Here is a 67,141-nt window from a genome sequence, read left to right as displayed (position 1 = left end):
GGATCCCCAGCCCATTCTCTTCAAATACGTTTTCAAAGTTAAAACTTTGTTTCAAACACATGTGTTTTCAGAATCCTAATATGTGCAACAAATACAAGACAGGGTGGTCAGACTTGTGAATTTATGTGTGAGCTTGTCTATGAGCATTTGTGTGTGTGTGTGTGTGTGTGTGTGTGTGTGTGTGTGTGTGTACACCGTGTTGAAAGCTCGGAACTGCCCTATCTTTTTTTGGCTCTGATTACTCTGATAAATTCTTTATCTGGACAGTGACATAATACACAAAGGTGTTTAGGGTGATGACAAATTCAAATTCACTCAGATCCCTACCAGAGGGTACACAAGCCCAATCTTTCTCTGCTCTAGGGATTGTTACAAAGAGCTCTCAGGCAACCTGCTCCCTGCATCCCCTACGAGTCTGGCAAGACAAGGCCCTTTCTCCCCTTCCCTTAATAGGACTCAGGTGCGGGGTGCCTGGGTGGCTCAGTGGTTGAGCATTTGCCTTTTGCTCAGGTCATGATCCTGGGGTCCTGGGATCGAGTCCCATATCAGGCTCCCTGCATGGAGCCTGCTTCTCCCTCTGCCTATGTCTCTGTGTCTCTCTCTCTGTGTCTTTCATGAATAAATAAATAGAATCTAAAAAAAAAAAAAAAAAGTCTTTAAAAAAAAAAAATAAATAAATATTACATAAAGTGTGAACCTACATGTTGCTCTTGATTGTCAACGACCTCCAGCCCAAAGACCAGCAACAGTGTTAGTGGAACAAAATTTGGTGCAAGGATTCCTTTCAACAAGAAGAACACACACCGAGGTGGAGCTGTGGGCATGCAGGGAAAGGGTGATAGAAAGGACTTGGTATTTGGACTTACATTTACTGATGGAGGGAGAGATCAAGGAAGTGAGTGAGAGTCTGTTGTCAGAAGGCTGGGGAATTCTGTGATTGGGAAACTTAATAAATCTTACGAGATGGGAGGGGTACAACTGGGCCAAGAGTGGGATGGGTGGGAGAGAACGCAACCACTGCCACTGGCTAGGATGAGGGGTGTTTGTTCATATTTGTGGCTTGGACAACGTTCTTGTTTTTGTCTGGGTTTGAATGTAACTGCAGGGAAGTCTTGTTCTTGATCCATCATGGTCAGAGAGTGGCCTGGCTTGATGTTGGTATTCTGTGAAATTGTTTGAGTTCCACAGGAGAAAACCAAAGCCTAGCAGTGCGTGCCAGGCCCATTCCTGGGGCTTTTCTCCTTCTCATGCTCTCTACTCCCCTTCCTGGGAGCTGCATGTTGTTACAGGAATCTGCTGAGACAGTAGATGGAGAAACAAAAGTAAAGAGAATTTCCGAGAAAACTTCCTGGAGGAACTAGCACCGAGTCATGATGTAAAACAAGAAGAGGATGCTGAGAGGAGGCCAGGGGATAGGGAATGTTCTAGGGGAATGGAATGGATTGGAAGCAAGAGATGGAGGCCTGGAAAGAGGACCTGTGAATGCAGGTGTATGTGTGTGTGAGTAAAGATATACACAGGAGGAGAAGAGACACGCGTGCTCACACACAACACACACACACACACACAGCTCTGTGAGCTGGACTGAGATTGAGGAGGAAAGTATGGCAATGGCAGAGGGTAGGGCAGCAGGAAAACAGGGGAAGAAGCCTGTGTTCCGTCTGAACACGAGAGCAGGATGTAGCCGGAGGAAGTTCAGCACAGTCACACCTGGAGCAGATATTTGGGGCAGGAGACTGGTGAGACCAGTCTGCAGGTCTGCCTGCCTTCTCTTGCCACCACCGGGGCTTGGGCAGGACCAGGTGGCTCCTTGCTGGGTGAGTGGGAGGGAGGCCTGTGTGGGGGCAAATCCTAAGAGAAGAAAACACCTCAGAAACATGGGAGTGAGCGGGACAAGGATGTGGACCCCAAGCCAGAGCTACTTCCAAGTCCAGCCACTTGTTCATCCTCTTAGGTGGCAATTCCTTCCCCCTCCTCTGCCTTCCCTGGTCCTCCTTCTTACAGCCTCCCTGGGGAGCCTCTCCTGGTTGTTCTTGATCAGGCAAAGATGGACATAACTCCCCCCTACCTCGCCCCACATCTCTTGCCTGTGAAAGTGAGGCAAATGTGTTTTGGCAGGACAATGGCTATAAGGAAACGGTTTCTCTGTTTCTAAATGACTAGATTGAAAACAAACACAAGAAACTACATAGACCATGTCCATCCTCTGCTTAAGTCTTCCTAGGAGATCAGATCCACTTTTAATAAAATCCAAGTTCTTATCCTGGCTTCTAGAGCCATACATGACCTGCCCTTGACCTGCCCTTGCCCCCAGCTGGCCTCGTCCCCTGCCGTCCGTCTTGCTCTCTCCCACTGTGCTCCAGCCACACTGAACTTGCTTTGATTCCTCCAAAAATGGCTTTCCAACTCTGTCAAGTCACGGTCAGAAATAACATGTTAATCACAACCCAAAACCTATATACACGCTTTGCATACATACATGTGTACTTACATATACGGACAGATGGCACACAGGCACACGTACGCGCTTCCATTTACGTCGAAATTAAAGTTTTCCAAAGCATTTACTTTTACTAAGTACAATTAAGTTCAGGCCTATTACTGTTCTCCCTCTGCCAGGAATGCCCTTCTTCTTGACTGTCCCAACTGGCACCTCTTCATCCCCTAGATCTCAGGTTTAGGGTCATCTGCCCAGAGAAGTCACTTGGCTAAAGTAGCCACCCAATCATTCTCTTCCATGTTCTCTGGCTTTTGTCACTATGACATTTTCTGGTTGATGTTCTTTGTTGACCGATATTTTTTTTATAATATATATATATATTTTATTGGAATTTGATCTGCCAACATACAGTAAAACACCCAGTGGTCATCCCATCAAGTGCCCCCCTCAGTGCCCATCACCCAGTCACCTCAACCCCCCGCCCACCTCCCTTTCCACCACCCCTTGTTTGTTTTCCAGATATTTTTTAAGACTTTTTAAAATTTATTTGGGAGGGGAGCACAACCAGAGGGGAGGGGCAGAGGGAGAGGGAGAAGCAGGCTCCCCATTGTGCAGGGAACCCAACACATGGGCTCCATCCCAGGACCCTGAGACCATGACCTGAGCTAAAGGCAGATGCTTAACCGCTTAGCCGACTGAGCCACCCAGGCGCCCCGATATTTCTTTTACTGATAGTCTTTCTCCTCCGCTCTGATAAAGTGGACCCCGTGGGGGCCGGGCCTTTCTGGTGTGGTTCCCTGCTGTTTGCCTGGAGCCTAGAACATTGCCTGGAGCCCAGCCAGTGCTCAGTAACTGTAGACCTGAAGGAATGACTCTAACCAAGGTTCATTCTCCCTTTGGGTGCCAGTATTGTCATCTACAACATTCGAGGTTGGGCCTGCCCTCTGAGAGCCCTTCTGGTTGTCCCCACAGTCAGTTTTCAGGGATACACCAGAGAATGCACTCTAGACAGCCAGAGTCCAGCAGCAGGCGGCCCAGACACAGTCAGGCAGTCACCTGTTTCCCCGCAGTCCTGTGTCCCACTGAGGACCTCCTTCTGGGCTGGCGAAAGTCAAGGGTAGAAGCCCTGGCACTGAGCAAATGACAGGAAGGCAGAGCTGGAGGCAGCCAGACTAAATGAGAACAGCCTCGTTGGCTGCTGTGCTCTGCCCCCCTCCTCCCCCCCCCCCCCCCCCCCCGCATCGTCTCCCTCAGCCCTCAGTCCTCGAGGGTAGAAGAGGTGGTACAGAGGATCCTTAGCATTCTGGCTCGGGAGTCAGCCAGGCCAGATCCAAAGGCTCATTCCAACACTCCCAGGATAAGCACAGGTGGCGACTGCATGGCCACATGGCCTGCCTGGATCTGAGTCCTGACCCTCATAATCACTCACTAGCCGTGTGACCTCGGACAGGTTACCCAACCTCTCACTGAGCTTTCTGAGTGTTGCAAGGCATTGCTGGCCTCACCGCATGGATTTCCCAGCCCTTCCTAGGGGGTACACATCTTAAGCAAAGTGGGAATCTCCACTCAGCCCGCCGCCCACCTGCTCTCATGCTGCTGCCAGCCTCCGGGGCACAGCTTGCGGGCTGAGAGCCCGGCCTCTGCACTCGGGAGGTTGAGGTCCTGCATCCAGGGCCTGGCTTCTTGCTAACTCGTGACCCTGAACAAGCCTTGACCTCTGGGAGCCTCAGCCTTGCACCCGCTGACCCACAACCTTGGACAAGCCTTGACCTCTGGGAGCCTCAGCTTTCTCGGCCAGGACTTCGGATTTCCTGGGCCGGCAGTTTCATGACAGCTAGGACATTCTTCTGCTGGCCAGCCTCAGTCTCCCCAACTCTCCCACTTCCTCTTCCCCGAGGGAGAGTCAGAATTGTCTGAGAGCCCTGAACGCTGTTCCTAGGAAGCCTTCCCACTTTGGTTTCCTGCAGGCTGAGAAAGTCCCTTCCTCCGTCTCCCAGGCTACTCCTCAGCCCTTCTCACATCTCTCCTTGGCACCTCCCTGTGTCACCTGCGTCTTCTGACACCGGCGGCGCCGAGTCCACGTCCTGGCTCTGGCTGCCAGGGGAATCGAATTGAGGGGAAATAGGGCTGCAAAATAGCCCTGCGTCCCGGGGGTCCCTCAGGTCCAGGGAGTAAGAGCTCCAAGGCCGAGGCCTTTGCCCCTGCAGGGCCCCGTGGTCGGGGCTCTCCTGGCACTTCTGCACCGAGACCTCCCCCGGGCTGGACGAGGCTGGCACTGTCTTCGTGATGATGAAGCCTCAACATAACTGGGGGGAGGGGATGCCAGGCCTGCTCCTCTGCGTCCCCAGCTCCTCCTCTGAACCCAGCGGGACACACAGTGGGACAAGCCAAGGGCTGCCTGGATAGAGTTGCCGCTTTCGAAAGGAGAAAAAAAAAAATGTAACAGTGGGGGAAGTTTCCAGGAGGGAAACAAGATAAAAATATAACAGGATAAAAGCCCCAGAGACACGGAGGGTTCAGAATTGTGTTACAATCTGCACCTATCGGTGCTGGATGGGAGAGGCCGAGGGACGAGGCAGGGGTGGGGTAAGGCTGGGAATTTTCAGCAGAAGGTAGGGATGTAGCAGCGGGGGGGGGGGGGGGGGCGGGGGGGGGAGGCCGAGTCCAGAGCGGTCAAGGGAAAGAAGGGCCCCGCCCTCAGGCCTGTGAGGGACCCAACTGATCAGGAAGGTGCTAGTGTGTGAACTGTGTTTATTTTTTCCTAAGTCTAAAAATACAGTGAAAAGGAAGCACACACACACAAACTAAACTAACCAGAAATGGGGAAAAGTGGTCATGGCCACAGCTGAGAAGCCAAAGGCAGGAATTTCAGGAACTGGGATCTGAGTGACCGGAGCATGGAAATTCCACCCGGTGACGAGGCTCCTGAAAGCTGCCAGTTTCCCATCAGAGTCCTGAGCACTTTCCAGCAGCCTGGGGTGGGGTGGAGCGGGGAGGGGAGCGGGCGGGGGGGGGGGGGGGGGTTAATGCCTCCAGGGTTAGAGACCCGTCACCTTGAAGGGGATCTGAGTGTGGAGTGGATGAGCTACGGGGTCTTCCATTTCACCCTCATAGTAAGAACAACTCTAAACAACAGCCCCTCACTAAGCGCTCACCAGGTGCCAACAATCTCATAAAGCATTATTGTCCCCCCTTTCAGATGAGGACTTGGGGGGCACAGAGAGGTTAAGTAACTTGCCCCCGTCGCACAGCTGGCAAATGGCAGAGCTAGGGACCACTCTGAGCTCAGATCTCTTCTGTGGATCTGATGGAAGCTGTGGACCCAGTACCCAAGGAAAAGCTTGCAGTGAACTTAGTACAGCCTTTACAGCCTTTTACATTCAATTTCGGGGAGTTCAAAGAGCCCCCAAACTCATCCCACGGCAAAGCGATTGGATAGTAGGGCCAATGTTGAAGTATCACCCACCCCATCCCCAACCAGTAAACAAAGCTATAGGATATATGGGTGAGGGTGCCCACCCCCCCCCAAAGCCCCCTGTTATCCTGGGACTTGGGGTTTGCCCTCGCTGGCTCCGGAGGTCTCCCCAGCCTGCTCCGGTGTGGGGTGGGGACAGGGGTGGCAGGTGGGAGGGGGCGGGCTGGGAAAGCTATAACAGGCTTGCCAGATGCCAGGATTGTGCTACACCGGAGGACAATGCTTCTCCTCACCCCCTCAGGGTATCCTTTTCGGGTAGAGATTTGGAACTGCCTGGACTAGAAGAGATGAAGGCCTCCTCCCTTAATTAAATGCCCAGGGGTTGCTATGGAAACCAGAGCTTCCAAATCCTGGCCAGACAATGGGGAGAGGAGCTGCCTCCAGCCTAGACAAGTGAGGCTTTAGGGGCCTTGCTGGGGACAAGAATGGGGACCAGGGGGTGAGAAAAGGGGGTGCCAGCCAGGAGCTCAGTCTCTCCTCTCCCTGGGACTGTGGGAAGGGGCCTCTCAGAACCAAGGGGTCTGCCCAGGACCAGGACTGGGAGGGCCAAGGCTCCTGGAAAGGGAAGGCAGTGGGGGTGGGGCAGCCCGAGCAGGCACTGCCCAGAACTGAACACCTCCTTTGTTCCCAGAGGAGGGAGCCAGCCAAGTTGGTAAACAAAGGGAAGAGGCCAGAGGGCAGACAGCTAAGTGATAAGGCCTGGAACCGCAAAAAGCTGAGTAAGGGAGCCCGACAGAGGGAGGGGGATCTCGAGTCCCGCTGACCAGTGGAAGCACAAGTTGTCACCCTGACACAGTCAGTAGAGCCATGTGGGACCCACAAAGAGACACACTCTCCAGAAACGGTGTGTTGCTGGAGCCTGGGTCTCTGGTGACACACAGACCCCCTCAACTCCTTTGTCCCCCCTAACTCTTCTCCAGATCCCCCTTTCCAAGCCGTCCTTTGGGATGTCTCTTTAGGGCAGGCAGAGGATTGTCTACACTGTAATCAGCTTGGACTCCCACATATGGGAAGGGGCATGTTGGCTTCAGGGACTTTAGCTTGTCACCTCAGTGGAGGGGAAAGACCCCCATTTTGAAAACATTACATACCTACCCCTCATCAGCATTCATGTGCCGGGCACTGTGCTGAAGCCAACCAACACTCTCTCTCTAATGCCTCCTCCAACTCTGTTGGGTAAAAACTAGTCTCTTCTGGGAGCCTGGGTGGCTCAGCGGTTGAGTGTCTGCCTTCGGCTCAGGGCGTGATTCCGGGGTCCTGGGTTCGAGTCCCACATCAGGCTCCCCTCAGGGAGCCTGCTTCTCCCTCTGCCTATGTTTCTGCCTCTCTCTGTGTCTCTCATGAATAAATAAATAAATAAAATCTTAACACACACACACACACACACACACACACACCAAAAACTAGTGTCTTCCTTAGAGAGAGGAACCTGAGGGGGAAGTTCAATAAAGCAGCAGGTCTCACAACCATTAAATGTAGAGCTGAAACTGAAACCCAGGTTTGACTAAAGCCTGTGCTGTGTGCCTTTTACCACTTACCCCATCTTTGCTCCAAAAACCTCTTGGAAACTTCTCTGAGCAAGCCCACTCTGTTCTCATCCCTTCACTCTCCCACTCGGTGTTACCTAAATACTTCTACAGAAGCAGTTTCCAAACCGTAAGCTGGTTATCTAAAGGGTTTATATATAACTTGGCTGTTTGGAACCCAAACACATTTTTTTCCCAGAGAAAAAGTACTAAATGGGTCCAGAAAGACCGTTTGACCCAGAATGGAGCTGACAATGGTACATCTAGTTCAGGACTAGCCTGGGGCCCCAACCATCACTAATAGCATTGTTTCCTGGAGAAATACATCCCCAGTTACATTGGTGAAAAAGAAACAGTTCTCTTTTCTCACTTTCTCCCCCTGTTCTCTCCCTTATCCTGCTGGACTTGTATTCCAGTTGGGGGTGGCTGGGGAGGATGATAATAAATGAGGCTACATCCTGTGTGCTGACCAAGGGGGTGTTTCTACCAGGGTAGAGAAGGGCTAAGAAACCAAGTCTACCAAAACTGAAAGAACTGTTTAGGCTACAGAGAAGGATTGAGGGCAGAGGAGGTGAGCATGTGGCTCTCTGCAACTGTGTAGAAGACTACTTTAATTTCATATGGCTCCAAAGGGCCAAACTAGAACTGAGAAGTAACAGGAAGTCCAATTTTTCTTTGATAACAAACAAATCTCTTCAAAAGTGGAATTGGCCTCTGGGTAAAATAGTGAGTTCTCTGTCACTGGGAGTATTCAAGAAGAAGGTAGATGACCACCTACTGGGCGTAAGGTAGAGGGCGAGAAGCATCAGGCAAGTGGATCTCTGAGATCTCTCTAAGTTCATAAACTCATTAAGCAAAACGTTATGGAGTAGCTCTATGTGCCCAGCGCTGTGCCAGGAACAAGGTTTACAGTGGAGAATAAGATGGGGTCCTTGCCCTCGAGGGGGTGGTGTTTGTGTGTGCTTTTGTGGGGGGTTGTTCAGGGCAAGAACAAGTAAGAAGGCCCTGGGGCAGGAAAGAACAGTGTGGTGAGAAAGTTGTGAGTGAGGGGAGAAGGAAAGAGAGGAAGTTGACAAGAGAAGCGAGCTCCATCGCCTAGGCCACAGTAGGAGTCTCCATTTGGCCCAGTCCCTCGACCTTACCTCTCTCTTTCTTTCTCTTTTTTAAGATTTTATTTATTTATTCATGAGAGAGGCAGAGACATAGGCAGAGGGAGAAGCAGGCTCCCCATGGGGAACCCAGTGCTGGACTCCATCCCAGGACCCCGGGATCACACCCTGAGCCAAAGGCAGAAGCTCAACCACTGAGCCACTCAGGTGTCCCCTGGCCTTATCTCTTAACTTGTCACCCCTCCCTCTCCAGTCCTGGGTCCCTAGGCCTTGGTCTCCTGCAGCTCTCCCCAGGGGCAAAGCCCCACCATTCCCCATAGCGCCCCCCACTGCCCTTGGCCCTCCCCCACAGTGGGCGCTCCTTGTAATTTCTAGGTGTCCTTGGAGCTGGAGCTGCAACGGTGGCATTCTCACCTGTCTTAGGTGGAAGCCCAGGCTCAATGCTTAACCCTTGCAATTGCCTTTCTTCTCAAGAGGTAGCAACAGTTTAATGATGAGGAGCACAGACTCTGGAGCCAGCCTTGCTGATTCAGACGGTGGCTCTCTGTCACTTATTTGATCTTGCCAAGTTACTTAACTGCTCTGTGCCTCAGTTTCTCCATGTGTGAAATGAGGATGATGCTCATGCCTATCTCCTAGGCCTGTTATGAGTTATTATTTATTAAGTGTTTCGGACAGTGCCTGGCATGTAAAAAGCACAATATGAGAGTTTGTTAAATAAAATAAATCACTGTTGGGGCACCTGGGAGGCTCAGTGGTTGAGCGTCTGTCTTTGGCTCAGGTGGTGATCCCGCAGGTCCTGGGATGGAGTCCTGCATTGGGCTCCCTGCAGGGAGTCTGCTTCTCCCTCTGCCTGTGTCTCTGCCTCCCTCCCTGTGTCTCTCATGAATAAATAAAATATTTTTAAAATAAATTTAAAAAATCACTGGTAATATATCATTGCAACATCTGCTTCCCTGTCTCATCCCATGCTCTCTCAGTGTGCCCCCCACTGCCCCCACCCAGCCCCACGCCAGACTTCCAACAGCCAGGGGACAAGCCTACTGCTCTCTCTCCTCCTCTGCTTTTCTAGCCATAGCTGCCTCTGGCCACAGCTTTGGTACTTTAAACACAAGGCAAAGCTCAGTTCAGTTCCGCCCAGCTCTGGTCACGTGAAGAATAAAAGGTGTTCCTAATGGTAGGCCACAGGCAAATCAAGGTGCACTCCTGACGCCTCCTTGCCTTTCCCCATCCAGCTGTTTTCAGAAGCTGAGGGTATTCTGGGTACACTGAATATATCACTGAGCCCCATTTCCTGGGCCCTGGGCCTGATCCCCAACACTGAATTTATTTTATTTTTTTAAGATTTTATTTATGTGAGACAGAGCAGAGAGAGACAGAGAGAGCATGAGTGGGGGTGAGGGAGAGGGAGAAGCCAAGCAGGGAGCCGGACATGGGGCCTCAATTCCAGGACCCTGGAATCATGACCTGAGCCGTAGGCAGATGTTTAGCTGACTGAGCCACCCAGGTGCCCCTATTTTATTCTATTTTTAAAAGACTTTATTCATTTGAGAGAGAGAATGTGCAAGTGAGAGAGTACAAGTGGGGGGAGAGGGAGAAGCAGACTCCCCGCTGAGCAGGGAGCCCCATTCAGGGCTCAATCCTGGGATCCTGGGATCATGACCTGAGCCTGAGCTGGAGGCAGGTGCTTAACCGACTGAGCCATCCAGACGCCACCCACCACCCCGCCACCCCGCCCCCGCCAAGATTGAATTTAAAGCTCTTCCTCCCTGCTCCCCTATAACCTTCAGTTCATTCCCAGTGTGGAACTGACACTTCCACATCATCACTGCCGGCTTTCTTGTGTGTGTCTTTGAGGGCAGCAACTGCCCCCACTTCTCTGTTGCTCCCCAGGGCCCACCTAAACTGGCGCTTCTCCCTCCAGCCCCATTTCTCTCCCCTTCTTGGCATCTCTGGGCCAGCCACATGGGCCTGCTGTCAGCTCCTCGGGATGGCTGTTCTTCCTCCCTCTCCTTCCTATCTCCCTGCCCAAAGTCTTCCTCCTCCAGTCTTTGCTGGCCAGCTCCTACTCCTTCAGGTCTCAGCTCACCCATCACTTCCTCCAGGAATCCTTCCATAAGGCCCCTGGTCTAGGCCAGTGGGGTCTCCCAGCACCTGGATTTCCCAGATATATATATATTAGTTTTATTTATTTATTCATGAGAGACACAGAGAGAGAGAGGCAGAGGGAGAAGCAGATCCCTGCGGAGGGCCCAATGTGGGACTTGATCCCAGGACCCCAGGATCACCCCCTGAGCCGAAGGCAGATGTTCAACCACAGAGCCACCCAGGTGCCCTTTCCTGCTACAGTTTAAGCATCTCTTTACTTACCTATGTTTCCGCTAGCCTGTCAAACTCAGCCAGGGTAGAGATCATATTTAACTAATTTGCTATTGGATCCTCAGTGCCCAGCACAGCGCCCATTATAGACACAAGTTTATGCCCTGGGGCCCATGGATGAGCTTCCAAGGGTTCACAAGTCTCCTCAAATCATATGAAAATGTTTGTAGATTTGTAGTACGTTCTTCCTGGGAGAGAGTCTGTACTTTTTATCATAATCTCAAAGGACATGTAACACCCCTGTCCCCTCCCTACCCCCAAAGGTTAAGAACCACAGTGTAGGCGTCAGTAAACACTTGCCTTTGATTGAATTCATCCATCCATGAATATAGTCGTTGGTACTCAACGAACAGTTATTGAATGGGCGACTTTGGCTCCACCTCAGGGTTAGGGGGTCTTTAATATTTTCAACGGATCAGGTACAACCTCAGCAGAAACCTTTGCCAGTTCAGCCCCCTAACTCTGTGGCCTTAAACACTCCTCCCCCAGTGAGGCCCACGGTTTAGACCAAAGTCCCCGTGGCTCACATCCCCTGCCGGAACCCATCTCCAGTCCTGAGATCCACCTACTGCGCCTTTGCAGCCTGTCAGCTGAAAATAATCCTGGTGAGAGCAGGGGTGGCCGAGCAGAGGCAGGAGTCCTGCAGAAGCTTTGAATTGGGGAGACTCTGCCCCCTGCTGGCAGTCAGCGCGGGCTCAAAGAATGAGGTCAGAGCAGGAAAGAGGGGAGCCAGGTAAAGCAGGGGGGCTAGGGCAGGGGGTGCCCCCCACTGGGCAGTCTTTCCCAGCAAGACCAGGCTTTATTTTCCATGGAATACGGGCAGTAGCTTCTGCTTTGGAGCCCACACCGCTTCCCTTCCCAAAGGTCCTATCTTCTCCCAAATTAGGAGTTTAGGAAGGGCGGGGGCGCGGTGGGGGTGCAGGTTCTTCTAGAGCTCATGGGAGGTCCAGTCACTCCAGTCACTCGGCTTTCTCCAGGATCCAGCCCTTCTCCCCGAGCCTGGCTACTGCCGACAGGATCCTGAGCCAATTCTCTGCATCGCCTGCCTACACTTGGCGTGTGGTGTACCAGCCTCCCCACATCACCATGGCAACAGGAGCTTCTGCGTCCATCCCAGAGCTGATTTGTGAAACTACGAGAAGAATCCGGATTGGGGTGGGGGGTGGGGGGTGCATAGGAAGGCCAAAGAGATAACGTTCACAGGAACGGTGGCCACAGGGAGAGACATTAGGGTGGGGGAAGGATTGCTTGACAAGGAGGGTTATTAGAATAACTTGTAGCTTGTGAAGAGAGGGAGCTTCCTTGACAGGCCATAAATGCAGTCCCCTCCAGGGCTACTGGTCAGTCCAAACTGACCAACCCCTTCCCACAAGGTGTGGGGGGGGGGAGTGTCCATTGTAGTGGTGAACTTGACTTACTTAACCTCCTAAGCATCATATTTCTCATCTGCAAATGTAAAATTAAAATAATAGCAACACTTACTTCACAGGGTTATTGCAAGAATCCAAGGAGGTGATACAACACTGGAAATAGTGCTCAGCACATAGCGAGTACCCAAAAATATGGTTATTGTTGTGCACGTATATTTATCATTTGTGTCTCTCATCTCTCTAGCTCAACGGGCAGCCCTTCAATAATAAACTTTAATACTTGACAATTTTCAAAGTGCTTTGATACACATTCTCTCATTTGTCCCACCTCGATCCTGAAAAAAAGAGATTATTACTCCCGCTTGACAAAGATGCAAATTCAGAGTTTAAACTTGTCTTGAGGCTCAGCTCTAACCTGATGCTGTCACTCAGGGTTCTAGAGAGCCTGAGTTCATCGCCTTATTCACTCATTGCCTTTCTGCATCTCTGTGCCCAGCACAGTGCCACGGAGAGTTGGTTCCTCACTCATCCCAGAGCAGGAGTCTCAGGGAAGAGCTAATTCTGAAATGTAGGCAGTGGGTTTGACCATGAAGGAAGCAGAAAACTCTTAATTGAATCCGCAATTTACTTTTTAAAAATATTTTATTTGGGATCCCTGGGTGGCGCAGCGGTTTGGCGCCTGCCTTTGGCCCAGGGTGCGATCCTGGAAACCCGGGATCGAATCCCACGTCGGGCTCCCGGTGCATGGAGCCTGCTTCTCCCTCTGCCTGTGTCTCTGCCTCTCTCTCTCTCTCTCTCTGTGACTATCATAAATAAATAAAAAAACTTAAAAAAAATATTTTATTTATTTATTCATGAGAGACACAGAGAGAGAGGCAGAGACATAGGGAGAGGGAAAGACAGGGGAGCCCGATGTGGGACTCGACCTGGGATCATGTCGTGAGCCAAAGGCAGACGCTCAACCACTGAGCCATCCAGACACCCCTGAATCCATAATTTAAAGCATTCCCACAAAAGGGGAGTGGCTGCTAATGGTTTGGGGTTCTTTTAGAGGTGGTGAAACTGTTCCAAAATTGATTGTGGTGATGACTGCACAACTCTGTGAACGTGCTAAAAACCACTAAATCGCAAATTCTAAGTGGGTGAATTGTTCTGTATGTGAACTACATCTCAATAATAAAGCTCTTATTTTTAAAATTCCCACAAATCAAATACCAGCCCCTCAAGTGGCACCAGTGAATTCCACCAAATATTTAAGGGAAAAATGCCAATTGAACACAAATTCTTCCAAATAATAGAGAGAAAGGCTACTCTCCCCAATTCCTCTTATAAGGCAAGCATGGCTTTGATATCAAAACTGATAAAGACATCTTAAGAAAGGGAAATTAGACTCATGATCATAGATGGAATGTCCTATAAGCAGAGTCTTCTATTTATTTATAGTTTAAACATTTATGCTAGCCATTTATAAAAAAATAATATTCATGATTATGTTCACCTCAGTCAAAAATGAAGTTATTTTAATATTTGAAAATCAGTGTAATTCACTGTATGAACCAAACATTGAGAAAAATGAAATAGGGCAGCCCCAGTGGCTCAGCGGTTTGGCGCCGCCTTCAGCCCAGGGTGTGATCCTGAAGTCCCAGGATCGAGTCCCACATCGGACTCCCTGCGTGGAGCCTGCTTCTCCCTCTGCCTGTGTCTCTGCCTCTCTCTGTGTGTCTCTAATGAATAAATAAACAAATCTTTAAAAAAAAATGAAATAATCATGTCCACATATATAGACACTTAATTTATGTAGAGCAATAGATGCAGAAAAAGTGTGGTAAAATTCAACATCCATTCATGATTTAAAACAGTCAAATTGGGGATCCCTGGGTGGCACAGCGGTTTGGCACCTGCCTTTGGCCCAGGGCGCGATTCTGGAGACCCCGGATCGAATCCCACATCGGGCTCCCGGTGCATGGAGCCTGCTTCTCCCTCTGCCTATGTCTCTGCCTCTCTCTCTCTCTCTGTGACTATCATAAATAAATAAAAATAAAATAAATAAAATAAAACAGTCAAATCTGGGGCACCTGGCTCAGTGGTTGAACATCTGCCTGCAGCTCAGGGAGTGATCCTGGGGTCCTGGGATCAAGTCCCACATCGGGATCCTTTTCAGGGAGCCTGCCTCTCCCTCTGCCTATATCTCTGACCCTCTCTGTGTGTGTCTCTCATAAATAAATAAATAAAATCTTAAAAAAAATAAAACAGTCAAATCTAATAAAGTAAGGAATAAATGAAAAGTTTCTTTATTTGATACAGAATAATTTCAAAATCCCATGACCAAACATCACACACTTAGCACTGAAATGTTGGAAGTTTTCCCTTGGAAATCTACAACAAAATGCCCCCTACCATTTTTCTATTCAATTTTGCTTGATGTTGTCCTGGGGGTCTTAACCAATGCAGGAAGGCAAGAAAAAGGAATAAAATATTTGAAGAAAATAAGAAATAAACTTGTCATTATTCACAAATAATATAATTGTGATCTAGGAAATCTAGGGAAACCTACAAATAACTGATAAGAATTAAGAGGTTGGTTTAGCAATATTGCTGAATACAAGATCAATTTCCAAAAATTAATGTTTCATATATGTCAATATGTCAGCAACAAACAGAAGAAGTTATAAATGATATCATTTACATTTGAATTAGTAATATCAAATACCTAAGAATAACTCTAACAAAATGTGTTCATGACCTCTAACAGGAAACCCATATAATAATATTAAAAGAAATTTAAAAAAAAAGAAATTTAAAAAGACCTAAAGAAATAAAGGGATATATCATGTCCATGAATTGGAAGATTCAATATTATAAAGATGGAAATTATCTTTATTATCTAGATACTTATCTAGAGATTCACTGCAATCCCCCATAAAATCCCAACAGAGTTTTTAAATGGAAACTGACAAGCTGATTTATAAATTTATATAGAGACGCAAAGGGCCACGAATAACCAAGACACTCTTCAAGAAGAAGAAGAAGATGTGAGTTCTTGGTCTAACATATACAAAGACTTATAACAAGACTGTAAGATTAAGACAATGCAGTATTGGTACAGAAATAAACAGGCCAACAAAATAGAATAAATAACTGAAACACAAACCCACATGTATATGGACATTTGATTTATGACAAAGGAGACAGTGCAGAGTAGTGAGGAACTATCCCCAAGGCATATAGAAAATTACAATATACAAAAATCAACTCCAGGTGAATTATAGACATTAATGTAAAAGGCAGAACAATAAAGCCTCTAGAAAATAAGGCAGGAAACTATCTTGACAATCTTAAGATAGGGAAAGACATCTTTTTTTTAGGGTTTTATTTATTTACATGAGAGAGTGAGCGAGAGAGCAAGAGCGAGAGTGAGAGAGAGAGAGAAAGCGCACAAACAGGGAGAGGGGCAGAAGAGAGGGAGAAGCAGACTCCCCGCTGAGCAGGGCTTGATCTCAGGTAGAAGCTATAGCTGGCTTGATCCCAATCCAGGCTCAATCCTGGGCTTGATCCCGGGTGCCCATTGGATCATGACCCAAGCAGAAGGCAGATGCTTAACCATCTGAACCATCCAAGCACCCCAGGAAAGCCATCTTAAACAGTATACAAAAGGAAAAGTTAAGCTTATAGAAAAAGACTGATGCATTTGCTTACATTAAATTTTTAAAACATTCTCTTGGTTAAAAACAAGCAAAACAGGGCAGCCCAGGTGGCTCAGCAGATTAGCGCCTGCCTTCGGTCCAGGGTGTGATCCTAGAGACCCGGGATCGAGTCCCACGTTGGGCTCCCTGCATGGAGCCTGCTTCCCCCTCTGCCTCGGTCTCTGCCTCTCTCTCTGTGTGTCTCTCATGAATAAATAAATAAAACCTTTAAAAAATAATTTAAAAACCAAGCAAAACATAATTAAAATGTGAAAAGGAAAAGGATTAATAATATGGTATGTGAATTAAATATGGTAAAAAAGAGAAGAAAGTGCACTGAGAAATGTATAAAATTCTTGAATCACAATATTATACACCTGAACCTAATATAACACTGTGAGTTAACTATATTTGAATAAAAAAGGAAAAGAAAGTGAAGTTAATCCACAAAGTAGAACAAATTTGGAACCCACAGACTGATAAAGGACCTACTTCCAGCATATAAAATACAATATTACAAATCAATAAGACAAAGACATAAAACCTAATATAAAAATGAGCAAGAAATTTGAATGGATGCATCACAAAATAGGCTGCCCAAATGGCAAATAAACATTGGAAAGGGTGTTTGACTTCATTAATCATTAAGAAAATACACACCCACCAGAAACACTCAAATTAAAAAGGTTGAAAATATCAAGTGTGGGGAGGATGTGAAACAACGAGAACTCTCATACGCTGCTGGTGGGTGTATAAACTGACACAACCACTTTGGAAAATAGCTCAGTCTATTCTGATAAAGTTTGATATTTGCATAATCTGTGAACCGGTACTTGTATATACCCATAGAAATACATGCACATGTGCCCCCAAAGAACACGTATAAGAATATTCACAGTCTCATTATTCGAAACTTGAATTTCAAACTGGAAACTATCTAAAGGTCCACTGACAGTAGAATAGAAGTAACATACAAGTAATACAAGCTTGTTGATTTTATTCATATTTGCTTCAATAAAAGGCAATACCAAACCACAGTTTGTTGACTACAGATCTTGGGACTTCTCAGTCCCCATAAACACAGGAGTCAATTTCTTATAATAGATCTATCTATCTATCTATCTATCTATCTATCTATCATCCATTTATCTATCTTACCCATCTTTTATTTGTTCTGTTTCTCTGGAGAACCCTGACTACTACAGGTTTAGTTGGTACTAGGAGTGGTTCTAGATAGGCAGAACTTTAAAGATGAGTTTTCTGAATTGGTTCAGGGGTTTCTGTAGTTGACTCTCTAATCTAATTAGATATAAAGACATTAATGATTCTATTTCCAGTGATAAAGAGAGCACTGATTGTCCATGGCATGATCTGGCAATAGAGGCGTGCAAAATACTACTACTGGATGTTCCTAATCAACCACTTATAAGAAGCATAATCTTTAAAAAAGAAAAGAAAAGACCTCTCTACTCCCTGTGGTATTGGCTTCCTACCCACCCCCTAATCCCCCATCCCTCTACTTCCCTCTAAGGGAATTAATTTTGCATTGCCTGAGTAAACAGTATTAGCCTTCCCCGAGGCAGTTGCCATGCAAGACAAGGCCTATTCTCCTCGGGACCCACACCCACCACCCCTCTTTGCTTTATTATTATTTTTTAAGATTTTATTTATTTATTCGTAAGAGATGCGGAGAGAGGCAGAGACATAGGAAGAGAGAAGCAGGCTCCCTGCAAGAAGTCTGATGCGGGACTTGATTCCAGGACCCCAGGATCTCAACCTGAGCCAAAGGCAGGTGTTTAACCACTGAGCCACCCAGGTGCCCCCATCTTTGTTTTAGACTTATAACTAGACTCAAGTCCCAGCAGACCCTTAAAGGTGAAGTGCAAAACGTGAACTGTGAGGAGGTGTACTACACTCCAAAAGAACTATTTGAGTATTCTAGGGCAGCCAGGGTGGCTCAATGGTTTAGCGCTGCCTTCGGCCTAGGGTGTGACCTGGAGACCGGGGATCGAGTCCCACGTTGGGCTCCCTGTATGGAGCTTGCTTCTCCCTCTGCCTGTGTCTCTGCCTCTCTCTCTCTCTCTGTGTTTCTCATGAATAAATAAATACAATTTTTAAAAATAGATAAATACAATATTTAAAAAAGAACTATTTGAGTATTCTAATTTATATTGACAGAAATTTAGAGAATATGTGTAAAAAAAGAGAATATTAATGGTGTGGGTAATGATGGAAGAAATATAAAGTTGAATCTAGCTGAATTTATTGATATGAACTCATTAAGCACAGATTCTACAATTAATATTGCATCCTGGGGGGTTAGAAAGGACTTTAACAGTTTGATTGGTTGGCCGAAACATGGACCAAAAGGTGACCCACATTGAGCAAGCTGGAAATGCCAGACCTGACTTGGTTTCATGTGGAGAAAGAGGTTCAAAGGATTAGGGGAACTGGAATGTTAGAGTGGATTTGTCATAAGATCTACTCACACACACTGGGAGGAGGATTCAGACAACATGACTGGGGGGCGGGTGGTATGAGGGGAGCTTCAGCATCTTTATAGAACTTTGTTATTGCTCTTCTCTATATGCAGTGGGAACTGCAGTCACTGAATTGGTAAAACTGAATGCAATGGAAGTAATTGGATCCCAGGTGGTAGACTCAACCACGAAAGGCAAGGTGGGAGTAGTTACCATAATGGACAGCAGAGTCAAAGCAGAAATTAGAATAGTCTGATGTGGGGCACCTCGTGAGCTCAGTCAGAAGAGCATGTGACTCTTGATCTCAGGGTGGTGAGTTTGAGCCCTGTGTTGGGTATAGTGATTAAATAAATAAATAAACAAACTTAAAAAAATAAAAAACCCACAACAGTGTGACTTACAAAGACTTACGACATTGGCTAGTTGATCATGGTGAGATAGAAATGAGATAGATAAGAAGCCTACTAAATTCTCACTTGATCTAGACAAACAGAAAAGTTCTAGGTCAAGTGAACAAGATTCTACCCTGAATCATAAAAACAGGGTTTCCAGACTTGAGCCAGTTTATAGACCAGCACCCCCTGAATGAAGGGGAGGTTGGATCCTCTTGAGGATCCCAGTACATTGCCAAAGATTCATACTATTAATCTTTCTCCTAGCCCCTCACCCCGTCCCCCCCTCCAAAAAAAACAATGGCCTTTTATCAGGGTTAACTGTACACTGGTGGAACAGAAATCATCAGACTTTTGGGGGACTACTGGACATTGGCTGTGAACAGACACAAATTCCAGAAGACCCAAATGTCACTGCAGGCCACCAGTCAGAGTAGGGGCTTATGAAGGTCAGGTGACCATGGAGTTTTAGCTCAAGTCCATCTCGCAGTGGGACAATGAGTCCTTAAACCCATCTTTGGTTCACTTCCCAGCTCTGGATATGTAACTGGAATAGATGCACTCAGCAGCTGCCAGCATCCCCACGTTGGTTCTCTGACCTATGGATTATAGGGAAAGACCAAGTGGAAGTGACTAGAACTACCTTTTCTTAGGAAAATAGTAAAATAAAAGCAATACCACACTCCTGGAGGGATTGCAGAAATTACTGCCATCCAGGATTTGAAAGAAGCAGGGGTGGTGATTCCTACCATGTTCCTACTCAACTTTTGGTCTGTGCAGAAGACAGATGGGTCCTGGAGAATGACAGTGGATTATTATAAACTTTACCAGGTGGCCACTCCAAGTGCAGCTGTTGTACCAGATGTGGTTTCATTGCTTGAACAAATTAACATGTCCTCTGGTACCTGGTATACATCTGCTGATCCAGCAAATGCGTTTTTCTCCATCCCTGGCAATAAGGACTACCAGTTGCTTTCAGCTGGCAAGGCCAGCAATACACCTTCACTCTCTTACCTCCAGGGTGTATCAACTTTCCAGCCCTATGTCATAATTTAGTTCACAAGAATCTTGATCATCTTTTGTCGAGAAAGACAATCTGACACCTGTAGTCTTTCCACCTCTGCTCAGCTACGTAAGAATGGACTGTGGGCCTGGAACACTTTTTATTTTTTTAAGATTTTATTTATGTGGCAGAGAAAGCGAAAGAGCACAAGTATAGGGGGAGCAGCAGGCAGAGAGAGAAGGCGAAGCAGCTCCCCAGTGAGCAGAGACCCCAATGCTGGGCTCAATCTCAGGACCCTGGTATCATGACCTGAGCCAAAGGCAGATGCTTCACTCACTGAGCCACTCAGGTGTCCCCTAGAAAACTTTCTTACCAAGAGATAAAGTGCCCACACAGCCTGTGCTGGATTTACTACTTTGTGTGGGAATATCTTTGCTTGTTTCAGGCTCAATGGGTGCTCCTTTGTTCTGCTTAAACGTGAGCAACAGTAGCCCTCAGACATGCCCCCGGCTATGTCAGACTCCACGGGTAAGGGGGAGAGATCCTTCTACTGTGGTACAAGAGGGGTGCATGTTGATCAACTGCCCTGTCTATTGGCTTCCAGGAAGCACCTGCTGGCCATGGGGGACCAATGTCCATGATTGAAGTTGATCCTGTTCTATCTCTTCTCTATGCAGAGAAAGCATTGCTTCATCGAGTGCTTGACTGCACTGTATTTTCCTTGGTAACTCTGACATCCAGATGCTGTGGGCAGAAGTGTTTGACCTTCTATTTCTGGTGACCGGCATTGTGATGATCTTTGCTCTCCTCCATGTAGTTGGAGCCTTCCCCTGACACTGGTAACAAGTGCATAATGTTCTGCTTAACACCCTTCCCTTCCACAAGATACCACACTTGTCCGTTACATTGATGACATTATACTGATTGGATCTAGTGAGCAAGAAGTAGCAACCACTCTAGACTTATTGGTAAGACATTTGTATGTCTGGGGTGCTAAATAAATCTGACCACAGTTCTGAGGCCTTCTAGCTCAGTGAAATTTCCAGAGATCTAGTGGTGTGGGGTATGTCAAGATATCCCTTCTCAGGTAAAGGATAACTCTGGATCTAGCCCCTTTTATAACCAAAAAGAAGCACAACACCTTACTGAGCCACTTTGGATGTTGGAGGCAACATAGTCCTCATTTGGTTCTGTTATTCTGGGCCATTTACAACTGCTAGTTTTTTTTTAAGATTTTATTTATTTATGAGAGACACAGAGAGAGAGAGAGACAGGGAGAGAGAGGCAGAGTCACAGGCAGAGGGAGAAGCAGGCTCCATGCAGGGAGCCCGATGTGGGACTCGATCCTGGGACTCCAGGATCACGCCCCGATTTGAAAGCAGACGCTTAGCCCCTGAGCCACCCAGGCATCCCAAAGCTGCTAGTTTTGAATGGGACCCAGAGCAGGAGAAGGCTCTGCAACATGTCAGGCTGCTATGCAAGCTGCTCGCCACTTGCACCACTTGATCTAGTAGGGTGCTGGAAGTAGCATGTCAGACAGGGGTGCTGTTTGAAGATTTCCCCTAGAAGGGGAATCGCAGCGCAGGCCCTTAGGGTTTTGGAGCAAAGCCTTGGCATTCTCCACAGATAACGACTCTTTTTCAAAACATCTCTTGGCTTGCTACTGGGCCTTACTAGAGACTGAGTGCTTAACAATGGACCACCAAATTACTTTATGGCCTGAGCTGTCTATTGTGAACTGGGTGTTATGTGACCCACAAACCCATGGAAGTTGGGCTTGCAAAACAGCATCCTATCAGGAAATGAAAGAAGAAAAAACTCAGGCCTGGCTTACAGATTATTCTGCATAATATGCAGGCACCACCCAAAAGCGAACAGCTATAGTACTACAGCCCCTTTTAGGGACATCCCTGAAGGACAGTGGTGAAGGGAAATTCTCCCAGTGGGCAGACCTCTGAGCAGTGCACCTGTTGTTCACTTCGCTTGGAAGGAGAAATGGCCAGATGCGAAATTATGTACCAATTCATGGGCTGTGGCCAAGGTTTAGCTGGATGGTCAGGGACTTGGAAGAAACACGATTGGAAAATTGGTGAAAAGGAAATTTGAGAGGGTATGTAGATAGATCTCTCTGAATGAGCAAAAATAAACAAATCCATGAGGATATTGGGTCTTCTGTGAATGTTTACAAAGGGCAATCTCAGCAGAAGATTCTAATAATCAAGTGGATAGGATAATCCATACTGTGGATACCAGCGAGCCTTTTCACCCAGCCACTCCTGTCATCACCCAATGGGCTAATGAACAAAGCGGACTTGGTGGCAAGGATGGAGGGTATGCATAAGCTCAGCAACACAGACTTTCCCTCACCAAGGCTGACCTGGCTATGGCAATCACTGAGCGCTTGGTCGGCCAGCAGCAGAGATCAACACTGGGCCTCTGATGCAGTGTCATTCCCTTGGCTGAACAGGTTGATCGCACTGAACCACTGCAACAGTGGAGGTTGTGTTCTTACCAGAATAGATATTTACTCTGGATACAGATTTGCCTTCTCTGCCTATAATGCTGCTTACCAAAACTACCATTCACAGACTTACAGAATGCTTTATCCACTCTCATCGTATTCCATACAGCATTGCTTTTTTTTTTTTTTTTCAGCATTGCTTTTGATCAAGGAAGTCACTTCATAGCAAACGAAGTGTGGCAGTGGGCCCATGCTCATGGGCTTCTCTGTTCTTATCATGTCCCTACCATCCTGAAACAGCTGGTTTGAAGAATAGTGGAAGACTCAGTTATAGTACCAGCTAGGTTGCTATGCCCCGTAGAGCTGGGGCAATTATCCAGAAGGCTGTAAGTGCTCTGGATCAGAGTCCAATATATGGTACTATTTTTCTGATAGTCAGGATTCATAGGTCTAGGAATCAACGGGGGAGTGGATGGGACCAATAACTATTATCCCTAGTGATCCACTAACAGAATTTTTTTTTGCCTGTGTCCCTATAACCTTATGCTCTGCCGGCCTAGAGGTCTTAGCTCCAAAGGAGGAATACTTCCACCAGGTGACACAATGAGTCCATTGAACCGGAAGTTAAGACTGTTACCTAGCCACTTAGGGCTCCTCATGCCTCTGAGTCAACAAGCAAAGTGAGTCACTGTGCTGGCTGGGACTGATCCTGACTACCAAGGGGAAATTGGACTACTGCTCCACAGTGGAGGTAAGGAAAAGAATGTCTGGGATAGGGGATCCCCGGGTGGCTCAGAGGTTTAGCACCACCTTCAGCCCAGGGCGTGATCCTGGAGTCCTGAGATTGAGTCCTGGGACGAGTCCCACGTCAGACTCCCTGGGTGGAGCTTGCTTCTCCCTCTGCCTGTGTCTCTACTTCTCTCTGTGTGTCTCTCATGAATAAATAAATAAAATCTCAAAAAAAAAGAATGTCTGGGATATAGGAGATCCCTCACATTGTCTCTTAATATTACTAATGGCCCAGCTCCTTTAGGAATGGGTCTGAGAACAATGACCAGCAGAGGTGCTTGCTGAAGGCAAAGAATACAGAATGGATAGTGGAAGAAGGTAGTTATAAGTTGTCAGCTACAACTACGTGACCAGTTACAGAAATGTAATTTCTTTTTTTAAAAAGATCTTAATTGGGGATCCCTGGGTGGCTCAGCGGTTTAGCGCCTGCCTTTGGCCCAGGGCCTGATCCTAGAGACCTGGGATCGAGTCCCACGTCGGGCTCCCTGCATGGAGCCTGCTTCTCCCTCTGCCTGTATCTCTGCCTCTCTCTCTCTCTCTCTCTCTGTCTCTCATGAATAAATAAATCTTAAAAAAAAATAAAGATCTTATTTATTTGAGAGAGAGAGTGAGAGAAAAAGAGCACCAGAGTGGAGAGAGTCAGAGGGAGAAGCAGATTCCCCTCTGAGCTTGATCCCAAGAGTCCAATCCCAAGAGTCCAATCCCAAAAGTCCGGGATCATGACCTGAGCCAAAGGCAGATACTTAACCAATTGAGCCACTCAGGCACTCCCAGAATGTAATTTCTGTAATCACAGAACTATAATTGTCATAGCAGTTCCTCCTTCTTTTGCTATGAATATGTGTGTATATAAAAATATCTTTGTTTTCTTTCCTCTTATTTCCTTATCATCCTTAGTATCCTATGACTTTATATCATAGTATTTAAGTATTATATCTTGTTATTGTCTTTATTTAGAGATTAAATATGGTTTAAGAAGATGTGAATTGAGAAGAGGTAGACTTGTGATGCTTAATTTTATGTGTTAACTTGACTGAGCCACAAGGGTCCAGACATTTGGTCAAATATTGTTCTGGGTATGTCTTGAAGATATTTCTGGATGAAATTAACATTTGAATCCATACACTGAATAAAGATTGCCCTCTCTACTGTGGCTGGGTTTCAACCAATTAGTTAAAGGCCTCAATAGGGGAAAAAAGGCTGAGCAAGAGCGAATTCTTTCTGCTTGACTGCTGAGCTAGAACACTGATCTTTTCTGGCCTTTGGACTCAGACTGAAATATCAGATGTGTGTACATAACCCAACAGGGTTTTGTTTCTCTGGAGAACCCTAGTACAAGCATTATATCTCACATTTAAAACAACATTATGGTGGCACATTTTGCATATCATATAATTCACCCCTTTCAAGTATACAATTAAGTGATTTTAAAACCAGATTAAGTTGTCCAACATAAATCAATTTTATTTATTTATTTATTTATTTATTTATTTATTTATTTATTTATTTATTTATGTATATATAAGAGACAGTGTTGGGGGGGGAGAGAGAGAGGGAGAGAATCTTAAGCAGACTTTATGCCCAGCATGGGCATTCGTTTTCATATTTCTTAGATTGACAGGTAAGGGTGAAATTGATGGCTCACACAGTACATTATGTTCGACATTTTAAGAAACTGCCAAACTGTTTTCCAAAGAGGCCGCACCATTTTACCTTCCCACCAGCAATGTGTAAGGGGTCCCATTTCTTCACATTCTCTCCAAAACTTCTTATTATCTGTATGCTAAAATATGGACGTTCTGTGAAAAACAAATCCCCCAAGAAGGCTTAAAAATGTTCAGGGAGGAGGCTTTTGAGAGGTGAAACCATGCTCTTGGGATCCCTGGGTGGCTCAGCGGTTGAGTGCCTGCCTTGGGCCCAGGGTACGATCCCAGAGTCCTGGGATCGAGTCCCGCATCGGGCTTCCTGCATGGAGCCTGCTTCTCCCTCTGTCTGTGTCTCTCTCTTTCTTTCTGTGTCTCTCGTGAATAAATAAATAAAACCCTTAAAAAACAAACAAAAACCCCACGCTCTCTCCAAAACTGAGTGCGGTCCTCCGGGCAGCAGAGGGCGCCCCAAGCCAGGGTCTCTCCTCCCAGCCGGCCACAGCGCTAGCTTAGCGACATCCCCGTTGCTAGGAGACGTAGACGCGTCTTTTGGCTCCAGACCCCAGCCTCGTCGCTATCTCAGGCGCTCTCTGTCGTGCGAGGACAAGGATCTAAGGTCCCACTGCCATCCAGAGGCACTTCCAGGAGGCCCTTTTCTGGGCTGGGGTTGTTTTCCTCTTACTGGCTCTAAAGCTGGCCAAAGCCGACCGAGCATCCGCGCCTAGATCCACCCCCCCACTCAGCTATGCCTAAGAAAGGGAAAAAGGCCAAGATGCCCCTGTCCGACGAGGAGCAGCTCCTTCTGTTTCAGCAGAAGATGCTGGCAGAGGAGGAGATGGCCAAGAAGAAAGAGAGGCTCCTGAGCCAGTTCTTGAAGGTGATGGCTTTCTGCATTACTCTCTGCCCAACCCCACCCCACTCCCTGCACTGGTCCTGTCGCCTTGACCCTCTCATTGTGGCAGCCTGTTTCCACGCTGGCCTCCCCTCCTCCGGAAATCTTGAGACCCAAGTATGCTTAGATTTCTGGCAAGATTGTTTGGGGGAGGAGGCAGGTCTTTGTGAAGCACGTAGGGGGGCAAGTGGTCTAGAGGTTGAGGGTCCCAACTGAGCCCCAGAGGGGATAGCAGGTGTTGTCAGCTGTCCAAGCTCTCTGAAATTCTGGTACACTCCCTGGAGACAGGTCATTACAAACAACATCCTGCTCTGATGTCTTCACCTGAAGGAAATTCACCCCTGCCCTCCCTGAAGTGCCATCAGGCTGTTCCTGTCTCACTTCAGACCCTCCCAAAAAACAAGAACAGGAACTCCCTGAGTGTTAGTCATCGGGAACTTTGGTCTTTCTGAAAAGACAAAGGGTAAGGGGTCAGTGGCAACGTGTGATCTTGTTTCTTTTACCATAACAAGGCTTTAGGAGGCCCTGACCTCCTGGGGTGTATTTATTCCTTCACACAGGACAAGCTGGCCAAGGAGGAGCACAACAGTGTTCTGAACCTTAACAAGATTAACACACAGTGGAGAACGGTCCTTAGAGAAGTCAAGACCAGAGAGCTTCACAAGGACATCGAGATCCTCAGCCAAACATTTGAACGAGTGGTGGACTGCAAAGACAGTGTCATCAAGGTACGCACTCCTGCCAAGGAAACACTTGAACCTGGCTGCCTTTTCTTTTTTTTTTTTTTTAGAGAGGGAGGGAGGGGCAGAAGGAAAGGGAGAGAGAGAAACTTAAGCAGGCTCCATGCCCAGAGTGGGGTGGAACCTGGTGGGACTTGATCTCACAACCCTGAGACCATGACCTGAGCCAAAATCAAGAGGCAGACACTTAACCAACTGAGCCACCCAGGCACCCAGAATTTTTTAATCTTAAAGCCCTTACAAGATGCAGGCTGTAATGAAGCAGGCATTAGTAATACCAGTTTTCACTGAAATGAAAAATGGACTACTGGGCTGTTCTCCCTCTCCCCCGCCTCAGTGTAACCATTTTCCTTGGTCATCTACTGCTTGAAACCAGCACTACACAATATTAGAGTTGTAAGGCACAGCAGACATCACCCAATGACCTGAACTTAGTCTCACGTCTTCATTGCAATGTGAGAGAACTCAGTTCCAGAGAAGGTACTGGCTTGCCCAACGTCACACAGCCAGTCAGCAAGAGAGCTGGAACCAGAGCATGAGTTTCTTGATTCCGACTCCAGTGCTTTATTTAACCAAACTCCGGTTGGCCCCTTTGGTTCAAGTTCAGTGGCCTTGGATGAGTCAGGTCTCCATGGGTAAGAGCAGTTCTGGATCTCTAACCCACTCAATCAGCCATCCTTATGCTCTTGGGAGATTGAGTCCACACCACTTTTTTTTCTAAGGTATTTTGCTATATCCCTTCTTTTATCCTCCTTTCAACCTCTGTTTACTGACTCCCCCTTAGTCTTTTCTATCATAAAACAACAGCAGAAATCCCATAGTAACAGCAGAATATACATTGTCAGCCTGGCATGCCCCCTCTTGAAAATTCACATCTCTCCTCTACAGCCTAACTCATGGGAGGAAAAATTCAGTAGATGGCCAAGTGTCAAGTGATACATATTAAGAGTCCCCAGATTTGTGAAAACCACTATACAGTAGAATTCCTCACCCTACCAGTTATGTCTTATGGCTTTTTTTAAAAAGATTTATTTATTTATTTATCATAGACAGAGACAGAGAGGCAGAGACACAGGAGGAGGGAGAAGCAGGCTCCATGCCGGGAGCTTGATGTGGGACTCAATCCCGGGACTCCAGGATCGCGCCCTGGGCCTTGGCCCTAAACTGCTGAGCAACCCAGGGATCCCCTGTCTTATGGCTTTTTTTTTTTTAACAAGTCATTTTTATTTTATTTTTTTGAAAGAATGATTTATTTTTTTTAAGATTTATTTATTTATTTATTTATGATAGACAAAGAGAGAGAGGCAGAGACACTGGAGGAGGGAGAAGCAGGCTCCATGCAGGGAGCCCCATGTGGGACATGATCCTAGGTCTCCAGGACCAGGCCCCGGGCTGCAGGCGGCGCTAAACCGCTTCGCCACTGGGGCTGCCCTGTCTTATGGCTTTTTAAGTGACTTCTGCACACCCTTATTGGCAGTTATCAAACACTTGCCGAGAAGAGAACCCGCAGTGTTCATTTAGGGATGCTGAGCAGTGGTCAGGCTCACCCTGACCAATCAGCTTCCAGCTTTGTAGCTAATGATTACAGTCGGTGCCTTAGGTAAATCACACACTGCTAATTAAGCACCTTCAGGGGCGCTCCTGAACAACTGAAATGTATTAAATGTGCAAATGTTAGTGGTCTTCACTTGCTATCTCCACTTCTTCACTTCCTATTTATCCTGTATCCCACATCTGATTTCCACTCTTCCCTAGGAAGTTGTTCTGGTAAAGACTACCAGGCCCGAATCATGGATACTTTTCATTATTTAGTCTTCATCTAACCCGACTGCTATGTGGCACTGGCATTTTTTAAAGATTTTATTTATTTATTTGAGAGAGAGAGAGAGAGAGAGAGAGAACACAAAGGCAGAGAGGGGCAGAGGGAGAGGACCAAGCAGACTCCCTGCTGAGTACAGAGTGTGATGTGGGAACCAATTCCAGGACCCCAAGATCGACCCAAACGGAAGTCAGATGCTCAGCCAACTGAGCCACCCAGTGCCCCTGGGGCCCTAACATTCTTGGTCATCCCTTCCTTGAAACTCCCCTTTGGTTTCCATGACACCATTCTTTCCTGGCTTTTCTCCTGCCTCTGGGATATATATCCAATCCCCTTGGTGAATTTATCTTCTTCTTTCCATCACCTGAACTTTAGCATTTGCAACGTTTCTGAATCTGGCCATCTCACCCTTTAACCAGGTGGTGAGGGCCTAAACAATCGTGCTCACTACCCTGACTTTACTTTTTTAAAGATTTTTATTTGAGGATCCCTGGTAGCTCAGTGGTTTAGTGCCTGCCTTCGGCACAGGGCATGATCCTAGAGTCCTGGGATCGAGTCCCACATCAGGCTCCCTGCATAGAGCCGGCTTAAGATTCTCTCTCTCTTTTATTTATTTTTTCATGAGAGACACAGAAAGAGAGAGAGAGGCAGAGACACAGGCAGAGGGAGAAGCAGGCTCTCCAAGGGGAGCCTGATGCGGGACTTGATTCCAGGACTCCGGGAACTTGATTCACAACCTGAGCCAAAGGCAGATGCTCAACCACTGAGCCACTCAGGTGCCCTTGACTTTTTTTTTTTTTTTTTTAAGATTTTATTTATTTATTTAGAGCAAGCGAGCATGAATTGGGAAGAGAGGGAGAGAATCTCAAGCAGCCTCCTGCTCCGATGGAGCCCAATAGAGCCCGATGGAGGGCTCAATCCCATGACCCTGAGATCACGACCCCAGCTGAAACCAAGAGTCAGCTGCTCAACTGACTGAGCCACCCAGGAGCCCCTCATTGTCCTGACTTTAAATACCAGTTTTATATTAATGACGTCCAGGTCTATAATACCAGCCTGGATTTGGGATCCCTGGTGGCGCAGCGGTTTAGCGCCTGCCTTTGGCCCAGGGCACAATCCTGGAGACCCGGAATCGAATCCCACGTCAGGCTCCCGGTGCATGGAGTCTGCTTCTCCCTCTGCCTATGTCTCTGCCTCTCTGTCTCTCTGTGACTATCGTAAATAAATAAAAAGTTTTTTTAAAAAGAGTCTTTTATAAAAAAAAAAAATACCAGCCTGGATTTCTTTCATGAGTTCCATGTCATTCTATTTAAGATTCCTAGATATCTGTTCCTGGCTGTTGCATTGTCCCCCCAACCAAACTCAGGAGTTCCCCCTTCCCAGGTCAGACCCAAACCAATTCTTCCACACTCTGGTCTTCCTTACTCTGTATTCGGGTGGCCAGTGCTCGCTTCAGCAGCACAAATACTAAAATCAGGTGGCCAGTGCCATTCACCAAACCACCCAACACAGAAATCTGGGAATTTTCCTAGGTTTTGCCTCCATCCTTGCCTTCTGTTACTAAGCTTTGTATAAATCTTCTGCCTATGTGTTTCTCAAAGCCATACCCTGCTCTCCTTCCCCACTGTCCTGCTGCAGCTGAGACCTGGGCATCTTTTCTCATATGGACTGCTCCAAGAGTCTCCTGTCTTCCAGCCTTCATGCCCAGCTACCTTGAGATGACCGTCAATACAACTGCCAGGATTATCTTTTTGAAACAAAAAGCTGAAAAAAAAAAAAAAAAAGAAACAAAAAGCTGATCCTGTTATTTCACTGCTTAAATTTTAGTGGCTCCCTTCTTCCACGGGAAAAAAAAAAGCAAACCCCAGGGAAAGACGGTCAAAGATGGTCAAGATGGTTCACGCAGCCAGCCTTGTTTCTTACCTGTGTTTTTGCATATGCTGTTCCCTCTATCTGGAATTCTCTTTTCCCCATCTCTTCAGTCTTCTTGGCAAACTCTCACTGCTTCAGGAGTGCTACAAATGACATCTGTCCTGTGAAGCTTTTCCCAGTGCTCTTAGGCAGAGAGAGGCACTCAGTCTTTCATATCCTATTGTCACTGGTAAATCATTAATCTCATAGCAATTTCCATGTTATACTGTAATTTTCTGTTTATATAACTCCTTTCCTACTGCAAGACTGCAAGCTCCTTTTTTTTTTTAAGATTTTATTTATTTATTCATGAGAGCCAGAGAGAGAGAGAGAGAGAGAGAGAGAGAAGCAGAGACATAGGCAGAGGGAGAAGCAGGCTCCATGCAGGGAGCCTGAAGTGGGACTCGATTCCGGGACTCCGGGATCACGCCCTGAGCCAAAGACAGATGTTCAACCACTGAGCCAGCCAGGCATCCAGGACTGCAAACTCCTTTGGGGGCAATGAGCATGTCTTTTCATCCCTGGATCCTTGGCAGTCAGCACAGTGCTGGGACATGACAGGTTTAGTAAACATTGGCTGAGTGAATGAAGAGGTTTCCATTATCAGCACCTATTTCCAAAGATCCTGTTTCATACCAAACATACAAGGTAAAAGCTAGCTCTGCCTAGAGGTTGTGGTAGTTTACAGTGAGTGGCTCAAGGTCCCTGGATCATGTAGGCATTCACTAAATCCTTTTTGTTTCATTCACTTTTTTTTAAAAGATTTTATTTTCAAGTTATCTCCAAAACAATGTGGGGTTCAAACTCACAACGCTGAGATCAAGAGTCACATTGCAGAAGATTGTAGGACAGCAGATATGGTTATGCCCCTCTTTGGAAGGTATAATCTGCCACAGTGAGACACTTTTCTTGGTTCCTGAGTTCTTTTGGCATGACCCTATTGGTCCTTCATAGCTGCTTTGCCATCTAGTACAAGATACCCTAGGTTCTACTTGTTTATTTTCTGCCTTAGACTTGGAGCAGCCATTTCCCCAAGAATCCCCGATTCCTTTTAGTGGCAGCCTCATCAGTGTAAATGTCTGTTGTCCATAGGATCCTGCCTGGCTACATGGGGTTCTCTGATGCCACTCTTACTTTCCAGTCATGAGTGGGAGAACCAGCACTCCTGGAGCCAAAGAGCTGGCATCAGGAACTAGGGGAAAATGCCTTTCATGCCATCCAGCTGAACACGTCTGTATTTTCTCACACTGATGCCATTCAGCCAAAATGGTAACTCTCTGTTTCCTACCCAGTCTTTAGCCAGGGACCTGTCAGAAGCAGAGGAGCAGTACGCCCATGCCCTGCGCAGCCACCTGCACAGCATTGACCAGCTCTTAGCCCTGCAGAGATGCCGCCTCAACCTCCTAGAGGAAAGTTACAACACAGAGCTGGAAGCCTTAACCAAAGAGTTTGAGACAGAAAGGTATGGGGGCCTAAGAGGAGATGAGGGATTGAGTCCAGGCGAGTACCCAGAGCCCGTGTCAAGGAGCTACCTCTGAACAGGTGGCCAGCAACCTGGAGCATCCCACCTTGTTCATGACATGACCCCCAGCAGAGAACATCCAGAGTTTCTTCTAAATTAATGCAGGCTGAAGCTTGTGGCTTTAGCCTCCCTGTGCCCACGCCAGCTCTCTGTCTGTAACACCCTCACCACCTACCTTCAGGTCTCAAAATCTAACCCATCTGCCAGGGGACAGGGAGGAGAGGGAGACTTCTTACTGAAACCTTTTGCACTTTTCAGCCTTTTGTACATGTGAATGCAATACCTATTAATCTTATTCCCTCTTTCTGACCCTAAAAAGAATAGAGTCTATGCTCTCTCTCTGATCCTTCAGTACCTTGGAGTCTGTACCACTCATATCATTTGTTATTATGCACTGCTTGGAGTTGTCATTGTTGGTCCGTACACTTTATCCCTCAGAGCAGGGACAGTGTCTTATCTCCCACAGGAAGACAATCATTGACCAACATGAAAAAGAGATTCACTACCTACAAGATGTCTTCATGGCCATGGAGCAGAACTATATAGATTCTGAGTATGAAAGTAAGCTGGAGTTCCAGAGCATGTGGGATGATCTCAAAAACAAGGTATGAAGGGAGAGTAGCTGGGCAAGAGCTGGGAGAGAGGGAGAGAAAAATGGTCAAGGCCGCTGGAGGTCCTAGAGACACCTAATGAGCACAACCAAGAAAATGCCTATGCCCCTAATGCATTTTGTAATTTTGTAGAAACTGGTCGGGAAAGAACCATTCTGAAATGCCAAGAAAATGCATTTTAGAGTTAAAAGGCACCACGGAGCTCATTTGGCTTCACCCCTGTGATTTGTAGATGAAGAAACTAAGGCCCAAAGGAGTAAAATGACCTGCCAAAGTTATGCTGCTGCTTTGGGGTAGAACCAGGAGAATCCAGGTCTGTCCTTAGCCCAGAGTGATTTCCACCATCCTGGAGGCTACAAACTTAGCTTTCCTGCAGACCTAGGTTTGGGCATGGGGCTCTTTTTCTTTTTTTCTCCACAGTGTTCTGTAAAATTTTATTTATTTTTATTTTTTAAAGATTTTATTTATTTATTCATGAGACACAGAGAGAGGCACAGGGAGGAGAAGCAAGCTATGTGCAAGGAGCCCAATGTGGGACTCGATCCCAGGACTCTGGGATCACACCCTGAGCCAAAGGCAGATGCCCAACCACTGAGCCACCCAGGTGTCCTTTTTGTAAATTTTTATGTTTTTTAATTTAAAAAAATTTTTTTATTTTTTCCTTTTAGTAAGTTTTTAAAATAAGCTTCTTACATTTAAAAATTGGGAGATTTCAGGGGTGGTGCTTGGATGGCTCAGTCTGTAGAGCATGCAACTCTGATCTCAGGGTCATGAGTTCAAGCCCCACATGGAGCCTAATTAATTTTTAAAATGTTTTTTAAATAAAAATTAAAATGGGGAGATTTCACATAAAAATCCAAAATTTTAGCTTCTTTTGAAAAAAAAAAGAAAAAAAACCCTCTACCCCAAACACCTGTGGAGCATTTCTTCTCTGGTTTACCACAGGCTCCCTCTAGCTTACAGCACTTACATTATCCACCTGGTCTTTGCAGATATTTTCATTGGTGACCTCTGCCCTGTACTAGGTTGTAAACAGTTCAAGAGCATGAGGTTGCTAGAGGCAGTAAAAGGGTCCTAATACAGTAATTCTAAGCACTGGCTATTTTGGGGCCACTTCCTAGAATTTAGAAAAGAAGCATTTTCTCAGACTGCAACTGGAGAATATAGTAGATCTGTGGAGAAGGTTCCAGGAAGCACTCAAGAATTACACTGATGCCACAGAAGACCAAAAGATTGCCTTTGAGACTCTGAAGGTAAAAGATGAGAAGAGCTCCAAAGAGATTGAAGCACAGATGAAAAAAATTCAGAGACTACAGGTTAGTCCAGCCAATTGGAAATACTCTGCTTTAACTGTTCCATTATCTCTTGGTCATCTTCTCCCAATTTCTACTGGACCCTGTCAGTGGCTGGGGAAAGACAATATCCTTGGATTTCAGTCCCCATATTGTCCTTTTACCTGTCTCACTGAAGACTGGCAGCTAGTCAGTCAAATGTTTCCTCTAATCTACTCTGTTCCCGGGCAGCCCGAGTGGCTCAGCGGTTTAGCACCACCTTCAGCCCAGGGTGTGATCCTGGAGTCCCGGGATCGAGTCCCACATGGGGCTCCCTGCATGGAGCCTGCTTCTCCCTCTGCCTGTGTCTCTGCCTCTCTGTCTCTCATGAATAAATAAAATCAAATCTTTTTTTTTCCTCTATTTTTTTTAAAGATTTTTTATTTATTCATAGAGACACAGAGAGAGAGAGAGAGAGAGAGGCAGAGACACAGGCAGAAGGAGAAGCAGGCTCCATGCAGGAAGCCCGATGTGGGACTCGATCCCGGGTCTCCAGGATCACACCCCAGGCTGCAGGCGGCGCTAAACCGCTGTGCCATGGGGGCTGCCCTAAAATCTTTATAATAATAATAATAATCTACTCTGTTCCTCCAGGACGCCATAATTATTTTAAAAAATAAGATTCTGGTGCACAGCCGTGAGAGTGAAGACCAAAACCAGTACATTCGTAAGGACAAGGAATTGATCCTTGCTCAACTGCGAAAACTTAAGGCCCAAAGGACCCAGGCCCGGGAACTATCGCAGGAAAACTTAGTCAAACTCACCGTGGAAAGTAATGCCGCCCTCAAGGCCCTGAGAAAGATCGTTGATAAGGTAACAGGGGAGAAGGCAGTCAAAACAAAACCAAGGAACTTGGCTCCCTGCGATGTGAAAGGGGTTTGAGAGAGGTAGAGGGCCTTTCTCCTGCTTCCCGCCTCCGTGGATACCCAGACTACCTTTTTCATTCCATGTTCCCTCCTCTCTCACATTTTAAATGAAATGAATTAATAATGAATTTGCTAAGAATGTAAAATACTTAGGACTAGTGCTTGGAGCCTAGTAAGCACTCTGTGTTAAATGTATTCATTATTCTTATCTCACATTTGGATGAATAGGTTCCCTGGGTTTAAGCAGGGGAACCAACTCCACTATTTCCCCTCCGTACCCCCTTTCCTAATAAAAGGTCTCTTCCTGCTTCTGATAGGGTGAAAAGATCCTGAAACTTGCTGAAATATGTAGGAAATTTGAAACAGAGGAAGAAAAAGTGCTGCCTTTCTATTCATCAGTATTGACTCCTGAGGAGCAGGAGAAGATAGAAGAAATCTACCCAGAGGAGCTTACTGAGGAGCTCGCAAAGGTAAAGTTCCCAGGGCCCAGAGTCTATCACCCAAGGCTGGGGAAGACGGGGAACAGGGCTGCGTTTGCTAAGCCTCAATACATACCTTCTCCCTTTACCTCAACTCCCAGGTGATAGTGAACTACACAGGGATGGAGAATTTCTGGAAAAGGTACAACAAAGTGAAACTGGAGCAGCTGAGCCTCCAATATAGACATGCCCAGTTGTTAGAAATCAATGGGAAGTTGCGGGAGATGCTGAAGCAGTACTTGGATGGCATCTCAGTGAGTGACGAAGTGCTGAGCCAGCTCAACCCACTCTTTATCATCAACCATCGAAGTAACTTACCCCAGCCTTTGTCGACACCTACCACCCAGCCAGGTGATAAACCACCTCCAACCACTTACAACATCATTGAAGCAGCCCATGTGATCTCCCACATCCTGTGATAGGAGAATCTTTTCAAACCCCAATTTCTTGAGAGACCCGAGGACTATTAAAAATTTCCATGAGGATCGTGAGCTCCTTCTATGTTTGCCATATGGCAGTCTACTTGGAAGATACTAGGAACACAGTGGCCCCAGAGTGGAGACAATGGCTAGGCAATTATCAGGAGGCTCACTGTTCAATGAAGCACTGCTTCCTAGAGTCTGGGCATTATGAAGATCAAAACCCATAACTTCAGGACATAAGAGTCCCTATGGGAAGATTCAAGAGCAGGTCCTTGGCAATAAGGACAAGAAGAGGCAGGGGAAGGGGTGATCCAAAGCCTCCAACCACCCCAATGTCAGGCAACATCCAACTCAGAATGCCTTTTTCCCCAGCCCTTTGCCTCATTCCCACTTACAGAAGTAGCCTCAGAAAGTATCAGGTGAAGAATGCAAAGACATTTAAAAAAATTATTTATTATTTTTTTTTGCTCTTGTTTCGTTTCTCTTCCTTGAGCTTCTTTTTGGAGACTTTAGGTCTGCTGGCCTTTTTGTATAGGTGATACCCAATGAGGCCCAGCAGGGCTGGCACCATGGCCATGCCTACCAGAGGCAAAATGCCCTTCACCAGCTTTTGCCAGTAGTTGGCTCGGATCAGTGCAATCAGCTCCACATCAAACTGCAGCACTGCATCCGCTGGAGGCAGAGAGGAGGGGAGAGTTAGAATCTCTGTATTTTATCCAGGGCTCAGAATCTAAATGAAAGGAGGGCAGGCCACACTACAGCAACAACTGTGAAGCTGGCTAGATTTAAGCGTGTTGAGTTCCTTTAGACAGAAGCAGAGAAAGGTTATGAGCATAGTCCATGGATAATAGTTATGTTTGCCCCATGTCTACAAGTGTGGCTTGCGTTCAGCTGCAAGTCTTTGACAGGACAGGGAAACTTTCTGTGGATACATACAGGCTGCTCTCCATTTAAAAGTGAGAGAATTTCTACGCAATTCAAATCCAATCCAAATAGCCACATTGATAGAATCTTTGCAAGGCTGAAATTAACTGGATTTAACCTAGACAATTTAAAATGTCACCAACTACACCAACTAACGAGCATATGCAGTGTGACTGTTAGAAAACACAGATGTTTCAACATAAGAGCTGGAGAGGAAGAAGGACGTGGCTTAAGGAGCGGGTGAATGAACAGGAGTGAGTCAGCGGAGAAATGCAAACACTGGAAATGGGGAGATAACAGTGCTTTGGGTAAAAAGAGTTTTTCTTTAGTCCCATGACCCTCTTTCGGGTTCTTCTTCTAAGTTGGAACTAAGATAAGATCTTTTATCCTATTGCTCTGAAGTACAAAACATTTTAGCTAACATTTGTTATAACCCAGAGCAAAGAGATATGCATCTTAGGAAATCTGTCCAATGACCTGTTGACAGCTTTTAAAGTTATAGAGTTATAGAGTGGGCTCTATAAACAGTTGTTTTTTTGTTTGGCTTTGGTGTGAATTACTTGTCTGCGATTATTTTTATTGCCTCTTCCCTGGTGGAGACTGAAAGAAGGGGTGGGGATGTGGTGAGAAGCCGTGCCAACTGCACAAATGACACAGGTTGGAGTTGTGGAGAAAAGGCAGGAAAAGTCTAGAGTTCTGAGGAGGGTAGCATAGGCAACAGACCCAAGTGGTTCAAGCAGGTGTCTCCTCCCTCAAAAGCCACTCTCTGCCAGAGGGCAAGCCAGGTAGCCTTATCAGGTTGTATGTCTCTAGTCTCTGTTGGTGAGCTGAAGAGGAAAGAAGCAGCCATGCAGGAGGCTCCAGCCACCCCTGTCCTTTTCAGCAAACTGGGTTTGGACTTTCTCAAGCTCCAAAGTGTGTAGTGTCTGGTAGCTCTTAGGGACCGGGTATTTTGATTGCCTCAGAGAGTCCTAGTCAGATTACCTGGGATAGATGGTGGAAATCCCCGTTTTCCATAGGCCAAGTGAGAAGGAATGATTGCCCTTCGCTTCTCTCTGAGGGAGGGAATGCACATCACAGCTAGAGGTGGGACCAGGTGGGCCAGTGGCCTCAGTCCATCTGAAGCCCATTCCCCACATATTCACCCTAATACACGCACTTTCCCACCTGAGCACCAGACAGGACGACCAGGAAAGGCCTCTGTCCCCGTACATGCCTCAACGCCTCCAACAAAACCCACAGCCAGACGGGCCCAGCAGTTTTGGATGCCCTTAGGGGTCCCAATGACCTGGACCTGCTCAGTGCCAAGCCTTTATCATAACATTCTCCTCCCTCCTCTAGGAGCAAGGATAGCAAAGTAAGCCTCCAGCCATGCAAAGGGGGTACCCAGGCCCACCCCTGCCCAGATACTCACCCCACACACATGTCTAGAAGGCTCTGCTCCAGACCTTGAGAAAGAAGATACAACTGAACAGGAAGCTCCCTACATTCCCCAAATCCCAGGACAGGCGGATCAAAGTCTCCCCACGACCCTCAACTGAGCACCCCACTTCTCAGATCCTTGGTTGCCAGTGGGGTGTGGGGCAAAAGGAGTGTCAGAAGTGGGGTTCGAACCTCAGGAGGTGGCCGGTGGAGGCCTGGGGGGGCACTTCCAAGGTGGCTTAGGGACTGAAGAGGCTAGGGGCTTGGGCTGGGAAGAGAGAGTGGGAGGCGCGGGTCACACACCTGGGATCACCTGCTTCTGGCCAAGTTCTATAACCAGAGGGTCCCTGGTCAGGGAAGTGTCAATAATGCGTCCGTCCACCAGGCTGCCCTGTGGGGAGAGAGCAGCGGGACGCGCACCTAGCGGGCCAGCTCTGCCCCCGCCGGGCCGCGGCCGAACCGGCGGAGCAGCGGCAGCCCCTCCCCCCGCCACGTGCTCCGCGACCCGGGCCCCCGCCCCGCCCCCCGCCACGTGTCCCCGCCAAGGCTGACGTGTGCCCGCGGGGCGCCGCCCCCTCGCGGCCCGCCCCGCCCGGGCCCCTCACCGTGTAGTGTATGTGCAGCGTGTCTCCGAAAGCAGCGGGCTCCGCGCAGGGCTCGGGGGGCTGCACCTGGGGCGGGACCTCGGCGTCACGCAGGCGCCTCCGGGGACCCCGGCCCCCGCCCCGGCCCCGCTCGGGGTTCGCCGGCCCCCGCCGCTCCCTCCCGAGGCCCAGCGGCCGCAGCCCGGGGCTCGCTCCTCACCAGGGTCTCCACTTGCAGGGTCCGGACGGGACTTTCGGTTTCAAACTCCGCCTCGGCCCGGCCGACCGCGCCGCCGAGCAGCAGCAGCAGCAGCAGCAGCAGCCGCCGGCGCCGGGGGGCCGAGGGGCGCGGGCTCATGACTGCGCGGGGGGCCGGCTCGGGCTGCGCGGGCGGCGGCCGGGACGGCGGTGCCCTCGGCGCCCAGGCGGGACTGGACGGGACGGGGCGGGCCGCGGCGCGCCAGCTCCTCCTCCAGCCGCCCTTCCTCCACCCTGTCCCCACCTCCTGGAGGGAGGAGGCGCGGGAGCCCTCCCTGCCCTCTGAGCCCCGCTGTTGGCCGGTCCGCCCCAGAGCGAGGCGCTGCGTCACTTAAGTGCACCCACCTACGGTTACCTACTGTGTGCCAGTCACTTGTGTGGGATCCTCAAAACCACCCGACAGGTAGGCGCAATTGTTTCCATTTTACAGATGAGGAGCTGGGTGCTCGGGTCACGTAACCGGCCCAAGGTCTCCTAGCCGGGTGACGACAGACAACATTCAGGATTGCCCGAGTCCAGGCTGTTTGCTTTCTGCTCTTTCCTATTTAGATCGTCTCTTCACACCTGTCCTGGCAGTGTCCGGATGGCTCATCCCACCCAGTTTTAAGACCCCACAGTTGTTGTTGTTGTTAAGATTTTATTTATTCGAGAAACAGAGAGAGGCAGAGACACAGGCAGAGGGAGAGGCAGGCTCCATGCAGAGAGCCCGACGTGGGACCCGATCCCGGGTCTCCAGGATCACGCCCTGGGCCAAGGCAGCGCTAAACCGCTGAGCCCCGGGGGCTGCCCAAGACCCCACAGTTTTAAAGATGGCATCTCTCTCCCACCTCCAGCCCTTCACCTTGAATTTCTGGAGGTCATATGTCCAAAAGGAGGCAGGGAGCTGTCCTGTCTCCCTGTTCTTTGGAAAGCTAATTTCTAAGAGCCAGGAGCTGTTTTTCTGTAAGGATGGGGGAATCCCTGATCTTTTCCTGACACCAATGTATCCCTCCCCCCTTACCAGCAAGCTTGTCAAAAGGGCAACTACCTATAACCCTTTTATGTATGTGCAAGGATCTAGTTTTTATTTTTATTTATTTTGCCCAATGTGGGGCTTGATCTCACAACCCCAATCCAGTTTCATGCTCCACAGATTGAGCCAGTCAGATATCCCAAGGGGTTTTAAATTATTTCAGGCAATACAACCAGTCCCCTTCTGCATGATTTAAACCCTCACTGGCCACTCAGGCCATGGCAACTGAATTCTGCTCCCTCCAAAAGTCATCAGTGAGCTCAGTCACCAAATTCTTGGGTCATTTCTTGGTCCCTTGTCCTTTTTAGCATCTCTCTGGTATTTGATACCATTGAGCTCTGAATGCCCTCCCAACTCTGGATACAACTGCCTGAGTATCTCCACTTGAATGTTTGACCGGCACCTCAAAACAATACACCCAATGTGTACTCTCCTTTTTCTCATCCATCCCATCTGTAAGAATCTAGACTTCCCTCCCAATTTTGTTTCAGTTAGTGGTTCTGCTGTTAGCATTCTCCTAGATTCTCTGCTCATCCCCCACATTAACCAGTGTCCTTTGGATTCTCCTTCCACCACCTCTCCAAGCTTTCTTTCCATTCCCAAGGCTACTACCCTAACTAAGCCCTCATTACCTCTCTCTTTGGAGTTAAGGAAAAAGTCCTCTCAGCAGGAGGGAGTTTCTAGGGATGGCGGAATGCTCTATATCTTGATATCCATGTGGGTTACATGGGTGTATGCATGTGTCAGAACTTATCAAACTATATGAGAAGATCTGCACATAGCACTGCATGCAAATTATACCTCAAATTTAAAAATAAGAAACACAAAACTACGTTTCCAAGTCTTCCTTAAAGCTGGGTAAGTCCATGTGACTAAGTTCAGGCCAGTAAAACATAAACAGGAGTATTGGAAATATTGTCCGGTCTTCCAGCAAGGCTCCTTAAAGGGAATTAATTCAGCTTAGAAATGTGTCATTGTGTGCTCACTCTTCTCCCCAGGCTCCTTCCCTTCCTTCTTTCTACTGCCTGGAATGTAGATGAGATGAATTACACTCTAGCAGCCACATCAGACCATGAGGTGGCCATGAGGATGAAACTATGTGTGAAGGCCGTGAAGCAAAAAGTCATCTAAGCCCTGCTGACCACCAGACACTTTCTGAGGTAGAAATCAATTTTTTTTTTAAAGTAGAGAAAGAGCACTCTAAGCCCCTCATCTCCAGGCTCTCCCTGTTTTAGCCCATTCTGTACACTGCTGCTATCTGCTCAACTTCCATCATGGAGCCTACAGCCCCACATTGCCCAGTGAATAAAATTCAGACTCCATGAATGACATGCCAGCTGAAAGCTTTCACCATCTGGTCCTAATCTGCCTTTCCAAACTTGGCTTTTATTCTATTAAACTGAAAGCCTTTTAATGACAGCAACCTCATCTTTCTCATTTCTATATTTTCATTGCTTAGTATGGTGTTTGATACATAGATGGGTCAATAAACATTTATGAATTGAACCAAATCTCCTTCCTGCTCATCATAGACTGATCTGGCATCAGATGAACCTGCATCATGTGTTTCCATCTCTGTGCCCTGGCTCATGCTCTTCCTTCACCTGTCAAGCTTCCTCCAAACCAAGCTTAAATATCACTTCCTCTGTAAAGTCCTGATTCCCTTAATTAGAAGTCACTTCTCTTATTTCTGAACTTCCAGCATACACTGGGGGCCACTATTATATTTTCCCTTGTGTTGCAATTATTTGTGTATGCCCCACTTCTCCTGATCTCTGCAGAGCCAGCTGACTGATGGCAAGGACAAGGTTATGATCATGCCTGGAGTTCCCTAGGTACTAGCTGCACAATATGCCCCATATAGCAGATTTGAGACAAATATGTTTCATGTTGAATATTATGCTATGCAATGCTTTCAATATAATTAAAAATAACTATATTGGGGTGCACAGTTGGTAAAGGATTCAACTCTTGGTTTCAACTCGGGTCACAATCTTGAGTTGTGAGATCAAACTCTGAGTCAGGCTCTGTGCTCAGCATGGAGTCTGCTTGAGATTCTCTCTTTGCCCTTCCTGCTTCTCTCTAAAATAAAAATACATCTGTAAAAAATATATATAACTATACTAACTTGGAAAATATCCAAGACAAATATATATATCCTTATGTTAAAAAAAAGCAAGAATAATAGATGTGAAATGAGTACATTTATATTTTAACCTCTTCCCAAATATGTGGAGGTATTCATAATTAGGAAAGAAACTAACAGAAGGAGGCACACCAAATAGCCAAGAGTCGTTACTTTGGGAATGGGACTGAGAAAAGTAGAGGGGAACAGGTTCCACATGTTGCTCTGCATATTTATGTATTTTTGGATATTTTGCAATGAAAATTACTTTGGTTACAAAAATAAATTTTAAAATGAAATATTAAATGAATGAATACAACATATAACATACAAGGGAATGTGTGGGAGGTGTTGGATGACTTGTGCTAATGAAATGAAAGGAGCCAGCCAGGGAGAAAATAACAAAAACAAAAACAAAAAACAAGAGTCCTTGTGATTAGAGAGGTCATCGGCAGCCTTGTAGATCTTAAAGTGGTATTTTTAAAAAATGGAGAAAGAGGATAAAGGCAGCAGGCTGGATATTTGGGAAAAATGAGTGGACTGGTTTGGCTAAAATAATGGATTCAGGCAGAGGAGTAGAGAGAGGTAGTTAGAGAGGGAAGCAAAAGCTGGTTGTGGAGAGCTTGAATGTCAAACGAAGGGGGGGAACCCACTGAGGGTATCTGAGCAAAGCAATGACAGTGTACACTGCGCTGATGCGTGCGCTGATCGGAACAGTGGCATGAAGGTGGAAGGCTACTGCCCAGTCCAGGTCTGAAGCTTTGTCGGGGATCAGAATGGGAAAGGGGAGTGGGGGTGGAGTTTGGCGGGGGAGAATAGTGGGAATGGGGCAAAACTAAGACAACACTATCACCCACAGAGGGCAGCACAAGCCCACCTGGACCCAGAAAGGAACAGGAAGGAAGGAGCTTTCTCCTTGGATCAAAGTTAGGAACCTGAAGGACAGAGAAAGGTGAGATGGTTCTGGGAAAGGTAGGGAAGCGGGCACAATCCTGACTGGAGTCACAACTTTGAAATCAGAGGGCCGGGCAACCCCGGTGGCTCAGTGGTTTAGCGCCACCTTCAGTCCAGGGCGTGATCCTGGAGATTTGGGATGGAGTCCCACGTCGGGCTCCCTGCATGGAGCCTGCTTCTCTCTCTGCCTGTGTCTCTGCCTCTCTCTGTGTCTCTAATGAATAAATAAATAAAATCTTAAAAAAAAAAAAAAAGAAATCAGAGGGCCACTCCTGGAAAGGCCTCCACCTTCACAGGTGTCTCTGTCAGCAAGTAGAAGAAACTACCATGGCCCCCTGGACTCATGGGGTACCCACAGGATCCGGTTTGGTTAAGGACAATGATGTTTATTCATTTATCAAGGCTCAGTGCCTATTATGTGCCAGACAGTAAGCAGGGCACTGCTTTTTAAATATTTTTAATATGTTTATTTTTAACAGACTGTTAATAAACAAAAAGCCTCTGAGTCAGCATATATAAATCTGGATTCAAAATCTAATGCCATATTTTCAAGGGCATGTATATCTAGGATGACAAAATGTTTTCTTTTTAGGTGTGGTTATACACTCATCGAAAACCAAAGCAGTGCTCCCCTCCCCCACTTCCTTCAAGGCTGTTCTAGCTGGGGAGGTATCATCCCATCAATAGAAGATCTGGCATAGGCAAAAACTGATCTCTTACCTACTACCTAAAGAGCACCTCTCGGGCAGCCCTGGTGGCGCAGAGGTTTAGCGCCGCCTTCAGCCCAGGGCATGATCCTGGAGACCCTGGATTGGGTCCCACATCACATCAGGCTCTCTGCGTGGTGCCTGCTTCTCCCTCTGCCTGTGTCTCTGCCTCTCTTTCTCTCTCTCTGTGTCTCTATGAATAAATAAATAAAAAACCTTAAAAAAAATAAAGAGCACCTCTCTTTCCTATATTCAGAACTCAGAAAGAAGCTAACATCTAAGTCCCTGTGGCTCAGCACCCTAAGGTAACCCCTCTAACCCTTATAAGGCCTTGTATTCAATTCTCTCCTAGGACAACGAGTGATGAAGGGGTGGAAGTTGGGGGGTGGGGACAGTGGACAAGTTCATTCTCAAACCTTCTGCCTGGCCCAGAGTGACTGACTGGACCTCCTCAGAGACAGCTTTCAACGTGTCTGGTTAGGAGGAAGGGTGATAGGAGGAAGGGTGCATGGGTAACACCGGTCAGCTCTAGGTCTAGATAGCCAGAATTCTGGCTGGAATGTTATCCTCTATTCCACCAGATTTGTTCCTAACCTAGAGCCCAGATACCCCCTTCTGCAGCTCATGGCCAAAGTGACACACACAAGCAGACACTCACCTTCAAGCCGTGATGGTGAACGGTCCTGACCCAAGTTCCTCACTTCCAGACCTTCAGCCACTGCATTGCTCCCTTTTCCAAAGTTTGGATTTCCTCAGAGTTAACCTCCTCTTCCCTTTGCTCAGGAACTTGGGGGTCATTCTTACCTAATCCCAGCAACCACGGCCAGGAAACCCAATTAGATTGAAAAATCTGTAGAGGAAGGAAGGCCTCTGGATCCTATCACTCCCCAGTGTGCCAGCAAAATACTCTATCCCTCCAGTTACCAGGTTGGAAAGTAGAGGGCTGGACTTTGGCCCTCCTCTCTCCATGCCCTTCAGAACTGGAAAAGCAGCGTTCTTAGTAGTATGCCTGCCTGCCCAAAGACACCATTCTGTGCACCAAGCAGCAGCAAAGGGGTATCCCCTACACAGTTACACAATTCAGCAGCAAAGGGGTATCCCTTACACAACTCTCACTACCCCATGTGCTGCACTATGGGTATCCCAAAGGATATCAGAGCATCCCAGACAAGGATTTCCAAGTTTCTCCAACAGGACAGTGGTTTGACTTCCTTCTTAGCACACGTCTGGAAACATAAAAGGTACCAAGTAGATACCTGTCAATGTTCTGCTCTGACCAATCTAGGCACTTGGACTGGAAGTGGTACAGTGACTCCTCAGAGCCTTCAGACCTTGTATCTCTAGTCTGGAAACTCCTACATACCACACTCATTTTCCCCATCACTGTCCCTAAACTCTGGAATGAAGGGAGCAGGTCTGTCCTCCATCCTACCCAGATCAATCCAAGGCCTTCCAATGGCCTTTCCAGGCTCCTGTCAGAAACTCCCTTGCCCAAATTATTCTGAAGTAGATCCTGGGCCCAAGTGTTCTGCCAAACTATGACTGAAGACCTATTTACATTATAGACAGATTAGGCTGCTATTTGTTCTAAGAGCTGGATGCCGAACATTTATCTACCAGGTTAAGTCCCCCGTCCCACCAAAAGCAGCTGGAAAGTTTAAGCAACTGCCACAAGAGGGCTCCCCCCACCTCTTTCCTGGCATATTAAATGGAGTACTGAGGGACCAGAGGGACTTTGATCCCTCTTCAGGGATCAAAGGACACCCACTGGCCTGCATCCAGCTAAAGTCCTCTCCATTATCATTATCTTATGAGGGCTATAGTTCTAGAAGGATTATGCTTATAAATGTACAAACAGAACACTTGGGAAAGGTGCTCTTATCAGTAACGTTGGTCACCAAGCAGGACTTTTGAGGAGCATGGAGGTAACTGAATACAAATGACTTACTTCACACTGGTACTTGGGGCTTTCAAACTTCTTGTATGCCTAAATCCTGCCCCTTTCCCACATCAGGATAGGAAGGTCTCTGTCCCCAAAGCTTAAGAAAGTGCTAAGAGTGGGGAAGGTCTGCGTAGCTCACCCAGACCTCCTCCACCAAAGAAAGGGGGAGCACCATCTCTTTCTTTGCCTGGAGCCAGACAGTAGTAGCAAGAGAGGAAAAGAGTAGTGGCAGGGGAGGGCTGGGGCAGGGCAGAGGCTTGTTCCTTTCCCTCAAAACATTGTGGAATCTCTCCGGATGAGGCCTGGCTTCCTGACAACAGGGAACCATATGCCTGAAGCAGAGGTGATATAGGGCTACAGCTGTAAGGAGGATCAAGTTCACTATACTATACAGACCTTTATCTTCTGTGTTTACTCACTGCCAAGGTCCAGAACTAGACGAGACTCCAATCTACAGATGAAGCACCTGACTGCACAGGCTGGGGAGATCTGAGGATGGAGGGAGTATGGGTCACTCCACATTCAGGGCCCTCTAGTCACTAAAGTCTCTAATGCCTACCAACAGGTGATACATAAGGCTAAGTGGAGGATGAAATCCTTTACAACTAAAAGCAAAGCCACGAAGCCCTTATACTCTGGTGCCCAATTCACTTAGGCTCCCCTCCAGAGTATGATGGAAAGTAGTAAGCAGTGTAGAGGTAATCCTAAGTTTCTCCATAGCCTCCCTCTCCCTCTGTCAAGTGTACCCTTCACCCCTCTGCTGAGAGAAGGAGCAGTCTAGAGAGAGGGACCAGAGACAGAAGTACCCTCACCATTAAAATACTGTCCCATGGCTGCTGCACATCAAAGATGAAGGTCTGCTCCAAAGCTGCATAAAACAAGTTTAATTTCCAACCAGGGTCACAGTCATCGCGTATCCCACATTTTGAGCAAGGAGAGAGAAGGTGAGTTATTAAACATGTACAGTCTACATTCCAGAGGAGAACAAAAAGAAGAGAAAAACCAGTTCAGAACTGCAGTTACCACTGTAACACCACAAAACAAACTCTGGAGGGGAGAGTGGCAGAGGGGAATCTCTAGAGGGGGAAGAAAAGGGCTGTAACAAAGGAAAGCGTAAAATTAAATCTACCAGAGGAGAGTGTGGGAGGGAGCAGGCAACAATGGAATGAGAAACCCAATCCAAAAAGAGCTTTCAGGTGAATGGGAATGTAGAAAGGACCACCCCTGCCAAGGGCCTAGCAGCCAGGGATACTCCCAACATCACTTACTGCCCCCTGCTGGATGGATCCTTGAGCAGCACCAAGGCAACCTCCAAGGCTGCTTCCTAACACCGCAGGCCCCCTGGTCTCTGGAGCCCCCCAAAACAAGGTAGGGGTGGGCCTAAAATAAGAAACCTAATTGGGATTGCCATCTGACGAGGGAGGGTCAGACTGGGAGGCAGGAGAAAAGGCAAAATCCTCAGCTACTGCAAAGACCGAGTGTGGGGAATCCCTAAGTAAGAAGGAAACAAGAAAAGGGGAGACAGGCAACAGCAGTGAATGAGCTGAGAAGGCAAAGGAGAGGGTTCAGGAAAGGGAGGCAACAGGAGCAGAAGCAAAAAAAATGAGGAAACAGGCAGAGGCAAACGAAAGTGGTGGAGGGAAGCAAATGTGGGGTCAGGGGAGTAAATACATGTTAAAATGAAACAGAAGCTCCAGCACACCTCTCCCCTCACCCCTGCCACACACACACACACACACACACACACACACACACACACACAGGCCTAGAGGTCAGGAGACCTGCACACTCCCACTGCATCTTGTGTAAATAGTACATCACTAAGGAACTGGCACTGAGGGAGACACCCCTGGAACCTCTCTTTCACAGTTCAACCTGGGGTAGGGTGGGGGTACTGATCTGCTTGTTGTAGACAAGAGTGGCAGGAAGCCTGGCCCCATGGGGTGGGGCTTGGGACAGTCCTTCTGGGAAGGGGTCCCTCAGCCATGCTGTGGGGAGCCTGGGCCCTGATCTTAGCAGAAAGGTTATGGGCGGCCGTTTTGGAGCTCAGGGCGCAGCCAGCACACACAGGAGCCCACCGAAAAGCCACGGCTTCACAGAAACCGCAAAGTCAGGACCCGGGCCAGGACCTCAGGGACAAGTGCTCCCTGTAAACAGGGAGACGCAGTAGCAGCAGCTTCTGAACAACTACATAATAATGGTGGGAGGACCCTGAAGACCACCACATCCCACCAGCACCAACAACTACTTCAGAGTTCAATTTCCTCCACTCCAACCCTCAAATTGATTTATGGGAAGTGGGTGAGACGGGCAGGGGAAAACTGTTGGGACGGAGTGGGGAGGGACAGCAGGATAGTCTGAGGGTCTAGAAACAGAATAGAAAATTTTCAGCCTTCAGCACATCCTGGACTAGAAAAAGAGAAGTGGAGAATAAGGGAATTGAAACTGAGGTCTGCTATGTCACCCCCACTCCCCTTGCTCCCCATGAAACCACCCAGCCAGCCCTGGTCAGGCCAGCAGGACTACTAGGGTGGGGAAACTTCTGACAAAGAACAGATGAACCACCCAGTCCTCGAGATCAGAAGACGAGGGGGAGTATGGGAAAGCGGGGATAGACTGACCCGTGCCTCACTTTCTCCTAACAACACAAGAGGATGAGGATGGAAGTCCTGAGGCCCACCCCCCAGTGCTCTGGATCCCAAACATACCCCCATGGTCTCGCTCTCCCCACCTTCGTCACAAGCTCCTGAGGAACAGATCTAAGGAGGAGGATCAGCTGAACACTGGGCCGGTAAGAGTGAGTGGGCTCTTCTCTCCCTCCCACTAACGAGGCAGGGCAAAATGGCATCTCCTCGGGAACAGTCATCTAGAGATAAACACCACCCCCTGCCCTGAATGGGGTGGAGAGAGGGGCACAAGGAAGATGGTGGTGGAAAATCCGTCATCCTTCCTATCATCCAGAAAAACCTACCTGCAGCGCGGAGAGGAACCAGTGCAAGACTGGGGCAGCCTTCCCTCTATCTTCTTCCCTTTATCTCACCAACGCGGGAGGGGCAGATGGGAGGCTGGAGTGGGCAGTGACCTGGCCCCAGCCCCAGCTGCACTCCACCCCCACCCTTCTCCCTGGCCCCCGCATATATATCTCTCTATACATGTATATACACGCGCACACATGCACGCACACACAGAGAGGCCCGTGCAATTTCCATGTAGAACAGGGAGAGAGTGGCAAAGGAAAGGAAGACGGGGAGTGGGAGAGGGACCTGTGGGGAAAGGGAAGGGACTGAGATGCCAAGAGCACAGCAACCAGAGCCAAACGAAGCGAACGGAGAGAATACCCCACCCCACCTCCCAAACCCCAAAGGGTGAGGGGGGGGGTCACCCATGAAACCATAACAACCTTGTTTTTTGTTTTAAATCTGATAAATTGGAATGATTCATCATCAGAACAGCAACTGGGGACTGGTCATGGACAGGGGAGCAGAGGGGAAGCAGGAGAGGCAAGGCTCTTGTTGGGCATGCGGACATGATACCCAGGGCCCTGGCCACACTGGCAACGGGAAGGAAGGGGCAGGGTTGGGGCAGGGCTGGGGCAGGGAGACAGTAGGTATGTCAGGGGTGGGTAGGGTGGTCGGAAAGGGCTGCCTGGCTCTCACTTCTTGTTTTTGAGCTGATTGGCCAGCCAGTCCAGGCCTTCGTACAGCCCGTCCCCGCTGGTGGCACAGGTGGCCTGAATGTACCAGTTGCGGTGACGCAGGGAATGCAGGCCCAACTTGTCTGTGATCTCAGCAGCGTTCATAGCATTAGGCAAATCCTGGAGCACGAAGGAGACACACAAAAAGGAGGCTCAGGATCTTTCAAAAGCTTCTACAGCACCCATCTACCAAAGAGATGTGTCCCAGCACCCTCTCCTCTTCCTTCACTGTAGGAACCCAAACAAGGTTCTAAAGAGTTGCTTTGGATTTTTTATCCTAGAGCTAGAGACCCAAGTTGCTAAGGGTCATTCCACTGGAGAATCGCAAACCAAATATAGGGTTGGTAGGGAAGTGAAGAGGTGATTCTGACTGGGCACAGAATCAGGTCTGACTGTAGGAGTGAGGGCAGTTCCACTAGAGCAGACAACAGGGGAGAACGAAGGAATGAGTTTGGGGTATTTACCACACCAATCCTGGAGGACAGAAATGTTGCTAATTAAAGCAGGGCAGGGGGACAGGAGGAGGAGCATAAAGGAGCCAGCTAATCATACTTCCCATCGTTCCAAAATTGAGAACACAGGGACGCCCAGGTGGCTCAGGGGTTTAGCGCCTGCCTTCGGCCCAGGGCATGATCCTGGGGTCCTGGGATCGAGTCCCACATCGGGCTCCCTGCGTGGAGCCTGCTTTTCCTTCTCCTTCTGCCTGTGTCTCTGCCTCTCTCTGTGTGTCTCTCATGAATAAATAAAATCTTTAAAAAAAAAAAATTGAGAATACAGTCACAGGGCTTCCCCCCTACAATGAGCCCCAACACCTATGATTTCCACGGCCAGGCTGACCTCTCTCAAATCCATGGGTGAGAAGTCTCACCTGTTTGTTTGCAAAGACAAGGAGCACTGCATCCCGGAGCTCATCCTCTGCCAGCATCCTCATCAGCTCCTCCCGGGCCTCATTTACTCGCTCCCGATCATTGCTGTCGACCACAAATATCAACCCTAGGGAGGCAGAGCATGGGGTGCATAAGACAGCAGCTGAACTCCCCCCCTCCATAGCCCCCACTGAAAGACAACACCTGCCATATACTCCCCAAATATTTGCTCCCTTTCCTCCTTTTCTCCCACCTCTAGGAGCTGCAGGGCAAAGACTGCCCACAACTGAAGATGACAGCCACACCACCTGCTCACACCCAACCAACCCATGTCAAGCTGGGCGATTCATATGCCATACCTTGGGTGTTCTGGAAGTAGTGTCTCCAGAGAGGTCGAATCTTGTCCTGGCCACCCACATCCCAAACTGTGAAGCTGATATTCTTGTATTCCACTGTCTCCACGTTGAACCCTTTGGAAAAAACAGACAATGGCCACTTGGCCTCAAACACTAGGCCTGCAAACAATACCCCACTGGTTTGCTTCTGTCTCCCCCAGCCTGGCTCTGAGTCTAGCATAGGAAAGAAAGCTAAGGCTTTCTCAGGCCTGGTATTCCCTGGTCTAACAGTCTAAAGGCCAAAAAGAAAACCTTAGAGAAAGAGTGGAAGCGAATGAGGAGGGCTAGTCAGAAGGTTCTCAACCCCCTTGGTAACATGAGCTAACCTTCTCCGCTCATTCTCTGCCTCTCCCTCCTGCAAAGAAATGACTCAGCCCCATTCCTGTACCTCAGCAGCAGTCTGCTGCCGCTAAGAAGTAGGGCCTAGGAAACACAGTGGAGAAAAAGCGAGCTGTAGTCCTGGAGCCCCAAATGCAGAACCAGTGGACAATGATGATCTGGAGCCCCAAATGTTCTCCCTCCCACAGGCAGGTCTTAACCAGGATCAGGGCCACTGAGGATCTAAACTGAAACAACTCCTGGCCTCTGGCAGGAACATCAAAGCCTTTCACCCGCTTTCCAAACAACACAGAGAACAAACCAGCTCAGTGCCTGAGGCAACTGTTCAGTGCCAGGCTGCGGAAGTTCCCGCATCAGAGAAGGCCCAAGTAGGTGGGCAAACGGCAGCCCCAGCACCTGCTAGTAAGCTAAATAACCATCCTTCCCTGAATCCCCTCAAGTTGCATGGACTTGCCTGGTGGCCAGGTGGGGGATCTAGGAATAGGCCCTTTGCCTGGCCCAGCAGTCGGCGTGAAAGCGGACATCTAAGCTGTGCCCTTACCAATGGTAGGGATGGTGGTAACGATCTCCCCCAGTTTCAGCTTATACAGGATGGTGGTCTTTCCTGCAGCATCCAGGCCCACCATCAGGATGCGCATCTCCTTCTTCCCAATCAGGCTTTTCAGAAGGTTTCCAAAGATATTACCCATGATCACCAGCAACCACTTTCTGAGGATAGGAGGGCTCAAGTGGGGGCAGTGGGAGTCTGGTTTTGGCTTGGTCCCGGGTGTGGAGAACTTGATCCTAGGCAAAGAAACATAAACTCATTACCACCATCTGCTCGTCAGGATTTCATGTAAATGGGATTTGCCAAAGTCATAGCTGGAGTTCATTACATGCTGAGAGCCTGAGGGCACTATAAAGATCATGTCCCACTCAGACACATCCTGAGTCTTTGGGAGCAGAAACAGAGCAGTGAACATTCAAGACACCTGCTCTGCCATAATGTACCTGTGTGACTTTGGACGAGTTATTCCACTGTCCCTATCTGCCCCTATAAATAGAGGGAATTGAATTAGATGGCTTCGGCAGTCCCCTCATACTGCACAAGGCCTTGTAAAACCATGAGTACCCCTCCCTCTCCCAACCTTACCCTGAGACTCCTGGAAAGGCTGGGAAAGGAGGGAGTGGAATGAGGAGTGGCTCTTCGTGACTCCTAACAAGATTCAGGCTTGCCAGGTTCCCAAGGTCCATGTTCAAATCAAGAGACTCCCCTACTTCTTCTATATTTCTCCAATTCCACCTCCCTTCTGCACTCCAAAATCCATCAGGAAGAAATAAGCTGGAGGTGTGCGCTATTCATACAACGGGGCACCTAGGTTATCCCTCATTCCTAGGCTCGCAGTGGCCCATCTAAGGACAGCTTCTCCACATTCTCTACCTGCAATGAGGCAGTCACCTCATTCTCTGCCTCCTCCCTAACCCCCTTCGGTTTATCCTCCACATAGCAGCCAGACTGCTTTTAAAACCAAAATCAGAAAAATATAAAAAAAATAAAAAATAAAAATAAAACCAAAATCAGGTCATGCTGCCTCTCGGTTCAAAACCCTCTCTTGGCTTCCTATCTCCCTTTCAGTAAAACTCATGCCATACCGTGGCTTACAAGGTTCTGCATGATTCGCATTCCTGTTTCTCTACTATTCTCCCCTTACCTTATCCTACACTTCAATTCCCCAACACTTTCCTGCCTCAAAGCTTTTGTACTTGCTATTGGCTCTGCCCTGAATGCCCCTCTCTCAGATAACCTTCATGGAGTAGTCCCTCACTTCCTTCAGGTATCACGTGAATGTCACCTTATCAAAGAGGCCTTCCACAACCACATCTAATACACGCATGTTGCTCTTTACCCCATTTACCCCACTTCATTTTTCTTCATAGCATTTCTCACCATCGGACACCCTGCACATTTGTTTCTCACTGTACTGGTTTCCTCCTACTACAATGTCAGCTCCTTATCTATTTTATTCACTGCCATGTTTCTGGTACCTTGCGTAGCGCCTGGTATGTAGCAGCTGAATAACTAAAACTCCCAGGGTCTGATACTGACCTTACTAAGCAGCTCACTTAGACTTATGCCTGGCACCTACTAGGATCTTAACTATCTGCTAAGAAAACGAAGACAGCAGTAAGAAGCATTAGAAAAGTATAAAATCCCTAACTTCTTACCACCCACTGCCTCCAAAAGACGGAATCCTAGAGTCACTCATTCCCTCTCTTCTTCCCTCCCTTTTTGATGGCATAGGACAGCCACAGAAATGCACCTCTGAGACAATGAAATAGGGGTTCAGAATCGCCCATGCCAGCCAGCTCTCTGTGCCTGCAGGAGACATGTGTCAGCGGGCAGCTTATTCAGCAATCACCATATGCCAGCTGCTGGCATCCTCTATATAGTCTGGGAACCAGAACACCCCCCCCCCCCAAAAAAAAAAAACAAAACAGCAGGCAAAGGAAGGAACAGGTCAAGACAGAGTGCATCCAAACCCAAGAATGTGAAAGGTGGATGGGGAGGAATCAGATTTACAAGCTAAAGCATGGAGGTTTAGTGGGAGTTTAGCTGTTTTCTCAAAAAATATTTCAGTTTTGTTTATTTCCTACTCTCCTCAGTTTGCAGCAAATTCCAGACTAGTACAAAAGAGCTAGATCGACAGCCCCTGGAGACCAAAGTACTAGTTTGTCCAAAAAACAGAAACAATGAGTGCTTATGGAGTGTTTCATCTTCAAAGGCCTTCCCAGACATCCACTAATGAGCCAGGCGTGGTGCTCCTGGTAGGCTCCTCGGATGAGCCCTGCCCCTGACCCAGAGGGCTCACACCCCAGGGAGAGGACCTGGCTCAACCTTAGGGCTCAAATTGAGCCAAGTCGCCCACTAGCCATCCTCCCTGCCCATCCTGCCTCAACCCACCCAAGCAGACAGGTCCCGGAGGATCCCTAGGCAGGAAGGGACATCTGCCCAGCTACTAAGATCAAATTCCATCAACCCTGACAATCCGTGGTAATCAGACTTCTGGTTCTGCTACCTTCTCCTCCAGAAATATAAACCTTTCCCAAGTCTTCCTAGTCTTTATCTTGTTTCCTAGTCAGGTCTCCTCTTCTCCAGCTCCAAATGATACTTTGCTTTAAGGCTTTGGCCCAGGTTCTGAAATGAATTTATACCACACGTTTACCTGGTTGTCCTTCATGAATGAAGTGATTGCTGATTAAAGGATCACCAACCGTGAGTACAGCAGTGGCTGAAAAATACCCCTCACCCCAAAACACGCATACACTGTCCTTTAGTTTGCTTCTTTGCCAACCTAGCATGCTAACGTCTTGGTTCAAAAGCTGATCCCCCCCCGCAAAAAAAAGCTGATCCCAGTGTTACACTTATTTTACTGGCATGCCCCTGAATTATCTGAACTACTCATGTGGCACTTACTACCTTGTGGAGCTTTTTGCCTGTTTTAGATGTCTATACATTTACCGTCTCTCCAGTTTAACTATATTTTCCATGGGCAAGAACTATGCCTTTTATTTATTTTGGATCTGTCCCCACTCCCAGTGACAAGCCCACTATAGGAGTTCAACCAAGCACACGGGCTGATTTAAGTCTCTGAGGATATCCTTTTATCATTTCTTCTACTCTAGCACTACTTGGTAGCTCTGTGTAATGCACAGATGGTTTCTTAGATATCCTGTCAATTCTTGGCCATTTCCCACACCATATCTGGCCCCAAGACTGGTTTGGAAACACCGTCAAATGACTAGAAGACTAAAATCGGTGGAATTTTCTCTTGCTGTTTAATATACAATGGGGCTGATGGATAAATGATGAAATGTCCATGTAGTCACTGCATGTCCTCTTGGGGCAGCACAGCACCTTGAAATTAGTGCACACTGTGACTCCTCTAATATAATCAGGAGCTGGACTCAGATGAGCATTCCAAAGTGGGTGTTGGTTTTCTTGTCCTGGCTTTCTCTGCCCCTATTACTAGAGAACATGCTGCCTCTACCTGGAGGATGGTAGCAACTTTCAGCTTTGTGCCATGAACACAAACCTTGGGCTATATAGCTGATTTTCACTTTCACCCATAATGTATTCCTAGAAAAAGCTCTGGGAAGCAGAATGGCAAAAAATACATAAACCCTGGATTGTTTCCCTATGAACCGTACAGCCTATAGTTACTCTCTTTTACCACAGATGGCACTCCTGTGTCGACAGGGCAAAATGCCAGGGTTCCATGGGCTGTTAAAAACCAGGAATCAGCAGTTAAAACTGAAGGTGAGTGGCTTAGGATGAAAAATGGACAGCAACAATATCCCTATTATTAAACAAGTATATCTCAATATCCTATTTTACAGTCATAAATTTGTTATCAGTGGTACAAATAACAAGAAAAGCTCTTTAAGTGTGTTCCAGTACAATCTGTGTGGAACCCTGCAGGAGCACACTGCCCGATTTAAGCATCATCTGAGGATATCCTTGCTGAGGACTACTTACTACCCCCCATCCTCCCACCCCCCCAGGAGAAGCAGGCTGTTGCTATAACTGACTGCTCAGCCATCCTGACTTGTGTGTATTGTAGGAAAATGCCTGCCTCACTCCAATGATTCTGAGAGTCACAGCTCAGTCTGCCACACACAACTCCCCGCACCTGACTCTGGTGGCTGACTCAGGCTTACATTCTAGGACACCTACCTCTGAGGAGACACTTCTGATCGGACCACCTCCTCCTCTTCAGGCTGCATGGGTCTAGGGAAAGGAAGACCAAGGTCTCCCAAACCCTCTGCTGCTAGGCAGGGTGCACTAAAAGCAGCTTTGTTCCCAGATAATTTTCACATTGAGTTATCACTAATAGAGATGCTATTTTTAGCACAGCCAATGGAGCAGACCAATAAAATCTAAGGAAACAAAAGCAGGGTCTGCCTGTATTTAGTTTCCTTAGCACAGCTGGCTTGTGACCTCTCTAAACTTTCCAAGTTTTTGTCTCAAGAGCACTGTAATCACAAGCACACAAACTCCTAGATAAATATCTCAATGACTTCTGCTGGACTCAGAGATTTCCCATAGCCAAGAAATAGCTTCTGATGTCAGCTTCCATCCATTCACTAAGCACTTATTGGGTATACAGAACTAGGGATACAGAGAGGAAGACAACTTCTGTCTTCACGACACTCAGACAATGGGAGGCAAAGAGACTAGCAAGGAGAGAATTACAAAACAGTGCAAGGGTAAGGGTGGGATAAGCACCTAGTATTACAGGGACAGAAAGCTGGTGTAGTTAATCAAGACTTAAGGGCAAGGGACACCTGGGTGGCTCAGGGGTTGAGCATCTGCCTTCGGCTCAGGGCAGGCTCAGGGCATGATCCCGCGTCCAGGGATCGAGTCCCCCATTGGGCTCCCTGCAAGGAGCCCGCTTCTGCCTCTGTGTGTCTCTCATAAATAAATGAATAAAATCTTAAAAAAACAAAAAACAGAACAAAACTGAGGTCTAAAGGGCAATTCCCACACAGGATTCTCAGATCACCCCTGAGCGACTTGCAAAGGAAGAGGAGGAAGTAATCAAACAATAAAGAAGAGGGGGTCGGGGAGAGGGAACAGAGTGTCAAAAGCATAAAGACCTGAGTCAGAGACAGCACTTTTCACTAGCCAAAGCCCAGTGCATCTGGGAGTCAGCGTATTTGAATGCCACACAGTGAGTAAAAGGAAATGACAACACATGAGGGATAAGCAGGGACTAGATCATGAAGGGCCTTAAAGGCCATACTGAGTAACATGATCAAGTATGTGCTTTAGAAGGACCTTCTTTACCTGGGTGGCTCAGTGGTTGAGCATCTGCCTTCAGCTCAGGGCACGATCCCAGGGTCCTGGGATGGAGTCCCACATGGGGCTCCCCACAGGAAACTTGCTTCTCCCTCTGCCTATCTCTCTCTCTCTCTCGAATAAATAAATAAACAAATAAATAAATAAATCATTCTGGCAGTCATGTAGGGTAAATTAAAAGGTGGAAAAGACTTGAGGTAGAGAGATCATATGGTAGGTACAGTAATACAGCTAAGAAATCTAAAGTTCTTAACTAGAGGTGGCAATAAAAGGGAAAAATCAGGTTTGAAACATCAAAATAGTAAAATACACACGATTTAACAACTGATTAAATATAGGAAGGAAGAGTCCAAGAGTCAAACATGATTCCCAGGTTTCTGGCCTGTGTGATCTAGTGGCATTTCTTCAGCCAAGAAATACAAGAGGAACAGAACTGAGATTGAAGATATTTTTTTAGATTTAACTTTGATTTTGAGATGCTAGGGTATGAAGCTCAGAATAAAGTCTGGGCTAGATATGTGGAAATCATCTGCAGAGACAGTAACTGAAGCCATAAGAGAAACCAAGATCTAGGATGACAGCAGTTACTGGCTATCTACCCAAAGAGCCATTCTTCCCCCTCTTTCTTCTAACAGAACCCTTAATCTGTCCAGATGCTGGGGTCGGGGGTATAAAGATACCCTTTCCCAGTCCTACGGTACGAAAACTGCAGCCTAAGGGATGTAGGCATGCCATTTCCCTTGCCAGTGACCGAGTCACGAGTGGTCATGTACTAATTCTAGTCAATAAGATATGGAGAACGTCTGCTGGGAGTATCTGGGAAAGTTTTCCTCAATCTTAAAAAAAAAAAAAAAAAGAAGAAGAAGAAGAAGAAGACATATAGTAACATTCTCTTATCCAGCCTTTCCATGTTAATGTCAAAGAATGAGCTGCTGGAGTAATTCTGAGAACATGAAGAGACAAACCTAAGAGCTCTAGGAGGTCAGAGCAGAAAAATGAAGAAAGTTTGGGTCCTTAATAATGTAGAGATGGTGGATTAAAAAAACAAGTGTTCTAGCTCTAGATTTCTGTGTGTGTGTGTGTGTGTGTGTGTGTGTGTGTGTGTGTGTACAGGGGAATATACATAACACAATTCACCGTTTTGACCATTTTTAAGTGCACAGTTCAGTGGCATTAAGTACATTCACACTGGGCAGCCCTGGTGGCGCAGCGATTTAGCGCCGCCCGCAGCCTGGGGTGTGATCCTGGAGACCCAGGATCGAGTCCCGCGTCGGGCTTCCTGCACGGAGCCTGCTTCTCCCTCTGCTGTGTCTCTGCCTCTCTTTCGCTCTCTCGGAATAAATAAATATTTAAAAAAAAGAAAAGAAAAGAAAAGTACATTCACACTGTTGTGCAACCATCACCACCATCCATCTCCAGAACTTTTTAATCTTCCCAAACTGAAATTCTGTAACTGTTAACCTATAACTGCATTTCCCCTACCTCCAGCACCCGGCAACCATCATTCTACGTATGTCTCTATGAATCTGACTATTCTAGGTGCTTCATATACGTGGAATCATAGTTTTTGTCCTTTGGTGTCAGACTTATTTTACCTAGACTTCAAGCTATATGCTTTAATAAATCTATTTGTCTGGGACACCTGGCTGGCTCAGCAGTTGAGCACCTGCGTTCAGCTCAGGGTGTGATCTGGGAGTTCTGGGATCGAGTCCCGTTTCAGGCTCCCTGCATGGAGCCTGCTTCTCCCTCTGCCTGGGTCTCTGCCTCACTCTCTCTCTCTCTCTGTGTGTGTCTCTCATGAATAAATAAATAAAATCTTTTTAAAAAAAGATAAAATAAATCTATTTGTCATTTAAGCCACAGATGTGTTTTCTATCTTTTGCAACTGATGGTACACTCTAACTGATATATCTAGGGAGAGTGCATACAGTGGGATAAGAGAAAGGCCAAAGGCAGAAACTTGGGGCACGTGGACATTTAAAGCAGAGGGCAAAAACAGAGGCCAGGAAAGAGAGTAAGAAGCAACCAGAGGGGCTGAAAGGACATCAAGACAGTAAGACATCACAGACACCAATGAGGAAAAAACATTTTTAAAAAAGTCAGGAGGGGACGCCTGGGTGGCTCAGTGGTTGAGTGTCTGCATTTGGCTCAGGGCGTGATCCCAGAGTCCCCAGATCGAGTCCCACATCGGGCTCCCTGCATGGAGCCTGCTTCTCCCTCTGCCTGGGTCTCTGCCTCTCTCTGTGTCTCTCTCATGAAACATAAATAAAATCTTAAAAAAAAAAAAAAAAAAAGGCAGGCGGGTCAAAGGCTGTAGAAAGGGCAAATTAGGGGATCCCTGGGTGGCTCAGCGGTTTAGCGCCTGCCTTTGGCCCAGGGGTGAGATCCTGGAGTCCTGGGATCGAGTCCCACGTCAGGCTCCCGGCATGGAGCCTACTTCTCCCTCTGCCTGTGTCTCTGCCTCTCTCTCTCTCTCTAGTCTATCATGAATAAATATAAGCTGGAAGGAAGGAAGGAAGGAAGGAAGGAAGGAAGGAAGGAAGGAAGGAAGGAAGGAAGGAAGGAAGGAAGGAAGGGCAAATTAAAATAAGGCCTGAGGCTACGTCAGTTAAGCAGCTGCCTTTCAGCTCAGGTCCCACCAGCTCAGTGGGGAGTCTACTTCTCCCTCTCCTTCTGCCCCTCTCCTCTGCTCATGCTCTCTCTCTCAAATAAATAAAATCTTTTAAAAATAAATATAAAATTAAAAAGGCCTAAAAGGACGCCTGGGTGGCTCAGTCGGTTAAGTCCGACTCTCATTTCCAGCTCAGGTCATGATCTCTGGGTCATGATCTCAAGGTTGTGAGACTGAGCTCTGCTGTGGTTCTGCGCTCAGTGTGGAGTCTGAGATTCTTTTCCCTTTCCTCTCCCTCTGCTCCCATCGCCTCCTTATGCCCCTCCTGTACTCTCTCTTTTTTTTTTTTTTTTTTAATTTTTTTTTTAATTTTTATTTATTTATGATAGTTACAGAGAGAGAGAGAGAGGCACAGAGACACAGGCAGAGGGAGAAGCAGGCTCCATGCACAGGGAGCCCGATGTGGGATTCGATCCCGGGTCTCCAGGATCGCGCCCTGGGCCAAAGGCAGGCGCCAAACCGCTGCGCCACCCAGGGATCCCCCTGTACTCTCTCTTAAATAAAATCTTAAAAAAAAAAAAAAGGTCTGAAAGATACCTACTAGGCAATCAATGATGATATTCTTACAAATTAAAACATATATAAGATTAGGTTCCACTTAACTCAATTATAACAGTGTTTAGGCTCAGACCAGAATCATTAAGCCAGTTTCCCTTCTAGTCTGACAAGAGGACTCCAGTACAGAAGAACCTGAAAGAAGGCCACATTATTAAGCAAAGAAAGATCCTAACTTGCCCTGTCTGATTAGAGACCTAAACACACCTGGGAAGAGCCTGGCTTTTCCATGACCAACCAACAAGTGAGTCAGAACAGAGAATCAGGTCTGTTTCAGAATACATGGCCAGATAAAAAAGTGACAAGATAAAAACTAGACTCATTTGTTTCTTTGGAACATTCCACAGCACTGTCCTCTAACCAAAGCTTTCAGCTTGCCCTATCATAGAATCTGACCAGCTTACAACTATTCCATCTCCTAATGTCCCATGGTTGCTCCAATGCCTACATCTACAGGCTTGGATATTCAGAACACTATGCTGTTTGTTTTTTTTTTTAAGATTTTATTTACTTATTTGACAGAGAACAGACAGAGCAAGAGAAAGAGCAAGCGGGGGGCAGAGGGAGAGGGAGAGGCAGGCTCCTCGCTGAGCATGGAGCCCAACACAGGGCTCAATCTCAGGACCCCAGGATCATGACCTAAGCCAAAGGCAGACACTTAACTGACTTGAGCCACACATGTACCCCAACACTACACTTTCTTAATTACAAAATCACTAAAATTCCACAAGGAGCCTAAAGCCCTAATAAACCTTTGCCCCAATTTGGTCCCACTTCACAGGTCAAAATGGAGCTGCTGGGACACCTGGGTGGCACAGCAGTTGAGCGTCTGTCTTCAGCTCAGGGTGTGATCCCGGCATCAGGCTCCTTGCAGGGAGCCTGCTTCTCCCTCTGCTTGTGTCTCTGCCTTTCTCTATGTCTCTCATGAATAAATAAATAAAATCTTAAAAAAAAAAATGGAGCTGCTGGTGAACAGATGACACAGGAAGCTACTGTGTAGACAAGGCCCACCATTACAGAGCAGTCTAAGGGTACAGAAAACAGGGAACTACCTAGCCTGTGGAATAAGAGTTATCTGTCATCCCTTAGTACCTCAAATGCTCTCCTACTCTAGGACTTACCATGGAATGTTTTATTCACATTTGTCTGTTTTGCTTTCCAGAACTGTGACTTTAACACATTATAAGTCTGACATACTGGATGGCTAGGCAGGGCTTAAGGCAGCTGGAGCCCAAGGGCCAGTCATCCTCAGGTTGTAAGTACTATGTCTGTCCATTACTATTTCCTGTGTCTGCCATGATGACAAAAAGTTAGAGGAGTACTTCACTAAACTCTAAGACCCTTGTCAGGAGGGACCATACCTTATTCATGTTTCACATCCCCAGCACCATGGCTACTCTATAATTAGTGACTAACATGCTTATTTTTGAGGAGTATGGTTCTACTGATGGTGGCAAAACATTTCAGGGGTTGAGGAAGACAGTATTCTATAGGTGATCCCTGATCCTTTTCCTATGCCTGACAAACTCGAGAAATGGTTGCTGTTTTCAGAACCCTACGGTTCAGTTCCTTGGATCAGATTCAAAGGCTTAGGTGAGGGTGGAAGGGGGGACCATGTGAAAGGCACTCATTATGCTCCTCCCCTATACACCACCACCAGAACAGCTCCATTTTTATCCATTTAATGTATTATTAGACTTCAAATAAGATTTTATATAAGTAACATTTAATTGCTTTTAACAGAAGACAAGCAGGGATGACTGGGTGGCTCAGTGGTTGATGTCTGCCTTCAGCTCAGGGCATGATCCCCGAGTCCTGGGATCAAGTCCCATGTCAGGCTCCCTGCGAGGAGCCTGCTTCTCCCTCTGCCCATGTCTCTGCCTCTCTGTGTGTCTCTCATGAATAAATAAATAAAATCTTAAAAAAAAAAAAAAAAGAAGAGGAGGAGGAGGAGGAAGAGGAGGAGGGGGTCAAAAATCACTGCAACAGAGAGCAAACGTTCTCCTACATCCTAAATCATGCTGAAGTCTAAACATCCATGTCTGATGCTCTAATGCAAAAGTTCATAAAGGAAGGGTTATACTAGGCTCTCAACAGTAATGGAAGAGCTAAAAGGTACAATGAGATCTGCTATACCCAATCATCTCACCTTTCTTCAGGAATATGGTGATAATGATGGATCCATGAAATCCCGAGCCATGTCCCTTCTGGTCCATATGGCACAGCAGGTCCTTTGTAGAAGTCCAATGCAAAGCTCTAAAATGTTCATAGAATCCCTACCTCAGCTCTTTCCTTCCTAGTCTATAACATGAGGCTTCAAACATCTGTGTGGAACTTCCAAATGCTCCCCATGTTTTTTTATTATTAAAAAGCTTTACTAGCACTCTACTTATTTCAACAGATGTTGAAAAGGTCTAGCAGAGAGAATTACACAGATATCACAACTCCGGACCTTAATACAGTACGTTCTGAAGCATACTCAGAGGCAGACATTTAAAGGAGCTATGACTAAATGAGAAGAGTGGCCTAGGAAATGGAGGATGCTGAAATACTGATTGAGACCTAAAATAAAGGGACCCAGGAATCTAAATCCCTGACCCGGGTCAATGATAGTGCTCTTGTATAATAGAGTCAACTGTTACCTCAATAATGCTGATTTTTTCTAACATGAACACTCTTCTTGAGCCCCCACATCCTCACCCTGCATCCAAGTTGATGGTTCAGGGCCCCTGCCTCGCTCCCGCTTCACCTCCCACTCAGGCAGCAGGAGCTGCCTCTGTGAAGCTGTGCTGAAAAAAGATTTCATTGCTCATAAGCCTACGACCAGCAAAGAAAGTCATGGGAACAATTGTCCCTCTACACAGGCGGCAAGTTATTCTTTTGTCAACCTCCTCTCTTTGAAGGCAGCCCTGAGCGTTCATGTTATTATTACTATTATGATGATGATTATTAATAGCAACTAACATTTACTTGGGGCTTACTATGTGCTTTGTACTGTAGTAAGTACTTTACATATCATCTCATTTAATTCTCATGCCTGTACTATGAAGTAGGCATTATCATGCTCTTTACTGATGAGGAAAATGAAGCTAAGGAAGGACAAGTAATTTCACCAAAATTATACAACTAGTATACAATTAGTACAACTAGTAGAGGAAGGATTTGAACCCAATTTTGTCTGATTCCAAGGTCCACACCATACCATACTGCCTCTAAATTGACCTGCAACAGAAATGGTGAGGAGAGCTAAACACGGTGATATGCTTTGAGTCTCGGGCTGCTTGGCATCCATTTCTAAAGGTTTATGGGGAAGCAAATTTCCACAATTTCCCTGTTATTTACTCAGCTTTAACAAACCTGGTTTTAAAGAAGTTCCTCCTTCTAAGCAACAGATCCCACCCACTATCCTCTGAGTCCATTTCCTCTTATCATGACTCCGGTGGAAAAGAGAGCAGCAGAGATGAGCACACACAATATGATCCTCTGTGCACTTGAGACTTCATTTCCAATCTTTCCAGCCTGCCGTCACCCCTCCTTTTATACTTGCATTCAGTTTAATAATAGCAGCTACCATACCCTGGCACCATTTCTGTGCCAGGCACCACATACATACATTGGCGCTCTCCTCTATAATCTCCAGAATTCCAATTTTGACAATACTGTGAAGGACTTAACGTCTAATGGAGACCCCTTTGCCCACAATGGGGAAGCAGGAGATCTGGGATTTCAGATAAATAATGACTTTGTGTTCTAGTAATACCTTTCTTTTTGGGTCTTAGTTTCCATTATCCGGGCCTGTTTTGTACTTCTCAGGAAGGTGGAGAGACCAAGACTTCCTAATTACAATGCCCAAGGGGCTCTGTACCCTCACTCAGCTATCTCCAAGCACTCTCCCTGACAGCCAACCCATTTCTTTCCTTAAACTGTAGTCAGAAAGCTTGTGGACTTCTATCCATTCACATCCTCTATTCATCCTGAGTGCCTACTGTTTGCAGAGACACTGTGGGAGACAGATCATGAAATCCAATCCCTGCAATCAAAATGTTTCATCTCTTTGGAAAGACAAGATCTACACGTAAAAATTTTGACGATGCAAGGTAGTAATTCTATGCCGGGAGGCAGGAGGCATGTAAATACGTGATACACTGGGGCCCTGCCCAGCTAAACCCAAGGTCAGTGATTCATTCTGGGAAAAGGTGACCTCCTTGGATCAGCTTCTTTCTTAAAATGAGCTTTCAGAGACACGTTATTCAAACTCAGGCCTAATGTGCAACAACCAATTCAATGCTCCACTCCAGTCACATTTAGTGGAGACACTTACCCCAAGAAGCTCAAGACAAAATGGCAGCAAAGATGGTCACCACCTGATTCAGGACAGGAGAGAAAAGTATGCAGAGACTAGATTCTGTCCTGTTGCACTGACCCAAGCAATCAGACTCCTGCAGCAGATCTCCTACTCATAAAACTTTCATGCCACAGACCAGGGGTGACCCAATCCAACAGCATCAGAGGCAGGTTTTGAGTTACGCTTCTCCCTCCACTGGATGACCTCACTATTTCTTCTCACTCCTGACCACATACCACACTCCTCCTGGCCTGGCCAGAGGGAGACAGGCAGTAATGCAACCCAGAAAGAAGGGAACTCCCCCAAAAAACAGGAGCTACCACTTTGCTATTCAAGCGGCCGGGTTTAATAAGGGAACTCCACCTCCCCCTCCTTCCCTCAACCACTGGTGTAAAGCAATGGCTCCATTTTCTGTTCCGGGAATCCTGGTACTTCCTAAAGAAAGAGAGCGGATTGGAAGACACAAACTCAAAGCCAAGCGACAAGCTGCACCCTCCTCCTGGGAGACCGCCCCCGCTTTGCCTGGGGGAGGAAGGCACCACCGCTTCTCTCCCGGCGAGATCTGATCCCCCCCCACCCCCTTCTGCTGCTGCTGCTCCTCCAGCTCCCCACCTGCTGCCCTCTTCTCAACGTGCGGTTCCCAAGACCCAAAGCGCAACCTCTACGGGAACAGCGCCCCTGGGGGTGGGGGTGGGGGTGGGGGTGGAGGGTGGGGGGTGGCCCACTAGCTTCCCCCGGCCAACTGATCCCTAAACCCCTTACGCACTTCTGCCCCACGAAGGGAGTACAGGGTGTCACCGCAGCAAGGCTCTGGTCTTCTAGTACTAAGGTGGAGCAGGAGGGAGGGGACGAAAAAGCGGCGTTCTCTAGCCCTTTAACAGGAAAAGGATACAGAACAGTCATCACCGCCCCCGCACCACCTCTCCGGACTGTTTTCCTCCACCGCGACCCCGACCCCGACCCCTCTCGGGAGCCCACCTCCTACAGGCGAGGGGGACCTAACTGCAGCCCGGGTCGCCCCCGGCCTGCCAGGCGGAGCACCCATTCGTGTGCGCCCCCCACCCCCACCCCCGCCCCAGCTCCGCGTCCTTCAAATGTGGGGGCAGGCGAGAGACCGGCCCGGCGCCCCCTCCCCGAGCTCCCGGGTGGGAAGCACCACGGCGCCTCAGGCCCGGCAGGCCGGGGGGCGGGGGTCTGCCTCCCCGGCCCCCACCCCGAGCCTCTCCTCCGCGGGGACCCGCCTTCCTCTCCCCAGCCCCTCACCTGTTCCTGCTCCCAGCTCCGCCGCCGCAGCCGCCGCCTCCGCCCCCGCAGGTTCCGCTCGGCGCTGGTTCCGTTCCCTCCGACTCCCCCCGGCCGATTCCGGCACGGCTGCTCCCCTGGCCGCGCTCCCCGGCTCCCTCCTTCCTTCCCTCCACCTAGCACCGGAAGCCGCGACGGCGACAGGAGCTGTGCGGCGCACCCCCACCCCCAGACCGGGATACTTCCCACCTCCCCGATCGCGCGAGAGCTGCGTGGTGGCGAGCGGCAGCTCTCGCGAGAGGGCCGTCACCATGGCAGCGGCTGCAGCAGAGGCAGCCGGGTGTCGGAGCCCGAGCCGGGCGGGGGCCGGCGTGGGGGCTGCAGGCGGCGGGAAGTGGGGATGCGGCCGTGGGGACTGAGGTGGGAATCCCGAGCCCCGGGGCCATGCCTGGAATTTAAGGACTGGAGCTGCGTGCTGGCCGCCCTGCAAGGGGGCTGGGCGGAGAGGCAAAGCCAGAAGCTGGTCCGAGTGAACAGCCCTTGTGGTGGCCCACCCTCTTCTCCCGGACCGCATCTTTTATTTCTTGACCATGGCCAGCTGCATCCCCCTGAGAGCCCTCGCTGCATCACTGCTGCTACTCAGCGCTCCTGACCTAAGGCTAGGTTACTCAAGGGTCTGAATCAGGAGCTCCTTTTCCGTGGAGAAGGGGAGAGAGAGTAATGCCTTTAAGAGACTGCAGGAAACAGCTGGACTCTGGTCCAGTTAGGAAGTTGGAAAGTGAAAGACAAACGGTGGGAGCCTACTATTCAAGAGGTGTGGTTTGAGGAAGTGTACCTAGCTGACTATGAATTTATTATCCCAAGGAAAGTGAGAGACTTCACACCCATGTTTCTCCCCTCCTGCCCACCCCCACTTCCCTTGCACCCATTTCGACACCTGATCCGGACCTGCAAAGCTGCCTTGGAACAGTCTGCTGTGATAGAAGAGGAGCACTAGTAATACTGCGAACAGAAGAAGATTCTTTTAAGTGGCCTCTGTCCTCAGTGTAAGAGAACACATAGCTCTTCCCTAAGACCTGAGCCAAAATTATTGCTTTTCTGGATTTCTTGGCCTTACTTCTTGGGTCTTTCAGAAAGAACTAGGCTAGTGGATAGCCACGCCGTGTCTCTGTCCCTTGTCCCCATCAATCCCTGGTGTATATATATTCACCACTCTATTCCTCTTATCCCAGTCTATTTTCTCTCTTATTTTAGTGTGGAGAATAAACATGACCATATAATGTGAAGCCAAGAGGACCCTATTTAAAGATGGTGAGGAATGAGCTGAATAACAAGGAGCATATTTATAGCAAAGAGAGTCGTATATGTCCTGGGCTGTTGCTATTAAGGGTCTTTGCTCTGTTAAGCTGTGTTGGAAATGGCAGGAGACTCCTTCAGTTCTATTGAAGATTCTTAGATCAGGCCCTGTGATACTTCCACATGACTATTTCCCTTTCTTTTCCTAAAATTTTCACTTCACCAAGTCATGGCCCCACTTGACCCCACTTTGACCACTAAAATTATGCTTTGCACTCCTACCTTCACTAGCACCCCCAACCATACCAGCATGCCTTGTAAGATTCTACAGGAGGTCGAAATTCAGTATTCCTGAATTTCAGATCCTCTCGAGGTTGGGTCCTAGGTGTTACCAAGGATGGAAATGGTGACAGCCTAATAGGGTTAGCAGCAAGTACCATGGCATTTGAGTCAGAATGGATGAACGGGGGATGCCTGGATGGCTCAGTCTGTTAAGCATCTGCCTTCAGCTCTGGTCGTGATATCTAGGGGTCTGGAATTGAGCCCTGCATCAGGCTCCCTGCTCAGCAGGGAGTTGTGCGCTCTCTCTCTCTCTCTCTCTCTCTCTCAAATAAATAAAATAAAA

General features: G+C 47.6%; 3 protein-coding genes and 1 long non-coding RNA gene across 8 annotated transcripts; 2 read left to right on the top strand and 2 right to left on the bottom strand.

Annotated features, from left to right (window-relative positions):
* Positions 1–25,283: 25,283 nt before the first annotated feature.
* On the top strand, positions 25,284–36,815 carry CCDC65 (coiled-coil domain containing 65). The gene is made up of 8 exons (XM_072798081.1): positions 25,284–25,630; positions 26,206–26,373; positions 31,408–31,577; positions 32,104–32,242; positions 33,370–33,564; positions 34,174–34,392; positions 34,763–34,915; positions 35,026–36,815. The coding sequence occupies exons 1-8, from the start codon at positions 25,499–25,501 to the stop codon at positions 35,341–35,343; spliced, it is 1,494 nt and encodes a 497-aa protein (XP_072654182.1). The 5' UTR covers positions 25,284–25,498; the 3' UTR covers positions 35,344–36,815.
* FKBP11 (FKBP prolyl isomerase 11) lies at positions 35,780–38,673 on the bottom strand. Its single transcript, XM_072798087.1, has 6 exons — positions 38,497–38,673; positions 38,298–38,363; positions 37,996–38,083; positions 37,685–37,718; positions 37,255–37,325; positions 35,780–36,018 (listed from the first exon to the last, which is right to left on the bottom strand). The coding sequence occupies exons 1-6, from the start codon at positions 38,632–38,634 to the stop codon at positions 35,801–35,803; spliced, it is 615 nt and encodes a 204-aa protein (XP_072654188.1). The 5' UTR covers positions 38,635–38,673; the 3' UTR covers positions 35,780–35,800.
* A 37-nt stretch (positions 38,674–38,710) lies between these two features.
* Positions 38,711–43,563, top strand: LOC140617155 (uncharacterized). The gene is made up of 4 exons (XR_012017374.1): positions 38,711–38,937; positions 40,545–40,706; positions 42,531–42,623; positions 43,218–43,563. It is a non-coding gene; the product is annotated as an uncharacterized lncRNA (long non-coding RNA).
* A 2,580-nt stretch (positions 43,564–46,143) lies between these two features.
* ARF3 (ARF GTPase 3) lies at positions 46,144–65,548 on the bottom strand. 5 transcript variants are annotated; one of them, XM_072798082.1, is made up of 6 exons: positions 65,242–65,440; positions 64,745–64,850; positions 51,110–51,351; positions 50,194–50,304; positions 49,837–49,961; positions 46,144–49,088 (listed from the first exon to the last, which is right to left on the bottom strand). In XM_072798082.1, exons 3-6 carry the CDS (start codon positions 51,255–51,257, stop codon positions 48,927–48,929), a joined length of 546 nt encoding a protein of 181 aa, XP_072654183.1. In that variant the 5' UTR covers positions 51,258–51,351; positions 64,745–64,850; positions 65,242–65,440; the 3' UTR covers positions 46,144–48,926. The 5 variants fall into 5 exon arrangements, with proteins under 5 accessions (XP_072654183.1, XP_072654186.1, XP_072654187.1 ...); XM_072798085.1 differs by lacking the exon at positions 64,745–64,850 and having other exon boundaries at positions 65,242–65,455; XM_072798086.1 differs by lacking the exons at positions 64,745–64,850; positions 65,242–65,440 and adding an exon at positions 61,783–61,806.
* Positions 65,549–67,141: the final 1,593 nt, after the last annotated feature.

This window comes from Canis lupus, chromosome 25 (genome assembly GCF_048164855.1).
Source record: "Canis lupus baileyi chromosome 25, mCanLup2.hap1, whole genome shotgun sequence".
NCBI classification, from domain to species: Eukaryota; Metazoa; Chordata; class Mammalia; order Carnivora; family Canidae; genus Canis; species Canis lupus.
This window is presented reverse-complemented; position numbering and strand designations above follow the sequence as displayed.

Coding starts and splice junctions, on each gene's coding strand:
- FKBP11 (XM_072798087.1), bottom strand. CDS start 38,634: ATGAGCCCGCGCCCCTCGGCCCCCCGGCGCCGGCGGCTGCTGCTGCTG. Junction 37,719..37,995: donor CCAGAAGCAGGTGATCCCAG/GTGTGTGACCCG, acceptor TTCTTTCTCAAG/GTCTGGAGCAGAGCCTTCTA. Junction 37,326..37,684: donor CTTCTAGACATGTGTGTGGG/GTGAGTATCTGG, acceptor TCCCTCCCTCAG/AGAGAAGCGAAGGGCAATCA.
- CCDC65 (XM_072798081.1), top strand. CDS start 25,499: ATGCCTAAGAAAGGGAAAAAGGCCAAGATGCCCCTGTCCGACGAGGAG. Junction 26,374..31,407: donor GCAAAGACAGTGTCATCAAG/GTACGCACTCCT, acceptor TTTCCTACCCAG/TCTTTAGCCAGGGACCTGTC. Junction 33,565..34,173: donor AAAAAATTCAGAGACTACAG/GTTAGTCCAGCC, acceptor CTGTTCCTCCAG/GACGCCATAATTATTTTAAA.
- ARF3 (XM_072798083.1), bottom strand. CDS start 65,533: ATGGTGACGGCCCTCTCGCGAGAGCTGCCGCTCGCCACCACGCAGCTC. Junction 64,851..65,241: donor GGAGCTGGGAGCAGGAACAG/GTGAGGGGCTGG, acceptor TTCCTGTTAAAG/GGCTAGAGAACGCCGCTTTT. Junction 59,769..61,782: donor CACCATATTCCTGAAGAAAG/GTGAGATGATTG, acceptor GCCTTCTTTCAG/GTTCTTCTGTACTGGAGTCC.